The following is a 67,823-nucleotide window of genomic DNA, read 5'->3' as shown; positions in this document are numbered from 1 at the left end:
CCTAACCCTAACCCTAACCCTAACCCTAACCCTAACCCTAACCCTAACCCTAACCCTAACCCTAACCCTAACCCTAACCCTAACCCTAACCCTAACCCTAACCCTAACCCTAACCCTAACCCTAACCCTAACCCTAACCCTAACCCTAACCCTAACCCTAACCCTAACCCTAACCCTAACCCTAACCCTAACCCTAACCCTAACCCTAACCCTAACCCTAACCCTAACCCTAACCCTAACCCTAACCCTAACCCTAACCCTAACCCTAACCCTAACCCTAACCCTAACCCTAACCCTAACCCTAACCCTAACCCTAACCCTAACCCTAACCCTAACCCTAACCCTAACCCTAACCCTAACCCTAACCCTAACCCTAACCCTAACCCTAACCCTAACCCTAACCCTAACCCTAACCCTAACCCTAACCCTAACCCTAACCCTAACCCTAACCCTAACCCTAACCCTAACCCTAACCCTAACCCTAACCCTAACCCTAACCCTAACCTAACCCTAACCCTAACCCTAACCCTAACCCTAACCCTAACCCTAACCCTAACCCTAACCCTAACCCTAACCCTAACCCTAACCCTAACCCTAACCCTAACCCTAACCCTAACCCTAACCCTAACCCTAACCCTAACCCTAACCCTAACCCTAACCCTAACCCTAACCCTAACCCTAACCCTAACCCTAACCCTAACCCTAACCCTAACCCTAACCCTAACCCTAACCCTAACCCTAACCCTAACCCTAACCCTAACCCTAACCCTAACCCTAACCCTAACCCTAACCCTAACCCTAACCCTAACCCTAACCCTAACCCTAACCCTAACCCTAACCCTAACCCTAACCCTAACCCTAACCCTAACCCTAACCCTAACCCTAACCCTAACCCTAACCCTAACCCTAACCCTAACCCTAACCCTAACCCTAACCCTAACCCTAACCCTAACCCTAACCCTAACCCTAACCCTAACCCTAACCCTAACCCTAACCCTAACCCTAACCCTAACCCTAACCCTAACCCTAACCCTAACCCTAACCCTAACCCTAACCCTAACCCTAACCCTAACCCTAACCCTAACCCTAACCCTAACCCTAACCCTAACCCTAACCCTAACCCTAACCCTAACCCTAACCCTAACCCTAACCCTAACCCTAACCCTAACCCTAACCCTAACCCTAACCCTAACCCTAACCCTAACCCTAACCCTAACCCTAACCCTAACCCTAACCCTAACCCTAACCCTAACCCTAACCCTAACCCTAACCCTAACCCTAACCCTAACCCTAACCCTAACCCTAACCCTAACCCTAACCCTAACCCTAACCCTAACCCTAACCCTAACCCTAACCCTAACCCTAACCCTAACCCTAACCCTAACCCTAACCCTAACCCTAACCCTAACCCTAACCCTAACCCTAACCCTAACCCTAACCCTAACCCTAACCCTAACCCTAACCCTAACCCTAACCCTAACCCTAACCCTAACCCTAACCCTAACCCTAACCCTAACCCTAACCCTAACCCTAACCCTAACCCTAACCCTAACCCTAACCCTAACCCTAACCCTAACCCTAACCCTAACCCTAACCCTAACCCTAACCCTAACCCTAACCCTAACCCTAACCCTAACCCTAACCCTAACCCTAACCCTAACCCTAACCCTAACCCTAACCCTAACCCTAACCCTAACCCTAACCCTAACCCTAACCCTAACCCTAACCCTAACCCTAACCCTAACCCTAACCCTAACCCTAACCCTAACCCTAACCCTAACCCTAACCCTAACCCTAACCCTAACCCTAACCCTAACCCTAACCCTAACCCTAACCCTAACCCTAACCCTAACCCTAACCCTAACCCTAACCCTAACCCTAACCCTAACCCTAACCCTAACCCTAACCCTAACCCTAACCCTAACCCTAACCCTAACCCTAACCCTAACCCTAACCCTAACCCTAACCCTAACCCTAACCCTAACCCTAACCCTAACCCTAACCCTAACCCTAACCCTAACCCTAACCCTAACCCTAACCCTAACCCTAACCCTAACCCTAACCCTAACCCTAACCCTAACCCTAACCCTAACCCTAACCCTAACCCTAACCCTAACCCTAACCCTAACCCCTAACCCTAACCCTAACCCTAACCCTAACCCTAACCCTAACCCTAACCCTAACCCTAACCCTAACCCTAACCCTAACCCTAACCCTAACCCTAACCCTAACCCTAACCCTAACCCTAACCCTAACCCTAACCCTAACCCTAACCCTAACCCTAACCCTAACCCTAACCCTAACCCTAACCCTAACCCTAACCCTAACCCTAACCCTAACCCTAACCCTAACCCTAACCCTAACCCTAACCCTAACCCTAACCCTAACCCTAACCCTAACCCTAACCCTAACCCTAACCCTAACCCTAACCCTAACCCTAACCCTAACCCTAACCCTAACCCTAACCCTAACCCTAACCCTAACCCTAACCCTAACCCTAACCCTAACCCTAACCCTAACCCTAACCCTAACCCTAACCCTAACCCTAACCCTAACCCTAACCCTAACCCTAACCCTAACCCTAACCCTAACCCTAACCCTAACCCTAACCCTAACCCTAACCCTAACCCTAACCCTAACCCTAACCCTAACCCTAACCCTAACCCTAACCCTAACCCTAACCCTAACCCTAACCCTAACCCTAACCCTAACCCTAACCCTAACCCTAACCCTAACCCTAACCCTAACCCTAACCCTAACCCTAACCCTAACCCTAACCCTAACCCTAACCCTAACCCTAACCCTAACCCTAACCCTAACCCTAACCCTAACCCTAACCCCTAACCCTAACCCTAACCCTAACCCTAACCCTAACCCTAACCCTAACCCTAACCCTAACCCTAACCCTAACCCTAACCCTAACCCTAACCCTAACCCTAACCCTAACCCTAACCCTAACCCTAACCCTAACCCTAACCCTAACCCTAACCCTAACCCTAACCCTAACCCTAACCCTAACCCTAACCCTAACCCTAACCCTAACCCTAACCCTAACCCTAACCCTAACCCTAACCCTAACCCTAACCCTAACCCTAACCCTAACCCTAACCCTAACCCTAACCCTAACCCTAACCCTAACCCTAACCCTAACCCTAACCCTAACCCTAACCCTAACCCTAACCCTAACCCTAACCCTAACCCTAACCCTAACCCTAACCCTAACCCTAACCCTAACCCTAACCCTAACCTAACCCTAACCCTAACCCTAACCCTAACCCTAACCCTAACCCTAACCCTAACCCTAACCCTAACCCTAACCCTAACCCTAACCCTAACCCTAACCCTAACCCTAACCCTAACCCTAACCCTAACCCTAACCCTAACCCTAACCCTAACCCTAACCCTAACCCTAACCCTAACCCTAACCCTAACCCTAACCCTAACCCTAACCCTAACCCTAACCCTAACCCTAACCCTAACCCTAACCCTAACCCTAACCCTAACCCTAACCCTAACCCTAACCCTAACCCTAACCCTAACCCTAACCCTAACCCTAACCCTAACCCTAACCCTAACCCTAACCCTAACCCTAACCCTAACCCTAACCCTAACCCTAACCCTAACCCTAACCCTAACCCTAACCCTAACCCTAACCCTAACCCTAACCCTAACCCTAACCCTAACCCTAACCCTAACCCTAACCCTAACCCTAACCCTAACCCTAACCCTAACCCTAACCCTAACCCTAACCCTAACCCTAACCCTAACCCTAACCCTAACCCTAACCCTAACCCTAACCCTAACCCTAACCCTAACCCTAACCCTAACCCTAACCCTAACCCTAACCCTAACCCTAACCCTAACCCTAACCCTAACCCTAACCCTAACCCTAACCCTAACCCTAACCCTAACCCTAACCCTAACCCTAACCCTAACCCTAACCCTAACCCTAACCCTAACCCTAACCCTAACCCTAACCCTAACCCTAACCCTAACCCTAACCCTAACCCTAACCCTAACCCTAACCCTAACCCTAACCCTAACCCTAACCCTAACCCTAACCCTAACCCTAACCCTAACCCTAACCCTAACCCTAACCCTAACCCTAACCCTAACCCTAACCCTAACCCTAACCCTAACCCTAACCCTAACCCTAACCCTAACCCTAACCCTAACCCTAACCCTAACCCTAACCCTAACCCTAACCCTAACCCTAACCCTAACCCTAACCCTAACCCTAACCCTAACCCTAACCCTAACCCTAACCCTAACCCTAACCCTAACCCTAACCCTAACCCTAACCCTAACCCTAACCCTAACCCTAACCCTAACCCTAACCCTAACCCTAACCCTAACCCTAACCCTAACCCTAACCCTAACCCTAACCCTAACCCTAACCCTAACCCTAACCCTAACCCTAACCCTAACCCTAACCCTAACCCTAACCCTAACCCTAACCCTAACCCTAACCCTAACCCTAACCCTAACCCTAACCCTAACCCTAACCCTAACCCTAACCCTAACCCTAACCCTAACCCTAACCCTAACCCTAACCCTAACCCTAACCCTAACCCTAACCCTAACCCTAACCCTAACCCTAACCCTAACCCTAACCCTAACCCTAACCCTAACCCTAACCCTAACCCTAACCCTAACCCTAACCCTAACCCTAACCCTAACCCTAACCCTAACCCTAACCCTAACCCTAACCCTAACCCTAACCCTAACCCTAACCCTAACCCTAACCCTAACCCTAACCCTAACCCTAACCCTAACCCTAACCCTAACCCTAACCCTAACCCTAACCCTAACCCTAACCCTAACCCTAACCCTAACCCTAACCCTAACCCTAACCCTAACCCTAACCCTAACCCTAACCCTAACCCTAACCCTAACCCTAACCCTAACCCTAACCCTAACCCTAACCCTAACCCTAACCCTAACCCTAACCCTAACCCTAACCCTAACCCTAACCCTAACCCTAACCCTAACCCTAACCCTAACCCTAACCCTAACCCTAACCCTAACCCTAACCCTAACCCTAACCCTAACCCTAACCCTAACCCTAACCCTAACCCTAACCCTAACCCTAACCCTAACCCTAACCCTAACCCTAACCCTAACCCTAACCCTAACCCTAACCCTAACCCTAACCCTAACCCTAACCCTAACCCTAACCCTAACCCTAACCCTAACCCTAACCCTAACCCTAACCCTAACCCTAACCCTAACCCTAACCCTAACCCTAACCCTAACCCTAACCCTAACCCTAACCCTAACCCTAACCCTAACCCTAACCCTAACCCTAACCCTAACCCTAACCCTAACCCTAACCCTAACCCTAACCCTAACCCTAACCCTAACCCTAACCCTAACCCTAACCCTAACCCTAACCCTAACCCTAACCCTAACCCTAACCCTAACCCTAACCCTAACCCTAACCCTAACCCTAACCCTAACCCTAACCCTAACCCTAACCCTAACCCTAACCCTAACCCTAACCCTAACCCTAACCCTAACCCTAACCCTAACCCTAACCCTAACCCTAACCCTAACCCTAACCCTAACCCTAACCCTAACCCTAACCCTAACCCTAACCCTAACCCTAACCCTAACCCTAACCCTAACCCTAACCCTAACCCTAACCCTAACCCTAACCCTAACCCTAACCCTAACCCTAACCCTAACCCTAACCCTAACCCTAACCCTAACCCTAACCCTAACCCTAACCCTAACCCTAACCCTAACCCTAACCCTAACCCTAACCCTAACCCTAACCCTAACCCTAACCCTAACCCTAACCCTAACCCTAACCCTAACCCTAACCCTAACCCTAACCCTAACCCTAACCCTAACCCTAACCCTAACCCTAACCCTAACCCTAACCCTAACCCTAACCCTAACCCTAACCCTAACCCTAACCCTAACCCTAACCCTAACCCTAACCCTAACCCTAACCCTAACCCTAACCCTAACCCTAACCCTAACCCTAACCCTAGCAGCAGAAAAACTCGTCTTTTTGGCCATAGAGCTCGCTGACTCCATCGCCCTAGGCACCCCCCCAAAATTTCCCGGGGGGTGTTCCTCTCCCCCTCCGGAGTTTCCACAATCCTCTGTCGTGGTACTCTCCCCAATCTCCTGGGATCCAGGCAGCAGTTTGGGACATGCTTAAGCACCTTCCTTCGGGAAGTGCATTCATTGCTGAGGGAGTAGGCGTCTGGTGGTGGTTGGTCATTCTGTAACGAAGCTGGCCTGAGTGCCGAAGGACGCGGGGCAGGATGCGCAGATTCCCAGACAGGTCTCTTATTTTTTTCCAGAGCTGTGTGTGTATATACTTTTTGTGTAATGCCTTTGGAGGAAGAAAAATTTCATCCTCCCTTCCAGCAAAGTGGAAGGTTGCTGGTTCAAGCCCCACCACTGCCAAGTTGCCCACTGTTGGGCCCCTGAGCAAGACCCTTAACCCTCAGTTACTCAACTTGTACTCAATTATAATTGTAAGTTGCTTTGGATAAAAGTGTCAGCTAAATATTGTAAATGTAAATATCTCTCCATTCTGGACCTAGCCTTTCTGTCTGCATGAACATCTAACATGAATTAATGTTAAATAAAAGACATTAAGCTGCTGTTTTTTATAAATTGTCAAATTTGTAAATGACAGAAAGGCCATTACCCTGACTAGCAGGTCAATGTTTATCAGTGTATTTATATATTGTTGAAGAACACGTATTAACATTTATATTTTCATTGAGCTGACACTAAATTTCACAGACACAAAGAATATCAAGTCATTTGTCCAAAATGATATCATGCTCCTTTCTTGCTCACAGAGCATGTATTGAAATAAGCGAACACTTTATACTTGGAGATACATTTTGGTTGTCCTTCAGTTTTGGATGTCTACATACATTCAGCAGACAATATCATGTGTACTCATTGAGGATAAAACCCATGAGCCTGGTGGTGCTAAAGCTTATATTACCTGCACTACCAGGTGGGCTACAGGAGTAGACTTGCAGGCCCTGCAGTGATATTTGAATACTGCACAAGATAACAATAGATACTGCCTGTAAGGCTACTTTAAATAAGATATAAGACAGCTGAATAAGACATGAGACAGGTGAATAAGAAAAATAACTGCTTTTATATTAATTTATTTTGTGCTTCAGTATCTCTAAAAGTCAGCATCTGCAGAGGACAGTAGATTCACACAAAAGTGTAAGTTAATAAAACATTCTTTAGAATAAAAAATCTTTAGATTGTATTTTGTAGGTGAATTGGCAACCAATATATGCCAGTGTACTCTCACAAAATGGAAATCTGGAGTCAAATTGAAAAAGGCAATGACACCCTCAATTATTTATCATGATTCATTTTTGTTACTCTTATATTTAATTTGAGAAATTTGCTATTTTTGTCCTTTGATGCCAAATGTCAAATGTCTGACACCCAAATGATTCAACTCCCTATTAATACTGTCCTTTGCTGGTTATGTGCACTTCTCTACTTCTATTGGTGTTTTATCAGTTGTTAAGCCTGGAAATTTTAATGGAAGAGTTTTGCTAAATTCTAAAAAACCTCCATTTTAATCTAAAATCTAAAATGATCTGTCAAAATGAACTATTATTAGATATACATTAGCATTGTAACTGCCTACTATGATGCAGTAATTATACCATTAACATTATTGATGGTATAATGTTAAGCTAGTTAATATTTGATGTTTAGCAATTAATTAGGAGTGACAGCAGAAGATATATTAATTATCCAAATCCATTCAGTTGCTGAGCATGGAACAGCATAATTTCAGTCGTGTGAATAAAATACACCCCAGATTCTAACCTTAGTAGCATGGGTGCATCAAATGATTTTAATTTTGCATCAGTGGGCAGAACTTTCTTAGGATTTCTTTTGTTGTTTTCACCAGCTGATTTGTAGAGTCTTAGCTACAGTCAGACTTTGAACCTAATCTTAACTCAAATATTAAGTTTCATTATGAAATAATCTTGCTTCTTCTCAAAGTAGCAGTTGAATCGGGCTGTGGCATATCTAAAAGAAAGATAAGAAAACAAGTATGGCATGTCAAGGTATTAAATAATTGTACATTAAATGTTAGAACTAATCTTTGTTTTTTTGCTGCCTATAGCAATTCAGAAAGATAAATGATGATATTTTAGATATTATAAAATACATTTGGCAATTCAGAAAGACACATTATATTCTAGAAATCATAAAATACATTCAGCATCTTTTCCCTATTTGCCTGTGAACTTGCTTGATGCTTTTACAGCACAGGATTAAAGGATTTGTAAATCACAACAGTTCTAAAAATGTTAAAGTGCAAAAGGACTCTCCCATACCCCTGTGTGACTAGTAATATAAAAACAGCTGTTATGTTCTGAATTACTTTCATGGTTGCTCCCTCAGCAGGATTGCTGTTGTGGTGCCGAGTGTCATGTCACTTTGTTTGGTTTGTGTTTTCTATTTCATTTCCAAGGTGTTACTTACCATGTGGTTTTGTTTGAACAAGCACCGTGTAAACAAACAAATCAAAACTTCATTAGAAAATAAAGACAAAGAAGCAATAAATAGGTCAAGAGAACACAAGGTTTAAATAGAGAAAATAAACAAGGGGAAAATAAGACACAGGTTAACACAATAACAGGAAGGGATTTACAAAACATGAGACAAGGGTGGAGACAGAACCAATCAAAACAAAACCACATGGAAACCCCATGGAATCAAAACAGAAAACAAAGTCACATGACGCTCAGTGTGATGACTGTGATGTTGCTGAGGTGACAACTATGACAGTTACAAACCAAACTCTCTTTAAAATAGCCCATTTATGTAAGCTAATCACTTATTTACACGATAAGATGGTAATTTAACTATAGAAGTAATATAGTAAGCTTGATTTGAAACACTGTAAAAAAAACACCAAGAAACTAACCTCAGGAAATCAAAGTCAATAGTAGAATGTTTGGCCTGTAGAAGAGCCCAGAGACCCCATGACAAGTGGGAGGCCTAAACACAGATGGACATATAATAAATAGTCAAGAGATGAATAAATCAGACACACATATGTAAACAGCCAAGTGATTATTAAATGGTGATCAGTGATAACAGTGATAACAGTGATCAGGAGATTTATTAGCTATGCCATGTGAAATCATAATGACCATGTGAAGTCATTAATATTTCACGGTTATTTATGTCTACAGTGCATTAACTATATTTACAAAGTCCCATCATCCCATTGATCCATACATAACTTGACAATTGGTTGCACATGTCATGAAGCAAACACTATAGTGTTAATGTTATTTGCACCCTTGAATATGGACACTTGAAAATGCATGTTTTCTTTTAAATTGACTGTTTGCCTGTTATAAAAGTTTACTGGGATGTGGGTTTACACAGCAGTAGAAATGAAAAGCATCATAAGAAACCTCACCAGAGAGAATTTGCAGACTTTGATATAAAGTTCCTGCAGCTCCCTCTTGGTGATAGCACAGCCTCTTCCAGTGTAGTGCCTTAAGCTCTGCAGATATATAGTCAGCCAGTCCATTTGCAGCTCATGACTTGGGTAAAGGCTATAGTCCACATTATTCACACCTTCACTCAAAAATGAAAAAGATTTCCTTGTTGTATCATTCAACAGCTGATAGGTGTATGAAGATTTATTTATTTTTGCATAATGGATTACCTGCAAATTCATTGAAATGGTTGCCAATGTCATAAGCTTGGTAATTAAAATCAGCATATTCAAAGTCAATGAATTTTACTACACCTAAAAAAAAGTATACACACAATTGATTTATATACAAATTGAAGATTTCAAATGTATGTAAATATGAAAAAGAAACAGCAATACCGTGAGTCTATACTAGTGGATAGTCTGAATTAGGACAACCAAAGGATATGTTTAAATAGAACTTTTAATCAGTGTATATTTTCCCTTTTAGTTTAATTTTAATTCATGCCTGGCTATTTATGTGTACAAATAATCTATGGCTGTTTAGTCAGCATAAATATAATCAAACTTGTCTTTATGTTTTAGAATACTATACAGGAACTAATACATTTCTAAAAGACCCTCTTAGACTTATTATGATAACATGACCAGCCCAAGACTGAGACACTTGTTAGAGTGAGGGAGAGGGAGAGAAAGAGGGTTTAGGGTTAGGGTTTATGGTTTGGGTTAGGGTTAGGGTTTATGGTTTGGGTTAGGGTTTATGGTTAGGGTTAGGGTTCAGGGTTAGTGTCTGGGCTATCCATGGACACCAAAGGGACAGAGCTCCTCATCAGTAATCAAGGCAAACTAGCAGCACCTGTGCTTGCCCTTACTTGTGGAAACTCTCCAGCTGCTGGGTGTTCAGTCTTTATCAGAGTTCTGACCCAAGGCTGGCTGTAATTTGGTAAAGTTCTACACCTCTACCCTGATCCTAGATTATTTCTGCCCTGAATCTGCCCCATACATGTCTTGTGGTTTGCCTTAATTAGGAGGCTTGGGGTTGATTCCTATATGAGGCTAGCTAACACCCTTTCCATTTTGGCATACAATAAATACATGCAATAAAGATAAATGCAATAAAGACAATAGAATACTATTCTATCTAATACAGTTTCTAACTAGATATTTTTCCCCTATGTTCGGGCTAGCCTTCCAACTGTTTTAGTCCCAAAATTCATGGCTTAACCCTTGCTAATATTTCATATAAATTGCTTATGTCACCTTCAGTTGAGTTGTGGATAATGTTTTTAGTTAGGAGGTCATTATGACAGAGTACAGTTGGAGAATCTATTCCATTTAAGTGTTTCTTCAGATCCTCCATCTCATTTAGTAGGAGGTCAATCCTTGGAACATTTTGCTGCACACTGGACCTTAACAGTTAATCAAAAGCAACAATCAAGCATAAACATAGTGCAAATCACATATATTAGTTTTAGTGATTGAATTTAATATGTTATTTGAGTGGCTTGGCCTATAAAGACACAGACATTCTTCAATTTAGGCTGCTACAAGAAGAATAGGCTTTTAAAATACTCAGATGACTGAAGGTGTTAACACAATCTTTTAATTCCACAGACGCTCTTTGGATGACCTATAATACTTTACTCTAGCCTTAACCTAACGCTATAAAACTTTCTTAGTGATACATTTCATAAATCAATGTTTCCCATGCTCTCCTTAAGAGTGAACATGTACCAAAAAATAAAATAGAAATTAGAAAACAGAATAGCAGCAAAAAAGCAACATCATCAAATGTTAATACATACATGCACACATAATTGATATTTACACTTAAGCAATACTAATTTTAAACTATTTACAGCACTATTATTGATACATGTGTGTGAGAGAGAGTGAGAGAGAGAAGAAACATTCATGGAGAAGGTTTCAGTTATGTGGGATAGTTATGGGTGTGTGCAATGTGAATGCATAAGTGTTATAGGACATAGTATGTGGGTTAGAATAGACTCAGAATCAGGTGTGTGCTAGAATTCTGGTGAGTTGGATCAGGGTTGTGTGTGAGTGGGCATGGCTGTGCGGGGCTGAGGTTTGTAACAAAGTCCAAAATTAGACGAGATTTTTTATTGTTTTTGTGGTTTACATTGATGGCATTTAGCTGACACCTTTATCCAAAGCAACTTACAATTATGATTGAACACAACTTGAGCAATTGAGGGTTAAGGGTCTGGCAACCTTCTGATTACTTGTCAAGTACCTCAACCACTGAGCTACCACTGCCATTAGATAAAGACATACTATTTGATAATGTTGCCAAATCTGTGTATTATGAGAGTCACTGACTGTGTTGAAGTCAATTATAAATGATGAATCAGAAAGGCTGTAAAGAAAGTATTATGTCAGGGTGACACAATGATGATATGACACAGATGATCAAGTGAGGCCACTGATAAAACTGAGACTTCAAAAAGATGCTAGGAGCTAACTATCTTAGGGTAAGCTAACCCAATACCTAATACAGTTTTTAATATATTTATTTGTTTTTTGCATTTTTTTTTCTCATTCCAGGTGTTTAATTCTCAAGACAATAAACATTATGGAGGATCCACTATTGTAAAAACAGCAAGAACTCTAACCCTAACCGTAGCCCTAAGCCTAATCCTATTCAAGCACTAAAGTCTTCAGAATTGTTTTTTTTCTCTCCTTGTGAAGTTAATAAAAGCCTTTAAGTATGTTACACTTTTGCAATATATAATTAATTGTATGCTATGTACATTAGTTTTAATATTCACAGTTTGATATGTATAGATCAGTTAACTCACTTTACTGAATGGTTGATTTATAATATTTATAAATATGGAATTCATACATGGCCCAAATAAAATACACTGAAATATGTCATTATCTGTATTGGGGTAATATGTTGCAAATTTACAATAATGTGCTTACTTTTTTCTTTAACAAAATAATGTAAAAGGTTACAATATTTTTAATCACATTATAAGTACTAACAATAAAAATTATGTCACTGACACAGTTTCTCCCATCAGCATCATGGGTCTGCGCACCAGGTGCCACGTGTTTTATCATTTCACAATTGGCCTGGTTGACCCTTATATTTATATCATGACCTGTACTTGTTGTTACTGGTTGGTCTGTATATTTATAAAGTGTCCTGTCCATGTTGTTACTGGTTGTTGTCTACTCATCATTATCTCAGTGTTTCACTTCATGTTCTTGTGTTGCTCATCCTCCCATTTGCATCCTGCCTCAACTCACTCTGCACTTACTTGTGTTACTCATGCTTTTATGTAAGAATATGAATTTGAATATCCATAACATAAAACAAAGGTGTTCACCAGGGCTCTGCACTGTCACCACTGCTGTTCATTCTTGTAATGGACACCATCACTCAGGAACCGCAGTGTGGTGTGCCCTGGATGATGCTTTATGCTGACAATGTCATATTCACAACCACTACCCAAGAGGAGCTACAGCGCTAGGTGCAAGCCTGGAGCAACTGTCTGAGCCAGTTCGGCCTGTGACTCAACACCGCAAAGACCCAATAGTGCAAGTACCTTGGCTCATGCCTACAGAGCGACAGCGACATCGATGGCGAAGTACTGGAGAGAGTCAGCGTGACGTGGTTGTGGTGGAAGGAAGTTACCAGCATCCTCTGTGATAAGAGAATTCCCACGTCTACCAGACCGCTGAGCGGTGTCTCCACACCATGGAGATGCGCATGGCTTGCTGGGCGTTGGGTGTATGCCTCCTCAACCATATTACCAACAATATTATCCGCCAACAATTCGGCATTGTGTCCATTGAGGTAAAAGTGAGAGAGGGACGCCTGCACTGGTTTGGCCATGTTCAACGTGCAGCTCCGGACACTGTTGCCAGCATTGCCTACCATCTTAAGGTAAACGGCCGGTGACCGTGTGGACGACCGTAACAAAGATGGCAAGATGCAATTATCGCGGATCTGAATGCTGAACACTTGCACACAGATGACTCATTTGATTGAGTGACGTGCCGTACAAAGACCCAAATAGCTGACCCTGCACTGTTGGGACAATGCTAGGAAGAAGAAGAAGAAGAAGAAGAAGAAGAAGAAGAAGAAGAAGAAGAAGAAGAAGAAGAAGAAGATAATAACTATTATAATTACTATTATTAATATAATTTACTATTAGCTCATTTGTGCATAATTTGCACATGCCTGCACACCCTGACAGTGCTAACTGTCATGTGACTGTGAATGTGAGGAGTGCAGTATGAGTTCAGTTAGGTTACAGTTTCAATATATGGAGACATTCTCATTAATGTGAATGTGTTTCCCAAAACACAAAAAAAGGTACCATTATTACAATTTTACCAAAACCAAATTACTAAAATTACAATTATAAATTATAGCCAAGCCAAAAGCTTTCAACTGTTCCAAAGAGTTTCACTGGACTATATATTTCTTTTGTATAAATATATTAGGTTCAGAGCAACTAGACATGTTCATATAAAACCTATTATAGTTTCATCAAGTATAATATACTATATTTAAGACGTGCTTACATGTTTACTGTTGTTACTACGTCTACTTTTTCCTTCCTAAATAAACTTTTGAAAGGACTGTTGTTTATCATCTTTGTACTTTACAGGTGCTACAGATTTGTTTGCAGATTTTATTCCCATATATTTGTATGTGTTTCAGTATGTAACTAAGAATTAATGAGATTACCTTTTCCAAGAAGTAATGAGTAAAGTATTCCCATTACAATTTTAGAGTATTAATGAGTAGCGAATAATTGTTTATGTTTTGTATAACTTTGCCAAAACTGATCACTACAGGGTAAAACGGTGAGTGTCAAAAACTTCAGTAAAATATCTGTTACACAGTTTTCCTGTGCTGTTAGTACAGCACAGGAAACACTACAGAGAAACACAGGTTTCCTAACAGCACAGGAAACACTACAGAGCATTTTTAATTCCTTGCTTTTGTTACATTTAACCAGCAGCCTTACTTGATAAGCTGTGCTGTATCATGAGTCAGTTGTCATAACATACTATGTCATTTCACCCCACAAAGTGCCATAACTCATCCTGTCACCATCAAAGTTCACAATAAAAGCTTTTAGGACAGCTTAAGCTTGTTGGAATAAGTATTAATAATTGTTTATGTATGTTTAAGTCAGTTGTCATAAAGGGCTTATGTAGGTATTATGTAATCAGTAAAGTGTTACCATTTAGCTTTATATTAAAAAATGAGAGAAATGGAGAAGCAGAGAAAATAATTACTTTATATATTGTAATGAGACAGTGAGCGAATGAGAGGGGAAGAATTTACTTATCCAAGTGTTATAATGAGAAAATGGAGGAATTTCTGTTTGAAAGAGAAAGATACAAAAGGAGGTTTGTATTTATCCATTTGAAAGAGAAAGTAGGGTAAGATGGACAGAAGAGGGTGTATGTGATGAACCGATAAACTTGCATTTTTGTCACCTTTACTGCAAGGAGAGTGTGAAAAGTATTGGAAATGTATTGCCTTCATCCAGATGTTAAGATTGCATTCACAATGGCACAAAAATTGCTGGAAAAGAAATGTATTGCTGGAAAAGAAATTAACATCCTGAAGAACAATGTGTAATGGTAATTTAAAACTCAGAGATGGAAAACAAGGCTAAGAATTAGTATGATTAATAGCATGAAAGCCCAGTGTTAAAGTTAGGGTTAGTATAATTAATAGGGTTAGGGTTAGTATGATTAATAGGGTTATAGTTAGTATAATTAATAGGGTTAGGGTTAGTATGATTAATAGGGTTATAGTTAGTATAATTAATAGGGTTAGGGTTAGTATGATTAATAGGGTTATAGTTAGTATAATTAATAGGGTTAGGGTTAATATGATTAATAGGGTGAGGCTTAGTATGATTAATAGTATGAAAACCCTGGTTTGCCTCTTTGCTGTGTCCTCTCACATGTAAATGAGGCAGGAGGAAAGATGAAAAATACAGTAAAGTAGTAGGGAGAGACTAAAAACAAATTATGTACTAATGAAGCTTTTGTTTCTTACCTTTGGCAGAAAGGAGCATCATTTTCTGAACTCTGGAGCAACTGCAGGTAATGGGATAATTTTGACCACAGAACTGGTGTAGGAGATGCAACTGCCCTAGGCTTTATGGCATGTATTTTCCCCATTTCTGCTGCAATCAATCTAAAAATGAGCATCGCATTCATTTCAAATATTAAAATATGTGCGTTCATTTAATGGTATTTTACACTTATTTAATTTTAATTAATTAATCTAATAAATTTCATTGATTTTTGCATTCCTTGTGATTTTATGCATGGTTATTGGATTTCTCCTGTTTTGCTCTTTCATTCTGTCTTACGATTCCAGCAGGAATGAATCAAGAGACAGAACGCAAATGCAGGAGGCGGTTTATTAAACAAGGGAATTACAAACACGAAGGGCAAAGGGGTAAACAGAGGCAAAGGGGTAACACTGAAGGTAAAATAATACACGACTGGAGTAAACAGAAAAGCAATGGCGATGTCAGTACTAGGAGCATAATATAAACATGACTGCAGGAATGTGACTTACCAAAATAACCGACAAAGTAGAAGACAAAACCCAGTGCTTAAATAACCAGAACAATCAAGGATTAACCAGACGCAGGTGAACATAACAGGGAGAACCAAAACACGGACTGTAACTGAGGGACAAACGAGGGGCAGAGAAAACGAAACCAAGGAACGAAATAAGGAAGCAAAGGAAAACAAAGACTCGACAGGGATATCAAGGAAACAGTGACGTCAGGAGGGAGACCATTCATGACATTCTATTGAGCTTGGTTTTTGTTTGCTGGCCTTTTCTTCATTAGATAAGCTCTTCTTTTCACACTTACATCCTGCCTTTGTGCCACTCTCTAACCCTAACCCTAAAACCCTAACCCTTTAACCCTAATCCTAGCTCCCTAACCCTAATCCTTTGTGCCACTCTCTAACCCTAACCCTAACCTTTGTCTTCAAATCATGCAGCAGCTGGGGTTAGGGTTTCAGTTAAATGTTCAGCATGGGTTAAGATTCCAGATTTTTATTTTCTGTGTCACACTCCCTTTATCAACCCCCTAGCCATGTGGCATTTGTATTGTGCTTGTCCTTCAGCGTGTCCTCATGTGCTCTTTATGTTCTCCTTCCACATGTTGCTACGCCCGTCTTGGTAGGCCTTCCCTGCTTCACCTATTTCTTGTACTGTTCTCAGTTAGCATGTGTATTAATATCCTCAGTGTTTGTTCTGTTATTGTAGCTGCTTTATTGCTGTTTGTGACTATTGTGACTTGTTTTGTGATCCCCTCATTCAAGGCTGTTTTGGCCGCATGTTTAGATGTACATTTTGTACTTTTACTTTCATTTTCATTACATTTACATTTCATTGTTTACATTTGGACCTGACTTGCACTTACATTCATTCACCTCGTCACAGAATAACTGACCTACAACAAATGACGGGAAAAATAACAAACCCTGATGCATATATATATATATATATATATATACTATTGTAGAGACCCTAAAAGGGAGCAAGGAACCCCATATTGTTTATTGCGTATGTTTTTTTTAATTGTTGTACTGAGTATTAAATACTCGACTTCCCAGCATTCTTTTCTTTGTTTTGCACCAGTTTTCTGGCTGGAACTGTCAGCCTTTGTGCTAGTTGAGCAGTCTGATGATCGCTAGGGTTGAGTGACATTTTCGCTGACCTATCCATGAGGAGGAGGAGCGAGGAGGTTAGGACCGGTGTCTTGCCCTAAATTTATGGTTTTGGACAATTACAAACTGTAGCTGTTTTTTCACTTTCTTTCAAGTCTAACGTTGTTTGTCAGCGTGAAATTATAGCCTTCTTTCTGTTATATGCGTTGTTTATTTGTTTTTGCTCCGTGAAGTGAGTTAGCCATATTCAGTTTAGAAGTTGAAATGCCATGCTACACGTTAGCACCCTCTTCTCCTCAACGAGGAGGACGGATCCTCCACACTACTGCCCGTGTGGGTGGGTAGGAGGACCGGAGTCTCAGCACAAATCATCACACTTGTGTGAGAAACAAGAGGAGACGTGAGTAGTTGCTTGATTCTGACGCTATGGCTCGTGTCTATACGTGTCACGGACTCGTGAGTGCTGGACCAACCGCCTCCATGATTCTGTACCGATCATCTTGCATCCTATCAACATGCACCAACGTTTGGGCCCAATGAGTGATAACACATATACTTGTGAACATCCAAGTGCTAAGATGGACACAGCCAAGCTCTGGTTCTTTGTTGCATTTACTGTGTTGACAATTTATTATCAAGTGTTTCATTTACTAATTTCATTGTTTATTAAATTGATTATTTATAAGTGAGGCCTCTGAGGGTAAGAGAAATTTATTGATCTTAGTGACATTTGCGTATTTTCTTTGCACATTTGAATTGTTTTCCTGCCGATTGCGGTGACGTTAAGCAGTAACTACATAATTCATCCACTGTACTTCTGCTGAATCAGTAGAGCCTCTGAAGACAGTGTTGTTTCTTGATTTGTTTTCTGATATTTCGCTTATTTCTTTGTTTCACTTGTGCAGGATTCTTCTTTTTTTTTTTTTTTATAAAAGTGTCATTTTTGGGGTGTTTACTAACCTGTGTGTCCTTCAGGTCATTAACCACTTGGGGTTTAAAATGAGTTATTACTATCAGCGTAATAGTATTAGACACATTTTTGGAGGTACCACACTAACTTATTACATTGTGTTAACACAATTTCTGAGATGTGCTCCCCCTCAATTATCATTTTATAGAGATGTATTTAGGGAGCTGTTACAGTACATTTATACTATCATCTACCATAAAGTTTAAATGTAGTAAAATATACTGTTGATAGATTAAAGCAATATGCTAATTTACTCAAAACATCTAACATCGTAAACCTAATCTGAAAACATACATATAGTGTGTTAAGTGATCATGTACACGCTAATGAAGATACGATGCTTTTCCACTTGTGCTAAAGTACTATTCAGCACTGTGTGGAGCAGTGAAACAACAGTGATCTCCAGATAACCCACAGGACTGTCTTGTGTTTTTGAGTTCCCTTCCATAGTTTCATTTTCTTTGCCCCTCGTTTGATTTTCAACACCTATCCTTTGTTTAGTTGATTGTATTTAAACCCTGCCTTGTTCCCTTAGTTTTGCTGTTCATTCAAATGGTTGCATTTATGTGGTTGTTTATTGACTCTGTGCATGCATGTTTGTTTATTCTAATGGTAATGTTTCTTTGTACTCTATGCCTTTGTGTTATCCTAGCCCTCGTGTTCCCTAGCCTCCGTGTTTCCTAGTCGCTGTTATAGCCTGCTTAATCTGTATGCTTCCATGTGTTTAGTTCATTGTTTGTGTTTAGTTATTTGAGTATCCTAGCTCTTTCATGTATCCCGTGCTCTCCATATTGGCTCTCTGACCCTGGACTGTTATAACGACACTGATTCTGGATTTGCCCTGAATAAATCTCTCTTCTTCGCATGTGTCCGTCTCCATACCGCTGACTGTTACACTGAAATCATATAGGCCACTGGATGTTTTAAACTTTGGACTATGTGGATGAGACATTGGTTCACTGCAACTGTGAGGCACTTTTGATTTTATTACATGGCTCTGGAAGGTGTAATTATGATTGGCAAGTTGCATTCAGAGTTCTGTTACTGAAAAGCAGGTCAGTTCTGTGCGCAATTATTGTTTTGTTATAGAGAGAAAAGCCCTTTTCACTGTAGGCCATATCACCCTGTCACAGTACATGATCCAGTACTTGGAGAAAGTCAAAGTTCTAAATTCATTTTAATTCAAGTAAGATTCTTTAGATGTAATTATGTTACATATACTGTTTCTAGCACAGACCTGTAGACAGAAGGCTGTCTGAGTAGAGGGTCATCCAGCACACGTCCCTTCACAAACTCATAGCACATGCCATTCTGAAAGGTACAGTACAGTTCCGGACCACATCCATGCACGTGGAGCAGGCTCAAAATCTCTGTTTCTTTCTTCCGGTCAACAAACAGTTCAGTCATTTGGCCATAGATTCTCACCAGCACCAGGCCTTCCTCAGACACAGAACCCACATAACAGCCCAGCAGCTGATTGGTGATGCCTTCTGTGAAAACCTGTCCAGAAACAAAGTTACTGTAATGCTTAAAGTAACTTTATTCCTTCCCATAATTCATACTGATCTCAACTTCATGTTCAGAAAGTGTCACTTGAGGATTTACACATTAACAAAAAAACAAAAAAAAAAGTAAGAAAGTACATAGAGATCTTTAATCACATAGTAATTCAACTCTAAAATGCTTTTAATTTTGCTATAATATTTATGCAAATCACTATGCTTGTTAACGTTGTTAATCCTCGTTATACTCATTTGCATTTTTAAATCCAGCATGATGAGTGATGGTAACTCTGAAGTCATTTGTGCAGAACACAAAGGTATGCATCTGAGCACCATAATTACTTTGTTTCCACATGGGTGCCGAAGACACAAGCTGCATAAACGAAAAGCAATTTATATAAGAAAACATTCATGTTCAGGTTTTTCCTCGAGCTTCATCTCACCACTAACCACATAAGTCATTATATTTGCTACTGAAACTAAATTGACTTCCAGCCCAAACTCTGTGACTATGCAGTCATAAAGCAGTTCAAGGCCCAACTTGCCTTCATTTGAATGTCCTCAGCTCTCCATTGTGGCCTCAAGGATTTAAGTATCTTAATGATTCCAGCATGAGGTGCTTGCTCATCCAAATGCACATCTATGTGCAAAAATTCTTCTCTTTGGTTACTTTGGATAGGGTCCATTCCTCCTTTGTATGAGTTCAATGCAAAACAAATCCAGCTCAAGACCAAATTGAGTTCAGTCCTGCACGGCGTTTGCAATAGTAAGTAGAGTAAAGCCTGTCAGTAGAAAATATTTATTGGGACCACATTAGGTCAAGTGGGCACATGCCATGTTTGGGACCTGTGTCTGCTGATTGTCCAGTGACTCAGCAAGGCTGAGGCACAGCAAAGTGCAATGTCCATTTGGGCATCTTCATTGCTTGACTTGTGCATAGGGGTTACATATTAACTTTGTGATGAGAATAAGTTAAAAATTCAGAGAAATGGTTTCCAGTCTTAACTATACAACCTGAAATGTTGCTATAAATGTTGCTTAACTATACAATCTGAAATTTCATTATGAAAGAGTATTTAGGCAATGATGAATTTAAAAAAGTTCAAATGTGGAGCATTGCCTTTAGTTAATTAAAATACAAATTACTGTACTGATCTGAAAAAAAAAATCAAAATGTAGGTCATTTAATGAAGCCATAAGTTTGCCTACAGAAAGATATGATCTGCCCTGACCTCCTTTTATTTCTGACATTTTAGGGGTTTTTTTTAATTTAATCACTTTCTTGTATATTGTTTCTTTTTGTATGGAATTTTCTTGAACAGCTGTTTCCATGGTTTACAAAGAACAAGAGCATGTATATAGGTCGAAACACTGCATATGAGACACTTTAATAAATGAGGGAGCTTAAAGTACCTCTGGACAGACCTTTATTAGATGAATTTATTACTGCAATTGGTATTTGTGATTAGAAATAAATTAATCATAAATGCATAAAATCCAATATTTTTCCATTTTTAATTTTTAATACATAAATATTTATTTTGTACAGGTAAAACCAGGTTGTTTCATCTGGTAATATACACTCAGAAAACAGTACCCAAGTATTTAAAAGTACAAATGTTTTGTGTATGACAAGTTTAGTATGTATTATGAAAATTACAATATTATTCCAATCTAGTGGCATTTACATTGATGAGTTCGTCTGGCAAGGACTTTGAGGTTCACTCAGACAAAGCTTTCCTCCATATTGGAACAGAGCAGAAACGAATCGACAAGTCTTGGTTTGATCAGTTGCTGGTGATCCGAAGGGGAAATGCTCTCTGGACATCCAGTTGCTAGTCTCCTCAGGGCAGCCTGCAGAGAAACGTAAACAGAAAGTTGTGGAGCTGACAGAGTGAGGGAGTCATGGGTTACTCTCCTCTGAAAATCCATGAGACCTCTTCACTTATAACTAGATATAAGCGAGGGGGTCCCCCTCACCCAGTACTCTATAAGTAGTACTCTGTGTTGTGTATCTTACCAGGCAGGCTACCAGCACTGAGTCACTGCTGTTTCTCTCCGCTGGAGAGCGACAGAGCTCAATGAGGCGAGGTACAGCTTCAAACATAAAACAACATTTACACCTGCACCTTCAACACAAACATGCACACAGACACAGACACACACACACACACACACACACACACACACACATACACACACCACACCTTCTCACAGTACAACACACTAGCAGAAATAATGCATGTTCAATACAAAAAATAATACATTCTCGGTCACTCTGAAGACTTCAATTGTCAGATTGTTATTCATGCAATACTGATGAAACACTGATAAGTTTTAAAATACATGGATATAGCCAAATTTAAGATGTATGTATGTGTGTGTGTGTGTGTGTGTGTGTGTGTGTGTGTGTATACACACACACACATACACACACTTTCAATGGTCTTATAGACATTATGGGCAGCTAATAATATCGAAATATTTAAGAACTGTCCACAGTGTAATGCCTAGTTGTGATTTACCATGTCTCTTCTGAAGCTGCAATGCACTGGTGTCTAGTCCTCTGAGTTAATATGAACACCATTATAATTTTCCTAACTTCTGTGTGTTGTATATAGTATGTGTGGTATTGTACTGGGCTTTACCTTGAAGGTCTATGGCTGCCTGGGCCACATCAGGGTCCTTACTAAGACGTGCCAGTGTGACGGCTGCCTTTTGCTGAACCCGCTCGCATGCAGCACCCTCTGATGGATTGGAGGATGAAGGTTTCTCACCAAGCAGCAGGAGCAGTCGTTCTATTCCTGTGGAGAATAAATGAAATGAAATGAAAAAAATTGGAAATCAACATTCATTAATCAGACATTATTATTGACATGTGAACATTGCCCTTTTCAACATTTACTTTATCAGTAAAGTTGAGCCTGATGTACATGCTCCCATAACAATGGATCCCAGACGGGGTGATTTTCTGATTACCACAATTCACAATCCCAGACCTCTACAAGGTTTTTATGTACCTCTTACACATGGGTGAATAATACCTGTGGTTTTAAATAAAATATTTGTGTCCAGCTGGACTTCTAGTCTGGCCTTCCTGTCCTACCACTGGTTTCACCCTGTGAGTTAATGCTGGGATATTTTTTTTATGTGGTCTTGGACACAAACACCTATATATTAGTGTTAATTTTTAAATATTTTTCCATGATTCTTTGGACTGAAAATCATTGTTTAATCTTTTGAAACTGAAGCACATTAAGATTGTGGTTGCCATTGTTTTACTAGCGTTAACCTTAACCCGGAGTTTTACTAGTGCACCACAGAGGAAACATAAACACTCAACAGGAAGAACTGAGGCTCTCAGGCAAACGCAGGCTGATGTGTTCTAGATGGTGGAACAGAAGGAAAATTAAAGCTGACCAAAAATTGGCTTTCCCAACTAAAAGTGGATCAGGCTACCAAAACAGAAAGTGAGAGAAATCCCAAGAGCTGGAAGAACTTTGGTGAGAACATTCTTTAGGTTGTCATGCCATACCTGCCTTTCATAAGAACACTAAACAAAAACACAGGCAAGAATATGAGCTGTTCTTAAGAAGCCAGGAGGGCAGGTGTAGATAATTGGCCCTGATTATAATCAGGGTATAATATACATAATCCAAGGTAATTACAGGGCAGGGTTGGCACACTCTTGAGACAAATTCCACAGCTAAAATAGATATCTAACTCTAGAATCACCCTTTTAGGTAGATCTCTTGTGTATGTGCTAATGTTACAGCAACACAGAATTGTGCTAATGGAAAACACAACTGCATTGCCCCCTCACAGCCAGTCACTTCCTAACCCATAAAGTCCATATTGGCCTCTCCAGCGATTAAGCCCATATCCAGCTCCACTGGCACTGATAATATATACTCTGTGCCACTGGTTCTGCATTGATTTTACCTACTATGTCACGAAGTATTCCCCAAAACTGCAGATTCATGCCTTCCCAGTGACAACCAGCCCACTGGCATCATCAATGTGTTTTGAAACACTTGTAGGTGCCTGGTACATATGCATGAATTTTATTTTTAAATTACAGTTCAGCATTTAATACAATAGGTTACCACCTTCAAGGCTTTTTGACAATCTTCATAAACTTAACAAACATAAACATAAACAATAGTCTTTGTGCTGCTGGATTCTTGATTTTTTTTGTCAAACAGAAAGTTTCCACACCTAGAGATGTTAACACTGGTGCCCCTCAAGGCTGGGTATTGTCTCCCCTGCTATACTCATTATTTACCTGCAACTGTATTTATAACTTAGAATCAGTCAAGTTGTTTAAATTTGGAGATAATACAACATTAGTAGGACTGTAGCACACAGGAACATGGTTGAATATTTAGAGGAATGGAGTGAATATTTAGAGGAATGGAGTGAAAAACTAAAACACTGATAAAACAACTAGTAGTTGAATTTAAGACCTTTGGTCATTAATGGTCAGGGAGTGGGGAGGGTTGACTCCTATAGGTTCCTTGGGAAGGCCATTAGCAAGTCACTCAAGTAGGAGGACGACACTGCTGTCTTGCTGTGTAAAGCCATTAAAGCCTTTTAGGCTACATTTATTTTCCTGTTTGTTGGGACTTTGTATGTTTTTTTCACATACCATTCTCATGTAAAACATCTGAGGCTGACTGCTCCAAAACAGACAGATTTGCCAAAATCGTTACAACCTGAAGAAAGAAAGTCAAAAATGCAAAACACATAATGTGATTAACATGTGCCAACAGACAGCCACCAAAGGAGTTTGTCCAGCCCCACCCCCTTCAACTTTTTTTCCCTGTTTCCACTTTATTTTTGATTTGCTTTCATTTTCTTCACCTCTGTTAATTATTGTTAGTAATAAATAAATTAATTTGTGTGAGAGACGGGTAATGTGTGGGAGAGCAAGTGCAGACTATAAATATTTGTATATGGGGTGAAGCACAAGCTCAGGAGAGCTCTGACTGTTTAGGGGAAATCCACCAAAAAAAGGTCCAAAACAACCAAGGACAACTACACTACCTGGTCTTTAGAGTAGGGTGTGTCTACTCGCTGGCGGTCCCTGCAGGCCTGGAGGAGAATGTGAACAGCATTGAGCTGTAGAAGGATTTCACATGCCATGCTATCAAAGAAGGTGATGTTGGCCAGAGCTGCTGAAGCTAAGAGAAACACCTCGCCACATGATGCACTCTCACAGAGCTCTGTAGGGCACACACAAACAAAGATGAACTACAACATAGACACATACTGATATAACTACAACATACAGACACACCTAGAGATATAGCCAGCTCATGTAGTTAGGGTTAGTTACAGGACCCCTGGAGGGATAACAAAAGCATCCTTGCCACCCTGTAACTAACCTACATGAGCTGTGCTATATCTGTATAATCCAACATCTATATAAAAACACAGAAAATGCACAGCAAACACACATACATGCAGGCGAACAAATGCATACAAACATGTGCATGTGAAAACAGCCACAAACATACACACGCACACTCACTAATAAGAGATGTGACGATGTCCTGCATGCTCTCTAGGAAGCTGGCTAGGTTCTGTGTAGCAGTGTGTTGTGTAGAAGTGTCTTGTGGAGAAGTGATCTGAGCCACAACTGCAGCTGCCTCTGCTCGGGCTGCTTCTGCACAAGCCTCATCAGTCAGGATATCAGCAAGACACAGGATACCATCCACCTACACACACACACATACACACACACACACACACACAAGCCTCATCAGTCAGGATATCAGTAAGACACAGGATACCATCCACCTACACAAACACACAAACCTCATCAGTCAGGATATCAGCAAGACACAGGATACCATCCACCTACACACACACACACACACACACACACACACACACACACACACACACACACACACACACACACACACACACACACACACACACACACACACACACACACACACACACACACAAAAGCCTCATCAGTCAGGACATCAGCTAGACATAGGATACCATCCACACAAACACACATGTGCACATGCGCACACACAAATATATGCCCATACACACAATTAAAATAAAGTCAAATTATACTGTTTCTTCACACAGATGCAATGTAGGTAATCCATGTTAAATACAAAACCACAAAATAAAAGAAACCCTAAATTAGTAATGATGATGATTGTGAAACCTGTTGGTTCGTTTCAAATGCATATGTAGCCTTTCAGAATTAACCACTTCTTCCCAGAGATACCACTGAGTTGCTTGTACAGTTCCTCATCACCTTATCACCCCCCGAGAGTCTTGGTTCCTCTCCAGGTTTCTTCCTCATGTTCTAGGGAGTTTTTCCTCACCACTGTCACCCTTGTCTAGTTCACTGGGGATTTGGACTTGGACATTTGTAAAGCCACTTTGTGACAACATCTGTTGTAAAAATTGTTATATAAATCAATTGTTAAGCTCAGACAGTGTTGTAGCTTAATGGAATCCTTCAACTCTGTCCTTCTGGGCTCTGCATCTTATCTTAATGTATTTTCCATCAATAGACTATTGTAAGTTGCTTTGGACAAGAGCATCTGCTAAATGCTGTAAATATAAATATAAATGTAAATGTGAATGTAAATGCATTGTTTTAGTAGTGGTGCTAATATTTTTACCTTTTGCATCTTCAGAGTGACGAGATCATTTGCATCTGTTTAATATTGGGTTAAGTGCATTCATTCAATTTTATTGTTGCATTTTCTGCATGTTGTGTTTTTTGCCATATGGGGGCATTGTTATACAATCTGATATCATTCCAAAGACAACTTCACTTTCCTGCAAAACCATAATATCACTTTCCTGTCAGTAGGGTTCCTGCAGAACTGGCTTCCTGTCATCACACCAGCTGACTCAAATGTCATCATAGTGTCATCCTTTAGTGTTGCAGTTCTCATAGAGACAGTGCCATGTGGAATTTGGATGTGTTCACATCTGCAGCCTGTGTTCTGGTTTGTATTCCCCACCACTTATTGTTGCTCAAGCGTGTCTTAGTTCTTCTTCACTGTTCTACATATTTATATCTCATGTTTCTTGTCTGTTTTGGTGAGTATCTTGATGCATTTCTTTAGCTCTAAAAGATTCTGAGTTACCAAGTTTTCATGAGCCCCCAGAGAATTTGTGTTTTTCTGAGGTTTTCTCTTGCCATTTGTACTTGCCCACACTCACTTACACACTTGTGTTCTGCCTTGTTTCACTCTGTTTTAGGATACACATTGATGTGGTTACTAAAAATTAAGAATTAATCATAAAGTTGTTTTTTTTTCCTTTTATGACAGAAAGAAAAATTGGTTCTGGATTATATATATGTGAATCTAAGAGAATGCAGCACCTTCTGTACTGAAATTGTTACACAGGGCCACTTGGTTATTCATGATCATCCAACTTGATGTGCTCAAGTGTTGCTTCTCACTTACACAGATTTTCAAAATACAAGGTGCACAAATGTGCTCTGTGGGCATTGGTTAAAGTACTTGCGTTGTTATCAGAAAGTTGCTGGTTCAAACCCCACTGCTGCCAAGTTTCTGGGGTTGGGCCCCTGAGCAAGGCCCTTAACCTTTAATTGCTCAAGTTGTACTCACTCATAATTGTAAGTTGCTTTGAATACAGTACCTCATTCAAGAGAACATTTCTCTTGTTGAACTGAGTGGTTGGTGACACCATACCTTTTCCAGCTGGTTGATGCCTTCCTCTACACAGCAGATAGAGGCCACGGTCCTCAGGGCCTGGGCATAGAGACAGCTGAAACAGTCCTGCCTACAGATCTTTAACAAGGCCACCACACCACCTTCCTATGTATTCAAACAGCAAAAGCAGAAATTAAGGGGGTAAATTTGAAAAAGAAACCAACTTAGAAACAAGAAACAAACAAAAACAAGAAACAACCAACTTAGGATCAGATATTAAACATCCAAGTATGAAAAAAAATGTTAAAAATAATTTAGTTTTAAATAATATTTTATATTATTTTTATATTTTAAACATAATTTTATTTAGTTATTAAATACATTTATTTCTATCCAAAGTTGCATTAATTTTTCCCCAAGATCTTGATGATGGGAGATTTGGACCACTGTGCAAAATCTTCTCCAGCACATCCCAAAGATTATCAATTGGGTTCAGGTCTGGACTCTGTGGTAGCCAATCCATGTGTGAAAATGATGTCTCATGCTCCCTGATGAATTTGAGCTCGATGAATCCTGGCATTGTCATCTTGCAATATGCCCGTGCCATAAGGGAAGAAAAAATCTATTGATGGAATAATCTAGTTATTCAGTATATTCAGGTAGTCAGCTGACCTCATTTCCTGGGCACATAACATTGCTGAACCTTGAGCTGACCAACTGCAGCAACCCCAGATCATAGCACTGCCCCCACAGGTTTGTACGGTAGGCACTAGGCATGATGGGTGCATCACTTCAGCTGGCTCTCTTCTTACCCTGATGTGCCAATCACTCTGGAACAAGGTAAATCTGGACTCATCAGACCACATGACCTTCTTCCTTTGCTCCAGAGTCCAATCTTTATGCTCCCTAGCAAATTGAAGCCATTTTTTTCCGGTTAGCCTCACTGACAGGTGGTTTTCTTAAGGCTACACAGCTGTTTAGTCCCAATCGCTTGAGTTCCCTTCACATTGTGCGTGTGGAAGTGCTCTTACTTTCACTATTAAATGTATCCCTGAGTTCTACTGTTGTTTTTCTATGATTTGATTTCACCTTGCGTTTAAGTGATCACCGATCACGATCATTCAAGATTTTTTTCCGACCACACGTTTAATATCTGATCCTGTTGGTTGTTTTTTGTTTTTGTTTATGTATATATATATATATATATATATATATATATATATATATATATATATATATATATATATATATATATATATATATGTGTGTGTGTGTGTGTGTGTGTGTGAGAGAGAGAGAGAGAGAGAGAGAGAGAGAGAGAGAGAGAGAGAGAGAGAGAAAGCGACAACATGGACACTAATGCTTTCTATTTAACAATGATTAAAAGATGATAGAAATTCAGATTAAAAAAAAAATGTATTAAGCATCTTCTTAAAAATTAACATTTTAACTTGTATTACAATTTTTTAGCAGTATAATAATACATTTTCAAATCTGCATTATTGGAGCATTATTTGAGCATATTTAACCAGCACAAAGATGTTATTGTTCTTCCAATCAGACTGCAGTCCATTCATTGAATGTGTGTATGTGTGATTGATCTAAATTTCTCTTATTTAGCTAATTGGGTTTTTGATGTCTAACCACATGCAACACAGAATTTTTAATTTGTTTTTGTGTGCTGCATTTATTAACTTTTAAAGCTCTAAATAAATAAAGATTAAATAATCTTTAGCATGATTTTGGAAATCATGCTTAGAAAATTGACAATACATGTTGGTTTTCTTCTAACAAATGATTGCATTTGTCCTCTGCTTGATCATTTGTTAAATGAACAAAATACCTCATAACTTTGATAAAACAACTCAGACAGACAGACAGACAGACAGAGAGAAAGAGAGAGAGAGAGAGAGAGAGAGAGAGAGAGAGAGAGAGAAACACCCACACATACAGTGATGGAAAAAGAGAGTGTATGTGTTTAAGTATTTGTCATTTGTGCATTGGGATATATTCTTCTACATGTATAATGTTCAATTTGATACAAGTGCACCTAGATTATTAGCTTGTTCCTTTATCTATCCTGATTTATTATGTTTGTTTTGCAAATTTAGATTGAAGAAACATAATAAATCAGGAAAGATAAAGGAACAAGATAATAATCTAATAATCTAGGTGCACTTGTATCAAATTGAACATTACACATGTAGAAGAATATATCCCAATGCACAAATGACAAATACTTAAACACATACACTCTCTTTTTCCATCACTGTATGTGTGGGTGTCTGTCTGTCTGTCTGTCTGTCTGTCTGTCTGTCTCTCTCTCTCTCTCTCTCTCTCTCTCTCTCTCTCTCTCTCTGTGTGTGTGTGTGTGGGGGGGCATCCAACAGTTCTACTAAGGTTCATAAATTGTTTTTCTTGTCAAATTGCCGCAGAGCTACAGAAGGAAAACCTATATGTTTTGCTTTTGAAATGCCTCTGTGTGATCAAATTCAATCAGCCACTATGTGGACAGCAAAAAATTACCTGTAAGACAATCACATGTAATAACTACCATTATATCAACAAGCTTAATTATGTGGGTGACATGGCTGTCATAATGGTGAGGCCACATCCAGGCTATAACAGCTCCATATGGAATATCTGAGATTGAAGCCACCTAAGCATGTCTGTAACCCTCATACAGAGGGAAATCGCTGCTCCTGCCTTTGTGCCTGAACTCCTCCATCACACACACAACAGCGGCTGCCTCTGCACTCTATAGTAAATGGGCTTCCATTCCATTTCAACCAGTAAACATTATTTTCAGAGAATCTGCTGAGCTGCAGTTGACTCTAAATGGGTCTCTGAATGTAGAAGAATTATTTTTGTGCTCTTAGATTACACAATGTAATATTGAAACTCCTGTGTGGTCAATTAAAAGTATATATTAAATGCTAACAAACGACAGACAACCAGGAGTGTGGATGAGTGTGGATAAGTAACAGAACACCAGTTTCCCAGGTACTTCCCTAACTCAAACCCTCAGCCTGCCAAACTATGCACTGACTTTTATTTTTCATCCTGGGAATTAGATAAAAATAACTTTTAATAATACTTTATTATGCCAGAATGTTCATTTTATATACAAATGATAGAAAAATAATATGTGATAAACAGTACAGCAGTTCGGTACAGTAGTTTTTACATTAGATACAGACTCTATAGTACTGGTGATGAGATATAATATGATTTAACTGGGCTGTGTAAGTGTAATAGAGTGTAATTATGTTGGTCATGAAGCACACCATTGGCTTACCTTGGCAATGATACTGCAGAGCTGTGGACCATCCTGAGTGAGGGAAAGCAAGTTACTGATGGCATTCTCAATAGTGAACAGGTTGTCTGATTCCTCAAGCTGCCTGATCAGGATCTGTTTGAACAAAAGTTCAAATATTTATAATCATTATAAGCTGAAATACCATTTGTATAATAGTAAGGCAAAGGAAGGTAAGTGACTGAAAAGGGGGACCATGTTGAAGTAATTAAAAGCACAGTCAGTAGAGTTTAGTGGACTTTACTATGATGTGATGATTTAGTATTTGTTGTGCTACCTTACTATATAACGTAGATCTAAATGCACTTCAGTTCCTCTAACTGACAAATTGCATTAAAACATGGTCCTGCATCACATTCAGTGGCCAACATGTTCCTGTCCTCATCATTCTCATCCTGGGCTCGAAGGGTTAAAGGTCTCAGTACCATGTCCTTACTTGTATTTCATTGGCTAGCGCCATGTCAATCATTTGGCTGAAGGAATCACTGACATCTGTGAGGATCTCATGAATGGCCTCCTTCATGGACTTCAGGAAATACTCATCATCAGCGTGAAGGCACCTGTAGAAAATGTGTAGCATGTGGAGACATACATGAGATACATGTGTAGCATGTAGAGACATTCCCATTAGGATACATGATCATTAGCACATACATCATAGCACATATCATGATGATAGAGTTTTTGTTGTTTGGTTTGTTTGTTTTTTTGTTTTTTTTGGATATGATTTTCGGTGTTTTCCTAATACACTTTTTAGTTTACAAGACCTCTTAGATTTTTTGTGATCTCCAATACCAAAGAAGATGGAGCATTATGAATATAGTTACTATAGTGCAGAAGAGTTTCTTACCTCTCAGTAATAACAGTGAGTTCCATGCACTTCTCCAGCAGGGCTGTCTCATACTGCAGCACAAAAGAGTTATCAGAGATATTACAGATATCAGTTATCTTCATATCTTCACAGTTATCTTCACAAGGTCAAAGGTCACGGATATGATTCCCAGGCAGCTGAAATACTGCCTTACTGAAAAAACTGCAAGTCATTCAGGATAAGATCTGACAAACAAGATCTGATAAATGCAGTAAATGTAAATTGGCAGGCTAAAACATTCATCATTGTCTAGTGTTTTGGCTGTTGTAAAGTTGTGTTGTGGTAAAATGGAGGTTCTGCTGTTGTACAGTGGCGTTTCTGTTGTGGTAAATCTCATCTCACCTTCTGCATGTGTGCAGGTGTGCCCCTGGCACAGCTATACTCGTGCACTAGTGAGCGGACGTGGCAGTTGGCCCTGACAGCTGTGCCATGCACTCGCAGCCAGCGACCCTTCTCCAGCCGGTGGAACATTTTCCCCAGTTCAGTGCTGACCACCAGTGCCCTCTTCAGGAGTGTTTGCAGATTGTCCCGAGTCACATGGTCACCAGTGGCACCCAACCCGGATACAATGAGTTCACCCGGGCAGTCCTCATCCACACCAATGGGCTTCGACTGCAGAACACACATGCACTCCACCTCTGTCATGTGTCGCAGATCCTCCATCCAACGCTGCACAGAGTCCACTTGAATGGCATGCATCCTGATTGGATGGACACACAATTAAACCGCATTCATTAGAATTCTCTGTTGTAATGTAAAAAAAACCCAATTACTTATGCAAGCCAAACAGCCCTAACAACAAGTACAGTCAAGTGGTGCGGTCAGGGCCATAGTGGCAGCATGAACTCTGGAGCAACAGCTGATCTACAGCCTAGTCAACAAAAAAATGAAACAAGCTTTTAGAATCTGCAAATCGATAAGTATGTGGGGTCAACAATAAGATAAAATAGTCTGTTGTATTTGCTTATTGATTAAACCTACAATTAAAAAATTAAACACACTTTTCACTCTTAAGAACTTCAAGAGTGATGGCAAGGCTTTGCCCTTTTGACCAGTTGCGTCACAGTGTTTCCAGACCAACAGGTTTATGGGACCAATTTTGCAGGCCAAGAATGTTTTTTTTCTTGCAAGATTTTAGCACAATTGTCATGTTGGTGGAAAAATGCTAAATATGGGAGATGTATTTAAGCAGCTTTAAAGAAAAGATTGCCAAGTAATATTAAGACCTAGTAAATAGGGTTTAAGGGGGGACAGGAATTGACATTACAGGAACTGAAATGCCATTAAAGAAAGGCAGAGGTGATCCATAGAGCAGAAGAGCCAATAAGATACATTTATGCTAATCACTAAGCAACATCTACCCTCCCTGCCCATTCAGTGTATGGTGGGATATTGAATACATGGCCATATAGGCAAAGAGACTTTAGGAAACTAGAACATTAGAAACTGGTAGAGTTTCAATAAGGTTTTTAGTTGCTTTCAGTGAGTGACCCATAGACTAATGCTTGCATTGACAAACAGCAAGGTGAAATATTTTAGTTTTTAGCTATTCTTTCAGAATGCCAAAATCATTATTTAAAAGCTCAGTGGTTCAGGTACTTGACTGGTAATCAGAAGGTTACTGGTTCAAGCCTCACAGTTGCCACTGTTGTGCCCTGAGCATAACCATTAATCCTCAATTGCTCAAGTTGTACTCAATCATAACTGTAAATTGCTTTGTACAAAAGTGTCAAATAAATGTTAGAAATACTGTGCCTTAGAATTGTTAATGTGAGTCTAAATTCAAATAAGATAACATAGCAGACAGTTATAAAAGTCTTTCTAGATATATTACTTATGTCCTAGTAAAAAAACACGCATGAATGTTGAGCTTAACAAGTTAACAGATAACATTGTTAGTGCTCAACAGCATGGATTGGATTAAAAGAATCTTCACTGTTAATGACATCCAACTAATATTCAAGCTTCCCCTGGATACAGACGCCTTCACCTACTCTAACTACATACGTCCACCGATTCTCTTATGATGATGCTTGTAAGACTACACTGAATTCCATAGTATTACATAAGACATGATTATCAGTTAAAATTCAGAAACAATACAACTAGCAAGAAAGAATAAAGAATGTCATTGCAATAAAGAATTAACTGAAATAAGAAAGGATTCTTATTTTAAAGTAAAAATCAGATAAATATGTGTTGGATGTAGAAAGAAGGATAAACAATATAACACCATGGTAAGGAAGCAAACACTGATGATGTTTGGTACAAGTGGTGGCCAATTACCTTCTGAGTGCCGCCCTCAGTGATGGACCAGACAGTGGCGGCAGTGTGCAGGGTCAGCCAACACATACAGGTCAGAAGCACAAAGTGAATAACCAGCAAGGTAACCACTAGGTCGCATCATGTCCACAATGAGGGTGCTTCCCACCCACACAGTGGCAGTGGCAGCTAATCAGTGGTAAAACCCAGCTAAAAGGAGAGTGGGAAAGGTTGCTGTCTCTTAATTGCATCATTTATATCAGGAGCTGCAGCTCTATGTCCCCTCAGCCTCAACCAACACTCATTTATGTAGCCAAATTTAAAAAACAAACATCCACCCAACTGAGACGAAAAGCACTGATATGCTTCCATTAAGTAAAAAAGGTAAATTTATCATAATGGCAGTGATGGTTGGTGCATTCGGGAAATGAAACCATCAAACTGTGATACAGTCTAAGCTCCTACCCAGTAAAACAAACAACTTATTTTCACTTTGTATGGTCTCATTAAAGAGATACTTTGTAATATTTTGCCAGAGTTTTTATATTGTAAGATTAACGAAAAGCTATTGCTTGAAAAGTCCTCTCTGAAAAGTGTTTTTGAATGTTGTTTCCATATTCATTATGGCCATATATTTCAAACCATGTAGCACACACATTTTAAAATTGGGTGTTTAATCAAATAAAATTCTGTTTCCACCCAGTTTATCAATGCACAATAAACACTTTAAATTCACCACTAAACATTCTAACATTTTAAATGTTATCTTAAATATTTGTTTAAATAACTTTCTTACTACTTTCATAAATATCAATGCTATTTGCATCAAATTATACATTTTCATTTTGATGATATATAATGTTACATTTTCATGCTCATATATAAACATTATTTGAGCACTGGAGGACGCTCATAACAAAATTACCGTCTCAATTTCAACTTCCACCAACAACAGCAGAGCAAAAGCCCTCAGCTGAATAGAATAATCATAATAATAGCTTTGGTTTATATGAGAGGATGAAATACCTGCTCTTAAGCAGAGGACATTACAAATATTTACATACCCCAGCATTGAGAAGTCAGTAAACACAAGGCCTTTAGTCTGCTGGAGTGGTCTGGGAGATTGAGCTACTCTTCCTCTTGGGAGCTGTTTATACAAAGAGACAGAAACCTCTACTGCTGTTGCTGTGTGTTCTGGAGCAGACCTCTGTTCCTCTCTCTCTAACTACAGCCTGGCTAACTATAGACTGCCCAAGCCCAGACCTCAGCTAACCAGCCATCCATTTTGGGAAGCAAGGAAAATGTTTATTTAAAAAATTCCCCCACAAAGGGTGGTGTCATGTCTTGACTTATTTCACCCTGTTACAGATTCATCAGTTGCACATTTAATTATTCATTTGACTTACTATTGTTATAACTTTATTATAAAAAATAAAAAGCAACTTTAGTAATTTGCTAGTTTGCCACCCAGTGTAAGAAGGGATAGAGAATAAACTGCATGGGAACAGACTCTACACTCTACACCAACAAGGTGTTGCTAAGTGCCTCCAATAAAATGTCAGGTGAGCATATAGATGACAGACTGTGTATGAAAGCCAAAAAATCCACTTTCACCAGTACTTTCAATTAACCCTAACCCTAACCCTAACCCTAATCCTAACTCTAATCCTAATCCTAACCCTAACCCTAACTCTTCTCCATCTTGTCCTGAGTGTGGAAGGAACCCAGAGAAGGGAAGAAAGAAGCAAAAGCCTGAACTGACAAGCCACCAAAACAACTAATAATAATAATATAATAATAAGTTCCATTTATATAGCACCATTCACAGACACAAGGTCACTTTACAATAACAGTGAAAAAATAATAAATAAATAAAATTGACACAAATTGACATAAACAACACAATAATTAACAAATATGGATAAGAAAAGAGGTTATGAAAAGAGTTGTGTTTTAAGTTGAGATTTGAAGGAGGAGCAGAGACAGAGAGAGGTAAAGTGTTCCATGGTTTTGAATATTTCTAGGAACAGTTTCTAGGATTTGTCTATTTTTAACAGCATCTCCAAAGATACTGTCAAGCCAACACAGTGATGACTGATGGTTTTCAATGTTTGAGCGAATTGCTCGAGTAGGAAGATGGTAAAAGAGCGGTGGACACTGCATTTAATACCAGCCCTGGATGGCAAGGCAAGAGTGGCTTATGTAGCTATGAGTGATGAAGAAGCAGGAGAATACAAGGAGGTGAAAGCAGCAATCCTCAAGAAATAACTTATTAATAATATTAAAAAATAAATAATTATTAATCTTAATAAAATTAATAAAGAGACATACTGACAACAATTTCAAAGCAGAGCAGTCTGTGAGGGTGAGTCACCACAGGAGTAACAACATGGCTGAAAGGATGAGAAATGGATGTACCACAAGACCAGAACAAAAGAGAAGATCGGCAGCACAGTCATCGTCAAGCAATATGTAAAAGTGGTTAATCTATATTCTCTAAGGACAGAAAAGGCTGTGGAGCTAGCAGAAGTGTTTGTCTCTCCTAGACAGTCAGGAGAATACCAATTTGGTGACTGCAGAGATAGCTGAATAACATCAAGAAACAGTAAGGGGGAGGAAGCTGAGATAGGAGTCCATTCGGAGGTGAAAGAAGCAGTGCCAAATAAAGTCGCTGGCAAAAAAAAAAGATATGAACAGGAGAGCAGCACATGGAAATAAGAGAAGGAAAGCTGAAGACTCGCAGTTCAGGTCTTTTAAGTGTGGACAGTTAACCCATCAAAGCAAAAATTGTCTGAGCACCAGACAGTGTGAGAATCAAATGCACTATATACCAGATAATACAATGGAGAAAATTGAAATAAAGAATCTCTGATCATGATGAAAGTCAGGAGACGTTAGTATAAAGCTCTCCAGGTTACTGCAGTAAGTCGGCCGCTGGTCACAAAGACGTGCCTGCCGAGTCAACAGTCAAGTCAAACACACAAGTTAAAAGTAAGATGTATCCATGGAGACAAGTAGACATTCCAAACGTTGGAACTACAGACAGAGATACAAGGCCAAACATACGATCTGAATGTAGGTGTCCTTGACAAAGCACCATATCCAGTAATACTATGGAGAAACATTCTGGTGCTGATAGACCTGCTAAACGGTGAAGCATGTAAAGTGGAAGTAATGGTTGTCACACAACAGCAGAGTATCAGCATAAAATAGAGCTGTACACAGGCGGATGCTGAACAAATTGTGATATTTTGATATGCAGAGGAATCCAGAGGCTGAAAATCTAAAAGAGAAAGATAGAAATAAGAGCAATGAGTCTTTCCCATTAAAGAAAATAAAAACCCAGCAAGTTGTGAACACATTGAAACAGTTGATTGGAACTCCAAACGAAATCCTCACTCATCAAGTGATGGTGTCATGGTGTCATGGTGTAATGACATGATGGTACGATGGTGTAATAGCGTGATGATGTGGTGGTTCGATGGTGTGGTGGTGTAATGGTGTGGTGATGTGATGGTGTGGTGGTATGAGCAAAAGCACTCATACTGATGCAAACATCAGAAACAAGCCTGCTGGATAAATGGAAGGGACCATACAAACTCAAAGGATGCACAGGGCAAACAACGTACCAATTGTTGATCCCAGACAGAAAGAAGGTTACAAAGGTTTCACATCAACATGCTGAGATGATGGTGAGAACCAAATGTAACTGAATTGGAACAGTTGTGGATTTCAGTAGTGGAAGATGAAAAATAAGTAAATGGGCAATACTTTCCAGAGACAAGAGGTGAGAGCAGATCTGCGACTCTGTCACTTAAACCAAAACAGTGTTGCAAGTTAAAACAGGATCTTCCAGAAAGTTTGTTCAATGAGGAGCCGGGAAGGACAGAGGCAGCCCAGCATACCATCAGGCTGAACAAAATCAAACTGACAAATCAGAACAACTGCAGGGTGCCGCCCCTTCTCCTAACAGAACTGAAGATGGAGACGACCTCAACAACTACCACAACCTGACAATCTGGCTGAAAGGAATTACAGTGGCAGGAACAGAGATCCTGCCCTGTGAAGAGTGGAGGCATTGGATAGAGGATGATAAACATCATTTTATTGTACATAGCACCATTACTTGAAATACAACTGGACTGCCCAATGCTTATTGATTTCTCATTACAACTGGGTCTACTTATGACTTGCTTTACCCATCTCGGGTCACCTATCACAAAGAACATGAAGGCAGATGCACTGTGGAAAATCTATAAAATTAAACCCTCATCTCCTGCATCTGCGCTAGTCACACAGCCCTCCTGCTTAATCACTCTTATTCTCTAATTTAACCCTAACCCTGCTTAATCACTCCTATTCTCTAACTTAATCCTAACCCTGTTTAGTCACTCCTATTCTCTAATTTAACCTAACTCTGCTTGACCACTCCTATTCTCTTCAAAATTCAGTGAGACAGAGCTTTGGGTAAAGGACCTGAGGACAAACTTCCTGACAGGCTCTATGGGTCTCAGTCACTATCAGCCTGGCTAATTACTTAGGTACACAACAATAATCCAGTCCTCAAATCCCACCCCCACATCCTCCTCCAATAATCCATTCCTCTTTCCCACCCACCTCAACCTCCACCACACCAATAATCCACTCCTCAACCCCTATCCCCAGCCAATAATTCTCCACCAATGATACACTTCTCATACCTCTCTCCTACCCGCCTTAACCTCCATTCCATCTCTTCATCCACCCTAGCTTCCACCATTGTCACATCCCTAGCACACCCCGAGTCCTTTTTTCTCTAGCACTAGAATATGCTACCAATACATTCTTCTCTTTCATTATCCACTGTCCTCTGCTCCTCTCCCAGACCAAGAAAGTCTTCTCATGCAGCTTCTTGGTTATCAGACATCCTATGTAGCAACTGGAGAGAATTAAAAGCAGCTAAAACAAAGTGGAGGCAATCCAAAATTGACACCATTCTCATTTCCTATCACATTCATCTAGTAAATTTCTCCTTTGACTGATGCTACAAGGAAAGGCACAATATCTGCCCACACAAACTCCATAATGTCTTTCGCCCTCTTCACACCCCTCCCTCTTCTCCTTCAGCATCCTCCCTCACAGCTGATGGTTTTTCAGCTTTTCTGAAGAAAAGATTACTAAAATCTGTCAATGCTTTCCTCTTAATAGTTTTTTAAATTGCAGCATCTGTCACCCCTTCTATTGCCTTATTATGTTTGTCAGAACAAATCTAACAACCTTTCTGATCCAGTAACCCTTCCGCCTGCCTTTTCATCCTATCCCTTCCATGCTGCTCCAGTCCGTCTCACAAGAATTGTTCATTCCATCATGATTGATTCCTTGTCATCTGGTCAAGTACCAAGGGCCTTCAAAGCAACAAGGATCACACCCTGTAGAAGGTCTCACTTGACACCTTAGCTATCTGCAACTACCAACCAGTATCACTTCAGTCCTTTCTCTCTAAAATTCTTGAACATTCTTTTTACAGTAAGTTGTCAGTCTTACTGTATGAATTACACTTGTATCTGTTACTGAGAAGCTGCATGCTGCTATATCAGCCAGGCTGCTGTCAATCCTTGATTTTTCAGCAGACTTTGACACCAAGTTTCTCCTGTGTATCCTCCCAAGCAATGGAATTACTGGCACAACATGGCAATGGCTGTACCCAGCCCCACTGGCACCATTAATACATATTTAGTACCCCCAGTTCCACACGAATTTCACCCGAGTCTAATATTAAAGTTGATGTTAATGACATAAAAACAATTATAATTTTTTTTTTCTGATGGTGATCCCTCTAATGGAACACATGTTTGCCACCAGGAATCATGATGCAGAAAAAAGAACAGCAACATCCAAGTAACATCCAACACGGAAGTTCAATGTGTAAGGTGCCCAAGAGATCAACATAGAGTGATCTAAACACAAACAAAATAAACATCAATATTATGGCCATTTTGTTATTAGATGTGTGAGTACAGTTGTTCCACATATAATCAATGATCAGTTCGCATGATCTGATGCTGGCTTTTCTCTTTTACAGGTACCTTTACAATGTTCCTTCATCCTCTTAGATTACAAACGTCTGGACCTAGAAAGGAACGTCATTGACAGCAGCATTCCTATAAGACTAAGTAGAAGTCGTACTCTATCCCTTTGAAGGTCTCTTTGAGGTATGAGGTGTTACAACAGTCAAGGTGATATTTCATGGTGTCCTAACATCATCACAATCTCCATGCAGGTAATATGATATATGCGCAAGTATGTGTATGTGCAAGATAATGAGTTATATCCAGGCATGTGCAGTATGTACATCTATGTCCAGGTTAGTGCATCTTTCTGTGCCTGCACTCAACTTGCACACTTGAGAACATAGAGCATAAAATGACAATGGCATGTAGACATTTTCTAGGTGATTGTTTCAGCAAAACAGAGAGGGGGAAGGAAACAAAAATATTGAACTGCAAGTTAATAAACTGTAGTACAGTGTTTGTGAAAGCCAGTGAATATACCATGTTTCACACAAATGCACTGGTGAAGATATTAGAGTTCTGACTGAAGTACAGTCCTTGGGTATTTGCAACACATCTTGTTTATTCTTTGTAACAATAATGCTTTTTCCATGAAGCTCTATATAGTCAACTATGCAATTGTTTTAATTGTTTTTATTTGCACTTGTTCATGCAGAATGATATTAGTTTACTATATCAGCTTGTCATTTTTGAATGCATCTTAAATAATAAAAATCCTCTTTGCCTTTTTATATTGACTCATATGGGGAAAAGTTTGCATCTATGTTGCTATTGGCTCTGCATGTCAGGCCATGCTGTTACATGAGCTGTCACTAAAAACAGCTTTCTCTATTATTCATGCAACTCAAAATGAGGACATTACGCAGACTGAGTCACAGCCATTCTGAACCATCTCTGTTTCTCATCCGGCTACAGCATGTCACCATTACCATGTCATCATTTTCTGCCATATTACTGAGCTTATTGGGTCACACAATGACATCATAGGCATAAAAAAAAATGTCCAGTGTTGAAGTCTTAAAATTGTCTATTTGTGTCCAGTTAGACACTGTACCTGTAAACAAACACCTACAGTCTTCATTCTCCACTGGTGATATTGCCGTATACCACTTGAGTCAGATATGTAGATTACTGTAAAAGCAGGGCTCACAAAAGCAGCTTAATACAGTCAGAGTGTAAACACTGAAGAATAGTGTGCATAATAAAATGTGAATGCAGTGAAGGTAAACAGATGGGCAGCTCAGGGGAAAACCTGTGGAAATTGGAGCGCAAGGCAAGCTTGCTCAGTTGGGAATGCTCTTTGTTTATGAGAAAATGATGTTCATGCTCTAGGAAACACAGCCCTCTGACTCAGTCCTCATTACAGCAAATGAGCAAAAAACAGAAAATATCAAGGCTACTAATTGTTAAATGCCCACCTGGTGCCTAATGATGCAATGAACCATACAGACTACTGAGAGGACTAAAAATACAAACAACTGAATCAGACATGATTGGTGATCTTTCAGTCTACTGAACCATCAATAACATTTTCAACAAGTTGTCAACACTATTTATACTCCAAGTGTAAACTTTTAACTATTGTCACTACTGTTCTGCTGTTCACTAGGTACAGTCTCGTTCACTTCAGTCTCGTGTGTCTCGTGCACTTCAGTCTCGTGGTAAATCACAGAAGTTCTAATAGAAGAGTCTAATCATTTTGTCAATTTGTTTATGTAGTTTTGTTCACTTTAGTCTAGCCTGATTAAATTCCATTTAATTTTTTTTCAGTCACTTAAATTGTAAATGCTCTGCTGCATTGAAAATGAGGATCGCCCTCAATGTATTTCTGAGTGAAAATAAAGGTTGATTGACTGAAACTAGAATCAACCAATAACTTCTAAATCATTTCAAGACAAAAACCTGAATGTTTAATATTAATATGTTTTATTTTATTTAAGTTCCAAACTCTTAAAGAACTTTAAAGTTTTTTTATGACAATAACATAAAAAATAAATAGTACAATTACTTAAATATACATTTTTAGTCTAAAAGACACAATAAAAAAGTACCGGCCAGTCTAAACAAATACTTTAATCTTGGTTTAAAAACAGCTGTACAGTTTGCTTTCTTAATGTTCCAGATTTTCCAATTCATATGAAAAGTCTTCCACTCACTGCAAGGTTGAGCAGTGCACCTGCTGAAGGCTGTGGTAGGATTGGCTATAACACACCAAGTGGCTGTCAAGATATGGAACACTATTAATGGCTTTCAATAACACAGGTCTTAACAGGAAGCCAATGCGTAGTAATATCATCTGAATAGCACACAATCTTTTAATCAACATAACCTGCATCAGTGAAAAAAAATTAAATGTAAGAGCTGATTGGCCTGGTCAATTTTTAAATGAATGCTCTGGAATTGAAGGCATGTCTGTTACTGTTTAACTAAGGAGTAGCCAACATTTCACTTCATAACCTGATCCCACCCTGCTGCAGTCATACTTGAGTGGTGAGAAAAGAGCTGCAGTACGTCTCATGGTCTGCAGCTATAATAAGAACTGGGGCTGAGCTGGGCTGGGCTTGTGATATGTGGAATGAAGCTCTCAGCATCTGATGGCCAGATGTTTTTCTCACACGTTAGCAACAGACAATACTCTATTGGGCATCTTATACAATATACTGAAGTCCCTATATATATCACTCTGTACCACACCCCACACCTATGCATTCTTCCATATTGTGTTCCATTATCCTACTGCTGCTGTACAACTATTTCTGAACAGCATCATGCAGTTGATTCAGTCCTGGAGATTTTGTTCTTACTTGTTGAGTGTCTGTCCTGAACTGGACTGAACTGGCCTGAACTGGCATGAACCTCAAGTTGTGCCCTTCACACAACTGCCAGAGAGAGACCCCCCCCCCCCCCATATGGCTCATATAAAACCCCACCCACCACCATATCAAACCCCACACACCACAGCTGCTAAAACACTTAGGTCTGAAGCTTTCTGTTCCCTGTATTACTGTGTTGCTCTGCTGCATTGTATTACTGTGTTGCTTAATTGCTGTGTTCCCTGTGCTGCTGTATAACTGTGTTGTTGTGTTGCTCTGCTGTGTTTTTGCTGAAGACATGAAGCAGGTAATCAGAAAGGAAACACTGCCTATCTTTTAAAAGAGTGAGATATCCCAATACAACAGCATGAAAATTATTCCTGACTTTAGCCAGAGTGACAGTTGAGACAAGCCACTGCTGATTGCAGGTGAATAACAACATTAATGCCTCAACAATAAAAACATAACACGCATCACAACAAACTATAGTCTATAAAGGCACTACCATCAGTGTGTGGATAACATCACTAGCGGCAGTGTGATTGAGCACCTCACCACACCAAACAGATAAAACAGGATTGGCCTGTCAGCCTCCGTCACTCCACATTATTACACACCAGAAATGTTTCTTCCCTCTGGGGTTCAATCTAATCTAATGTAACCACTCACAATTCTCTTTAGGGTGATAAACTCAGACATGCATGAATAGAACAGAACATTTACTGATGTATTCAGATATGTTGAGAGGAGGGAAGGCTCACCCACCTCTTGACAGTAGATAAGGAAGAGTTGTGTGGCAATGCCATCCTGTTCTGCTCAGCATGGCCTCTCCAGCAGACCAGCTGCACTCTGCCTGTAGAGTGGACACCAAATACCCATATCAGAAGCACCCTAGACCAGGACATCAAGAAAATGACTGACATATTTAACCCATATCTCAGTACTGGTTAATAAAAGCAGAATACAAGGCGAGTGTACTTAAAGTAGGCAGTGTCCCCATTGGTCACAACAAAAGTGAAAAGCAAGATGAAAAACTAAAAATGAAAAATCTTGTTTTAGGTTTTTCCCATTTTCCATCAGTGTAACATGATAGTAAATTTCAATAATTAATTTCAGTCATTGCACATATTGTGTGTATATATAACTAAAAGTTACATTCTACATATAACATGTTCTGCTCTTTTTCCTATCACAGCAACTGACTCAAGTCAAGCACAAAATTCACTGTCATTTTCCTCTATTGATCTGCATCCAAAAGCTTCTATTATTGTCTTGTCAAGAATTTTATTATCAATTAACTCCCCTTTTAAATAGGTAGAACTGAAGGGGCCCAATAGGATATTCCTTATCTTCTAATTTAATGGTTGGCTGCCATCCAGTGCCCCTATACTACAGTCAGAAACAGGGGAAGTTCTCGTAAGTGCTTGCAGCTTTATTCAACATTCATTATTGATGTATCCAATTTAGATTATTCCATATTTAACCCTGCATATGGGAGTGCCGTGTGCTATTGTAATCTATTTAGATAAATTACTTCCTAGATTGCTATCATTAGTGCCCTGCCCACTCTGTCAACTGATGACTTAGTGTGAGCTCCTGGTTGAATTACATGTAAGCAATGACATAAACTAAAGGAGAGGTTTTACAAAGGAGACAGAAGAGTCTGTCAGTCTGGTCACAGGTTTAAACTTTACACTACATGACACTCTGGGAGAATTTGCCCAAAGAAAACCCATAACCACCAATCGTGCAGAAGCTCTGCAACTCTCTCTTTTCTGTTTGAATCTCATAGTTGAATCAAAGATGGGTTCAGTCATTAAGGGATTTTTTGTTACAATGTCTACAGTTGCCAGTTAATCATTCACAAATTTCATATGAAAGTAATGCAGTGATTTAAGATTTTTTAAAAACTTTACAGAGGTTCTGCACATTGCTGTGGCTTTGGACAGTATGTGACAGATATCAAATATTTTAATAGCTCAAGGAGGAAATTGGTTTGTGTTTGTCCAGTCCCCATTACCCTGTCTACATTATGAACTTGTCTACAATATGAACATCCAGGCCATAAAGTCTAAGCTAAAATTATGTCAAGTGCCACTGAAAACTCTCACCTTCCCTATGAGCTCATCATCAAGTGATGTAAATTACATATAATATTGCTCTTTGCCATCCTCGTCAATTTGTGGATTACTGACCTTATATTTAGGCATTTTAGCACAATATAAACAGTCAAGTGCCTTTTCCTGGGTTAATATTCATTTTCCAGCTGGTGTTGATTCACATTGTGAGCAAATAGAGACCACAGGAGGGGAGTGAGAGCCCCAGCTTCCCTTTTGGACTAAATTAGGGGTAGGGGTAGGGTTACACTAGGGTCAGTGTTAGGGTTGTGTTAGGGTTACACTAGGGTTAGGGTTAGGGTTATTTTAGGGTTACACTAGGGTCAGTGTTAGCATTGTGTTAGGCTTACACTAGGGTTAGGGTTATGGTTACACTAGGGTCAGTGTTTGCACTGCGTTAGGGTTACACTGGGGTTAGGGTTAGGGTTACATTAGGGTTACACTAGGGTCAGTGTTAGCATTGCAATAGGGTTACAATAGGATTAGGGTTACATTAGGGTTACACTAGGGTTAGAGTTACACTAGGGTTAGGGTTACACAAGGATTAGGGTTACACTAGGGTTAGGGTTATGTTAGGATTACACTAGGGGTGGGGTTAGGGTTACACTAGGATTAGGTTTACACAAGGACTAGGGTTACACTTGGTTGTGGGGCACAAAGGGAGCCTTCCAGAGAGATGTATGACACCATATATGTGATTTTCAGAGTAAACACAGAGAATTTGTGTGAGAGAGGGCATTTATTGTTGAAAAAGCTTGTTTTGTGTGTTAGCTGTTAAAAAGATGTCTTTGACCACACTCTCACAAACTCACACACACGCTCACATAACCAGTAAACAACCAATAAACAGCATCCTTAATGAGAACACATTACAGTAAATGTAAGGATGAAAATACACTGAGAAATATCCAACTAAATTCAGAGCATTGAAACAGACTACTGAAAAATATTCAGCAAAGTTCAAAGCATTTGTTCCTGGAGTATTTTAAAACTTCTAAAACTAAACTGGCCTTTTACTCTGCCTGACCACAGTAAAAACAGTGATTGTTTTCTATGGCTGAAAATACAAAGTTAACAAAGGGCAATAAAAATTTGCCAATAATAATAGCTTTTCTCTGTACAGGGAAGTGAGACTGGAATGAGGGCAGTTGCACAATATATACATACATTCACATTCATCTAGCCTGGGGTTAGGGTTAAGTTAACCCTGGGGTTAGGGTTAAGTTAACCCTGGTGTTAGGGTTAGGTTAACCCTGGTGTTAGGGTTAGGTTAACCCTGGGGTTAGGGTTAAGTTAACCCTGGGGTTAGGGTTAGGTTAACCCTGGGGTTAGGGTTAAGTTAACCCTGGGGTTAGGGTTAGGTTAACCCTGGGGTTAGGTTTAGGGTTACGTTAACCCTGTTGTGAGGTTTATGGTTTAGGGTCTTTGAAATGTGTGGGTTTAGCATATTTTGTTCCTTAGATCACTCTGTGAGGATTATATGATGACACTATGATGACTCTGTGCTACAGAGCAGTGTTCCTCCCTGCCGAGGCCATGCTGTTGCTACAGTAGTAGTGGCAACAGCACTGCAGTCCCTGTTCCAGCGCAACATGTTGAAACATTTGAGGTTTTTAAAAAAATATTACTCTGGCTTTAACTATGTGTGCAAGGGTTACTAAAAAGGGCAGAGTGGGTTACTCCTTTAGCATAAAGCCCTCTCCTCTAGCTGGACCTTTGGGATCTACAGTCTGCCTGTTGCACCTTTTTTTAAAGTCAGACTGTTAAAATCTGAAATGTTTGTTTTCTTTCTTAAGGATGATTGGCTGTCTGGATGCCACATTACCACATCCCTTCCTGTGACACTGCATGCTTATCCAGTACTGATGAGAATGGATGCTGTTCTGCTTCTTAAACTGCTTATAAAAACATGTTCTAGAACGTTCTTTCATTTTTACCTTAGATTATATCAGCTATCACTGATCCAGGCCTTAAAAATACACAAGAGATGAAAAGAGAAAGAACATTGGCTTGGCATACACATTATGCATTTATATTTAGTCACTGAACACCACTGGTATAAAATACCATAATTAAAGTATATTAAAAAAATACAAGAAGAATTATGAGAAGAGTTATGTGTTTACCAGATCATATTTAAAAGTAGGGGGTGTTCTATGTCAAATAGCTTCACTCTCATGGTACCCCAGAATTTGGGTTAGGGCTGGGTTAGGGTTAGCTTTAGCTTGGAAGTCAGAGTCATGTGACCCTTCCTTACACCACATCTCACATCAAACTTCAGAGTGTGAAGTCTGCATGTATTCCAGAGCTCTATGTTGTGTGTGTGTGTTAATGTATGTGTTCAAATAGCCAATGTGCACGGATTTATTCAGTCTTACTCTATTTACTTACGAGTGTGAAATCTGACTGTCAGAAGGCTGTTTTTCCAGCTGTGTCTCCTGTGGCAGAGCAGAGCTGATGTCAGGAGGAGGAAGGACGGTTGATCCTGCACTCTCTTGAGTGTTACATAATCAGTGTAGGAGTGGGCACAAGAATATGTAGCTTGCAGGCAGTCAAAGAAATCAATTATTGTTTCTACACCTAAACTCATACTGGCTGCAGAATGCAGGCCTGTGTACTATTAGCCAGAGTAGGTAACAGGTACACGGAGAGATTATAAGGCCCTGCATGCATATGGTGGAATAACAGTTAATATTCATCACAACTTGTCCAAACTGGACAAAATTAATAAGGGAAGCGCAGTAAGACTAGGCTGAAATAAGAGAGGGAGAGAGAAAGAGATAGAGGGAGAGGGAGAGGGGGAGAGAGAGGGAGGCAAAAGGATGTGTTTTCAGCAGAAATGTGAGTCACCACTTATAGAGTGTGAGGGTTAATCAGCTGCACTCAAAACACCCAAAAGACATGAAAAGGGCCAATAGGCAAATTTGAAAAGGAAGCATGAGAGAGAATACATAGACAAACAGCCATGCAGGGAGGAACTCAGGTGTTGATAGCTCAGTGGTTATTGTACTTGACTAGTAACCAGAAGGTTTCCAGTTTAAGTCCCACCACTACCAAGTTTCCACTTTTGGCACCCTAAACAAGACCCTCAACTCAAGTTGTACGCAATCATAATTGTAAATCATTTTGCATAAAATGAAAAAAGAAATGTTGTAAATGTAAGACAATTATGGAAAGCAAAGATCTTTTTAAGAAAATGGATGTAACATGTGCAACTCCTTCTTAGCTAAAGCATACCCTCCTGACTAACATCTCCATCTCACTGTGGGCAGAAATCTACTTCCTTTATTTTTCATTCAAGAGCTCAATGGCATCAGCTGTGTTTCTCTTCCTGTTTCTGAGAGGTGCTGAGAGGCTGTAACTATATTTCTGATATGTAATTAAATTTTTCAAATATTTGCATATGTATTTTCATCCACAAGTATACAAGAGAAACCTAAAATTGATAGAGTGCAAAAAAGCTTTACTTAAATAGTAAACTTTACTTAAATAAATAGTAAACTTAACACATCTAGTGTGTCCTGTCTGCAGCCTCAGTAATACTAGCATCATCATCAACATTTAAATAATCCCCTACTGAATCTCATTGTTCTGCAGATTGTAACTGAATCTTTGGGGGGGGGGGGGGGACTGATCAGTTAAAGTTCCAGTGGAGTTATTCTGTAGATGTTACTGGGTTAGTTATGCTTAGACACGCAGCCATCTGTGCTTAACACAGTGTGATTCTCTTCACATCACTACAGGTAAGGCGAGGTGTAAGCAGGCAGGTGATAAAATGCAGGATCACTCTGAAAATTAACTCCCAAAGATTTGAGTAGAATAAAATGTGAAGTGACCAGGAACCCATTATCCTCCATTGTTGTCATATTCCAGAACTGCAACCTACATAGAGTGCCCAGAAGTGCAAGGTGTTCAGTACTCAGAGACATGAACAAGGTAAGGAAGGCTGTAACCCAACAATCACTGAACAAGATACATAAGGTCAAGACTGGGCCAAGAAATATCTGAAGACAGATTTTTCAAATGTTTTATGGACTGATAAGATGAGTTACTCTTGACAGACCAGATGCATGGGCCCGTGGCTTGATCAGTAACAGGCACAGAGCTCCACTTCGACTCAGACACCAGCAAGATGGAGGTGGTGTACTGCTATAGGCTGGTATTAAAGATGAGCTAGTTGGATCTTTTGGGGTTGAAGATGAACTCAAAATCAACACCCAAACCTACTGCCAGTTTTTAGAAGACACTTTCTTCAGGCAGTGGTACAGCAAAAATTCTGCAACTTTCAATAAGATCATGATTTTTATACAGAACAATTCTCCATTGTATGCATTGAACTACTACACTAGCCAGTAAAAGCCTTAAAGATGAAAGAATAATGACATTGGGTCCCTTCCTCACCTGACTTAAACTTATGAGAACTTGTGGGCCCTTCTTAAATGGGAGATTTATGGTGAAGGAAAACAGTCCAGCTCTCTGAACAGTGTCTGGGAGGCTGTGGTTGCTGATGCACAAAAAGTTGATCGTCAATAGATTAAGAAACTGACAGACTCCAAGAAAGGAAGGCTTATGACTGTAATTGAAAAGAAGGGCAGCTATATTTGTCACTTTTTTTTACATTTAGCTGATGCTCTTATCCAAAGTGACTTATAATTATGAGGGAGTACAACTTGAGCAACTGAGGGTTATGGGCCTTGCTCAGGGGCCCAACAGTGGCAATGGTGGGGTGAGAACCAGCAACTTTCTGAATACAAGTCAAGTACATTAACCACTGAGCTGTTTTTAAAAGACATATGTTTTTGTAAACTGAGTTGTTTGTATATTGTTCTCACTTTAACATATGAAAATAAACAATTGAGATGGGAAAAAAAATCTGTTTTTCATTTAGTTGCATAATAATTCTGCACACATAGATATTCTCCTAAGAAAGCCAAAAACTCACTTTTACATTCTTAAATGTTCAGGTTTGGGGTTTATTAACATTTTGGATTGACCAAGAGCACTGTAGTTGTTCAATAATAAAATAAATCCTCAAAAATACAACTTGTCTAATCCTTGTGCGCATAGTGTATACTGCCCTACACTAAACTCCTGTATGTTGGAGTAATACAGCAGTAGTAGTAGAGCAATATATGCTGCACCATACTAGAAGCAGAGAGAACCAGTCTCTGCTGTATGAGCTCTCACTGTCCAAGTGTCTCATCCTTCTGTTACACAGGGATCAGGTAATTTAAGGAGTTCATCTTACAGCTAAGTGTGGCCACTCACTCTCTGTCTACAACACAAATAAAGTTTGCTGGCTGATAAAGAAACCAGCACAGACACATGCAAACACCATTAAAGTGTTTGTGCAAAGTGCAAAGACAGAATTAATAGTAAGATTATTCAATTATAATAATAAACTATTTAATAATCTATAAACTAATTAGTCTACTGTCATTTGATAATTGTTAAAAGAAATTAAACTGTTGCAAAACATTTTCAACATGTACATTTTTTATTGATATATCTTATTTTGAACATCTGCAGTTTCTCTTGCCTATGAACAGTTAGGGTCTAGTTTTGGTAGCAGTAAGGAATGCATTTCCTCTTAGCACATTAGTGACTGCTTACACCCAGAGCTTCCCTCTAAAAGTCTACATAAGCTTAAATAAGATAGAAATCTGATATTACTGAAGCAAACAACCCTGGTGCTACAGTACCTGTGTTGAGCTGAACAGTCTCTCCAGAGCGTGCGAACAGCACAGGGACGTGGAAAAGGTTTGGTGAAAGATCAAACTACAGGAACAGAACAGCCTTCTGCTCCTGTCCTGTGAAGTGGTGGGACCTGCACTAACACTAACCCTTCCATTTGCTCTTTTAATAATGAATGCGTCTTCATCCTCCACACAGTGAGGTCACAGAAGTCTCTTCTTACTACGCAGATGCACAACACTTATTCTGTTATAACGTTTGGACAAACAATCAGCATTTTATTTGTCGAATTCTGTGCTGTGTGTTTGATCAATTCAAAACCCAGCAGATTTAAAGACCTTGCTCACTGCAAGACAAAATTAATAAACTAGTAAAACTCATAAAATGTCAAGCTAAATATATATTACACCAAAAGTAGCTTTTCTACAGGAGCATTAAATGAACTACAATTATTATTATTATTATTATTATTATTATTATTATTATTATAAAAATCAATCTAATAAAAGTAGTCTACTTGGGCTAACAGGTAGCACATGGAGCTGAACCCACACACACTAAAAACAAAGGCTCTGTGGGTGTGTGAATTCTTGTGGTGTTTTCCTAAGTGTTATTTTAATAAAATCAAAGCTGCATGGACCGGAATTGGCAAAAAGACAAAAGAAATAAACTCTCCTGAATAAAACTGCAATGTGTGCATTTTCTCATATGCTTGTATATCCTGTGTGTGTCCATGCATGCATGAATGAGTATCCATGGAAAGGAAAGTGTGAGGCGGAGAGACAAACAGAGAGAGAATCTCAATGAAAGACTAAAAGAGTACAGTAGATGTTAGTACATGAGAGACAGACGCTTTTAGGTTTTCATTGGTTATTGATGATGTACAGCTGGGTTTTTCAAACTGTGAATCATTAACTTTGTGTGATCTAAACAATGCGTTGAAAACAAGAAAACAAAATGTAAAAAAACTTTAACAGAAAACAATTGATTGAGAGTGATGTGTCTCCTCCTCCAGATGAACTCCAGTGGGGATGTCCCAGGTTTCACTCACACAGAGTTTATCCCAATGAACAAGAGGATTTCCTCAGTGTGCTATGAGTTTCAGAAAAGAAAGCTCTGACTGTGTGTGTGGGGGGGGGGGGGGGGGGGGGCACCAAACAATAGTTCAAAGTATTTCGTCGTCTTAAAGAAGGTGGAGCAGGTGTCTGAGAGAGTGTCCCCTACTCCTGCTGACTCCACAGTCCCACTGGGAGGGTCAGAACTGGGAGGAACAGCCTGGTCTGGACCCGTGTAGAGAAATAATAATAATAATAATAATAATAATAATAATAATCATAGATGTGGAATATTAATAACAATCATCTTGTTCAAACAGAAGGCTGCTTATAAGGGTACAAAAGCCCCTTGGGCTAAAGATCAGTGATGATTGTATTCATATCAGATGATTGGATCCATTTTCTAAATATTAAGAGGGGTGTTAAGAGTGGCAGAGCCCTCAACTGACCACCATATGGGGGTGTGCTGGGTTTGTCAAAAAGGGTTTTGGCAGCTAGACCTGGTAAGACAGAAAAGCTACTCAGGTGGCCTGAGAATGTCTGGCAGATCTCTGTATGTGAGACAATTTCAGCTTCCACCTCCGACAGGACTTCTATCAAGTGCCGAGTGAAGAAGGGGGCAATGGGTCTGAAAAAAGGGTGAAGGGTTAATATTAGTGTTAGGGTTAGGATTAGCATTAGGATTAGTCTTAGAGTTAGGGTTAGAGTTAGAGTTAGGTGACTAGAAGGCTGTCAGTGTCCATCATGGCAGCAGTTCTAGAATACATTTTTGGACAAGGACTTTTTGGACGTTTTGGTTAAGGAAGACATCAAGTTGAAACAGAAGCCTTTCTAAGTAATTCACAGGATAAACTTACAGGAGAATGCTTGGTCTTAGGAGGAGATTGGAGAAGTCATGAAGAAATACTTTTGGCCCCAAAGATCTGGCAAACTGTTCAACACTTCAGGGTGGAAAGAAGCAGAAAAGCTGTTATGAGAAGGGGTGGTGAGATGATAACCTCTGCTGGGACTGCGTTTGGAAGGAGTACTTTGAAGAACTCCCCAACCCCGTGCCCTTATATCAGGAGGCAGTATTTCAAACCGGCTATTCTTCAAATTCCATTTTTGTAGATGAAGTTTCTCTAACCCTTTTTAGTGAAAAATCTGCATGACGGCAGAGCAGCAGGAGTGGATGAGATTTGACCAGAAATGTTGAAGGTGATAGAAAGGGTTTGGGCAGGTTTGGGGTTGTGTGTTTATCGTGTCTCTTCAACGTTGCATGGAAAATGGATATGGTGCTCTCTGAGTGGAGTGGTGCTTCATATATTTTAAAGAGGGGCCCAGAGGGTGTGCTTCAGTTATAGGGGAATCACACTCCTCAAACCTCCCAGATAAAGTGTGCACTGGGCTGTTAGAGGGGAGAATCCTCCTTATAGTTGAACCCCAGACACAAGAGGAATTATGTGGTTTCCAGGCAGGCTGTGGAAGAGCAGACCTGCATCGTTTTGCTTGGACATATGCCAACCTAGTCTACATGTGCTTTGTGTGCTAAGAAACAGCACATGACTATGTACCTTGGCATAATCTATAGGAGGTGATGCAGGATAATGGAGTATATGTTTGCTAGTTTGGGCAATCCAATCTCTGCATGAATGCAGTAAGCGCTGTGTCCAAATTTTGGCATTAAAGTTGGAGTCATTCACTGTGGGTGTCCGACTTGGCTAAGCATGCATCTTGTCTCGGGTCAAGATGCAGAGGAGATAATTGAGGGGCTTTGGGCATTTCATAAGGAACCCTGGTCAGCTCCCACTACATCTGCTCCAGGCACGTCACACTGTAAGGAGGCCCAGAGACAGACCCAGGACACAATGGAGGGACTATATCTTACAGCTAGCCTGGGAAAGTTTGGTAGTATCTAGGCTGATCTCAGTCTGCAACTGCCCTGATTCTCAAAATGAAAAGTCAAAGAAGAAGAAGATGATGATGATGATGATGATGACGATGATGATATGAATGCATATGTCTCACAAAAAAAGTTGTTAACGTGATGTTTAAAATTAAAGTATGAATACTCAAAAAGATTTAATTGAAAGAACTTTCCCAACACAACTTTGCAAGACAGCAAAACTAAGGGTTACACCTGAACACCATCAGGGCCAACCAGTTACACCTGAACACCCTCAGGGCTGATCAGTTACACCTGAACACCTCCAGGGTTGGCCTGTTACACCTAAACACCCCCAGTCTGTCTGGTTTGACTGTCATAATCGTGGTATAAGGTAATCATGCTTGCCTCAGACCTGTCTTTCATTCACACATATACACACAGACACAGACATTTTGTGGAACACATGTAACAGCTCATAATATAATTGCTGTTTGCACTCAGCACTTACTGACATCATAATCCACATGAGCTGTTCCACAGGTACATGGGTGATGATGTCACTGTAGTTGGAGTGCTTCCTTATTTACAGTAGAGCCCAGTACCTTGGCTATACTGGTACAGTGGGCATACCTTCCTCTGCTATACTAGGATAGCACGCATATATCAGCACTTTCTACAACAAGGTTTGGAACTGCTGAAGATATGTCACAAACAGCTGCAGCACTACAATGACTTAAAATGAATGGATGTATGTCACTTATGGATGGCCGGATGGATGGATGTGCGTCATGTATGTGAATAACTATAAAGATTTTCACTTAAGCTCCTGAAGAACTTGTCTATGCTAAACAATAAAGGAGGTTGAAGCACATTTTCAGTATGGCACTAACTGGATCAAAGATTAAATCTAGATAGAGTAAAAAAGTAGTGATGGGCAAAATTAATGTGAATGGGTGATCAGGACTGATGTGGTGTACACACACTCTAATATGATGTACACTACACACTACTGTGGTCTAATGTATGCTACACACTAGTGTATACTGATGCATACCACACACTACTGTATTGACACGTATAGCACACACTACTAAATCCCAATCTTCACTGTTTATAACCTACATTAAAAAAACATTTAACTTTTATGGTTCATAAATTGGTCTGAGAACTCTGGCATTTAATCCTTTACTTTTAAGTGTTTCTAAACTTTTTCATGCTACATTACAAGCTGGGACCTCGTGAATGTCAGTGGAATTTCAGACTTTATAAATGGTTTTGCAAAAATTACAAATAATACATTTTACTAAATTTTTCAATCTGCAGTATCCAGAGGGCCTGTGTTCACTCTCCGTTTGAGATTAAAATTCAAACTAAAACAATGCATCAGTGGTTTTGACTGGAAGCCGAACTACATAAAACAAAGAGGTCCTGTGCAGAGTAACTGTATCCCTGCAACCTCTACCTGTTGTCTGTCTGTCTCTCTCTGTCTGTCTCTGTGTGTGTGTGTGTGTGTGTGTGTGTGTGTGTGTGTGTGTGTGTGTGTGTGTGTGTGTGTGTGTGTGTGTGTGTGTGTGTGTGTGTGTGTGTGTAGAGCAGCACAGCCCAATGTCTCAGTGTGCTACTGCAGGCCTGTCATTAGTGGTGAAACTCTCCTTCCTTCTTCTTTATCATTACTGGTGAGGCTTCTCTTATCATCCAGATTCTAGATGAACACACCCAAGCTACTTTTAAAGAGAAGTCTGCATTTTATTTATTTATTATTTTACTAATATTTTTGTATCACATGAAGACATCTTACAAATTGTGGTTTGATATGTTAAGCATGATGCTATTAAAACTGGGTTATAAGAATGTGATACAACATTAGGACCATTTAGAAAATCACTACCATTGGATGTAAAATTAGAACCATTGAACTTAACTATCCAGCCCATTGGGGTCTTTCATTCCTCTGAAGACAAATTCAACAATAAACATTAGTTTTCTGTGATTTTGAATGAGATGTGTTGTGGTGTATCTGCAGGCACTGTTAGTGGGTTACACTTTTTTCTTTTCAGTAAAAATGATGAGAAGAGCACTCTACCTAAAGACATAGATACTCCTTAAAAGAGAGAACTGGCTGCTACACTAAGAGATATTTCTGAGAGCTTTAAAGTTTCCACAGCTTTCCAGTTAGAACAGAATGTGTGAAAAGTCAGACTTACCCCAGTAGGGTTAAGAATTCCCACAGGGTTTCATCCTCTCTGCAGCCAGCCTGTGCCTTATGCGACCACTACTCTACAAAACCCAAAGAGTGTCTGAAACTCACACGACACTGTTCAGAGTCTTTAAGGTTTTAGAGCAAAGCTCACATCCCATCAGCAGGCAGGCAGCTGGGCTCCATGCCAGGCAGACATGAAACTATTCTATTCTAAACTATTCTATTCCTGTCTGCTGTTAAAGAGGCAAGAGCTGCACTTTTTCTGAGGGTTTGTGGTCAAGCATGTAATTGTAGAGTGACTAGTTATGGTGGGATGTAATTGTAGCCCTCATCAGATCTGGTTGAACTGCCAGCACAAGGTGGTGAACTTCTAAAGTCCCACAAAAGCTACTCAGACTGCATAAATAAATGAGGCCCTGGAACCCAGATGTGCGGTGTAGCAGACACAGCAGGGGAAGCCGCTGGAGAGAGAGTCTGACAGCAGAACTGCTGGGGCAGCAGAATGAGCAGAATGGAATCATATTCTGACCTGGTCAGAGTATGTTTACCCTGGAAATTGGAAAAGAGAGGACATTGGGAGTGTAAAGATGTTGTCTCAGAGAAAGTTATTTCTAGGCTTCCAAATTTCCAAAAGGTATCTTGTTTCTTTGCACACTAAAGCTAATTCCCTGGAAACTGTGACTGGAAAAATACACAGGAAAGGGTTGAGCAGCACATGGAGAGCAAAATCATCAGTCCACTAACCTGCCAATACGTCGTCTTTGCTGAAACATCAGAGAGGCATAACAAAGGAATTTAAACAACATTGTCATTGCCACCATCAGTGGTCAACTTCTCACTTAAGCTTCCAACAATTCTCTTCACATAAGAAAATATTGTCATGTTTGTGCGGTTAATGCAGAGAGAGGAATCTCTTTCCAGCTGAAATTACCAAACGACTAACAGCTGTTCACTATTAAGACTGGTCTTTTCAGTGGCATACAGAGCACAATGCTGAGCCAGTAACAAAAAACCAAACAGAAAAACAGCCTTCCAATCCTAGCAATTATATGGAAAGCTTTTCCATCCTCCAAGCAAACTTTCCATATGAATTTCAGTATGATTCAATCCAGAGCTGATTTCATCCAGACGGCTTGTATGGAGACAGCGGAAAAACCATGAAAACCAATGACAGATGAAAATGACTTGTTTGGGTATGATGGCATTTAAATCTCTTTGCTTCAGTATTCCTATCAGAGTTGAGGAAAAAAATTAAAACGCATACAAACTGAGGACTTTCCATTACAGACGATGTTTATAATAATTTGCCTATGAGGATTAGGAGACAATATCTGAATATCTGAAACCATGAATATTTATTCAGTGCCATCAATCCTGAAGGAAGAAGTAGTACTAGTAGTAGTAGAGACTATAGTAGTAGTAGTAGAGACTATAATAGTAGTAGTAGTAGAAGAGACTATAATAGTAGTAGTAGTAGTAGTAGTAGTAGTAGAGACTATAATGGTAGTAGTAGTGGTAGTAGTAGTAGAAACTATAATAGTAGTAGTAGTAGAAGAGACTATAATACTAGTAGTAGTAGTAGTAGTAGTAGTAGAGACTATAATAGTAGTAGTAGTAGAGACTGTAATAGTAGTAGTAGTAGTAGTAGTAGAGACTATAATAGTAGTAGTAGTAGAGACTATAATAGTTGTAGTAGTAGTAGTAGTAATAGTAGAGACTGTAATAGTAGTAGTAGTAGTAGTAGTAGTAGAGACTATAATAGTTGTAGTAGTAGTAGTAGTAATAGTAGAGACTATAGTAGTAGTAGTAGTAGTGGTAGTAGACTATTATAGTAGTAGTAGTAGTAGTAGTAGTAGTAGTAGTAGTAGTAGTAGAGACTATAATAGTAGTAGTAGTAGAGACTATAATAGTTGTAGTAGTAGTAGTAGTAGTAATAGTAGAGACTATAGTAGTAGTAGTGGTAGTAGACTATTATAATAGTAGTAGTAGTAGTAGTAGTAGTAGTAGTAGTAGTAGAGACTATAATAGTAGTAGTAATAGTAGTAGTAGTAGAGACTATAATAGTAGTAGTAGTAGTAGTAGTAGTAGAAGAGACTATAATAGTAGTAGTAGTAGTAGTAGTAGTAGTAGTAGTAGTAGAGACTATAATAGTAGTAGTAGTAGTAGTAGTAGAGACTATAATAGTAGTAGTAGTAGAGACTATAATAGTTGTAGTAGTAGTAGTAGTAATAGTAGAGACTGTAATAGTAGTAGTAGTAGTAGTAGTAGTAGTAGTAGAGACTATAATAGTTGTAGTAGTAGTAGTAGTAATAGTAGAGACTATAGTAGTAGTAGTAGTAGTGGTAGTAGACTATTATAGTAGTAGTAGTAGTAGTAGTAGTAGTAGTAGTAGTAGAGACTATAATAGTAGTAGTAGTAGAGACTATAATAGTTGTAGTAGTAGTAGTAGTAGTAATAGTAGAGACTATAGTAGTAGTAGTGGTAGTAGACTATTATAGTAGTAGTAGTAGTAGTAGTAGTAGTAGTAGTAGTAGAGACTATAATAGTAGTAGTAATAGTAGTAGTAGTAGAGACTATAATAGTAGTAGTAGTAGTAGTAGTAGTAGTAGTAGTAGTAGAAGAGACTATAATAGTAGTAGTAGTAGTAGTAGTAGTAGTAGTAGAGACTATAATAGTAGTAGTAGTAGTAGTAGTAGTAATAGTATTTGAGGTGGTGTTAATAGAAGGTTTAGTAGTAATAATGGAAGTTACTAGATGCCATAAATATAAATGCAGTAGTGGCTGGATAAAGTCAGAAGCAGAAGAAGTTCACAATAACAGCACTGCCTGCACACCCACTACAGCAAATCAATATAGTTCTGGGACTTTGAACTCAGATACATTATTCTAGGTCAGTTCTTTCCTGAATCTCCAGAACTTTTAAAGCAGCAATAAGTCATTTTTTAATGATTCTTCTTCATGTAATGAAACAACGATTATACTGTAACCTACTGGTCTGGATGTGTCAGGGTTTCTTTATTAAGTTTATTTTAAACATGGCCTCCATGTGGGGTGTGGGGAACCTGCTTTGTGGAGCATAAACTGGTTAATTTGAGGACTACAAAGCAGTTTAATTCTTCATGGCATGTGAGCTTCACGTTACAGAAAAATGTAAAAATAATAATCACTTTCTTAATTTTTTTTTTTGTGGTAAAATGAATTATTGCTCCTTTAAATAAAATCAGAATACAAAAGAAACAAGTTAGAAACATACTTATGTGAGCTTCTCATTCTCTCTTGCATTACACTGTAGAATAGATGTGACAGGGATTAATATCAGTATCTTCAGGGTTAAGGTTAGTGTAGGATTAGAATTAGGATTAGTGTTTAGGTTAGTGTTAGTGTTAGGGTTTATGTTAGTGTTAGGGTAGTGCTAGTGTTAGGGTTAGGGTTAGTATTCAGGTTGGTGTTAGTGTTAGGGTTAGTGTTAGGGTTGGTGTTAGTTTAAGGGTTTGTGTTAGGGTTAGGGTTAGGGTTAGGGTTAGTGTTAGGGTTAGAGTTTGTGTTAGTGTTAGTGTTAGTGTTAGTGTTAGTGTTGGTGTTAGGGTTAGGGTTAGTGTTAGTGTTAGGGTTAGGGTTAGGGTTAAATATCTTCTAGTTTTTTAAGGTTAACCCTAAGCCCCAGAATCTTCAAAAAAAACTGGATGATAATGAGAGCTGGTCTGGGTAATAATGGGGGTATAATGAGAGCTGGTCTGGGTAATAATGGGGGGGGGGTAATGAGAGCTGGTCTGGGTAATAATGGGGGGGTAATGAGAGCTGGTCTGGGTAATAATGGGGGGGTAATGAGAGCTGGTCTGGGTAATAATGGGGGGGTAATGAGAGCTGGTCTGGGTAATAATGGGGGTATAATGAGAGCTGGTCTGGGTAATAATGGGGGTATAATGAGAGCTGGTCTGGGTAATAATGGGGGTATAATGAGAGCTGGTCTGGGTAATAATGGGGGGTAGTGACAGCTGGTTTGGGTAATAATGGGGGTATAATGAGAGCTGGTCTGGGTAATAATGGGGATATAATGAGAGCTGGTCTGGGTAATAATGGGGGTATAATGAGAGCTGGTCTGGGTAATAATGGGTGTATAAGTGGCACTACCAACCTGTGAGGATCAGTGGAACCACGGTGGAGAGAGTAGATAGTTTCAGGTACCTTGGTGTTCACATCTCGCAGGACCTCTCCTGGTCCCGCCACACCAACTCCCTGGCAAAGAAGGCTCGTCAGCGTCTTTACCACCTCAGACACCTAAGAGACTTCAGACTGCCCGCCAAGGTACTGCGGATCTTCTACACCTGCACTATCGAGAGCATCCTCACGGGGAACATCACAGTCTGGTTTGGGAATAGCACCAAGCAGGACAGACGAGCACTCCAAAGGGTAGTGCGTTCAGCAGAGCGCATCACTCACACGGAACTTCCTGACCTGCAGACCATCTACTACAAGCGGTGCCAGACCTAGGCCAGGAGGATTGTGAAGGACCCCACCCGTCCCAACAATAGACTCTTCTCTCTGTTGAGGTCAGGGAGGCGCTTTCGCTCCCTGAAGACCAAGAGAGAGAGGCTGAAGAGGAGCTTCTTCCCACAGGCCATTCAGGCCCTGAATCAGGGAACCTGATAAACTGTGGGGACCACCACCACCATGTAACATAACTGTATATCTGTATATATATATTTATATTCAATTACCTTGCTACACAACAACTGTAGATATGTTATTATACGAAATGGATCTGTACATTCTGTAGATTGTGTACATATATACACAACCATATACATTGTACATTGTGTATATAATCATAATATACATATATTGTACATACATTGTTAATATATTTTGTACATACATAGAATATATATAATTATCTTGCATATATATATTTCACATATAGAGAATATCTATATTTCTCTATGCACCCCTGTTTTCTTCCTCAGTTTGGACAGAGCACTCTCCACCATTTCACTGCGAGTTATACTGTGTATGACTATGTATGTGACGAATAAACCAAACTTGAACTTGAACTTGAATTTAGAAAGTCAGTTATGCTATGATTGTTATCTGGGTATTGGATGAAAAAACAATAGTCTGACAGCATGAACATTTTCTGATTCTGTCATTAGCGACAAAATGTATTTCATTTTACCAAATATTTCATATCATTTTGACCTAAACAAGCATAATAGTATTTAAACTATTATTGAATAAATGAAGCAGAGGGTATTTACAGGAAACACTTTACACAGAAACATTTCTCCTACAATAGTATACTTTCAGAAAGTGGTGGGGACGTTTATGCTGAGGATGCATCCCCAACATAACTTACATCTGAGTGTATTTATCAGATCTAACTTTTCCAACAACCTGTATGATTAAGGGAGGTTACATATAATGTGTGCCTTTAAAGGTCTAGTGTGTTGACAGGCAAGAAGGAAAGTTGTGTTACCTTCATTAGAAAATATAATCTAAAATGTTAAACACTTTAGACTCCAACCAACATAAGACTTCAACCTGCAGAGAGTGACTGATCTTTAACAAGGTCACAGGGCAATTTATATAATGATTCCCCCTCATTTATGACAGGGTTAGGGTTAGGGTGGAGCCGAAGGGGCAAACACCATTTATATGTAATGATTCTGCCTCTCTGAGTTAATTTTACTTTAGATACACTATACAATAATGAAGTGGAAAACAAAGAGCTGAACATGAAGGAACAGTGGACATCCCGACTATACGACATCCAGTATATGTGACATCCAGACTATACGACATCCAGTATATGTGACATCCAGACTAAATGACATCCAGTATATGTGACATCCAGACTAAATGACATCCAGTATATGTGACATCCAGACTATACGACATCCAGTATATGTGACATCCAGACTATACGACATCCAGTATATGTGACATCCAGACTAAATGACATCCAGTATATGTGACATCCAGACTAAATGACATCCAGTATATGTGACATCCAGACTAAATGACATCCAGTATATGTGACATCCAGACTATACGACATCCAGTATATGTGACATCCAGACTAAATGACATCCAGTATATGTGACATCCAGACTAAATGACGTCCAGTATATGTGACATCCAGACTAAATGACATCCAGTATATGTGACATCCAGACTAAATGACATCCAGTATATGTGACATCCAGACTAAATGACATCCAGTATATGTGACATCCAGACTAAATGACATCCAGTATATGTGATATCCAGACTATGTGACATCCAGTATATGTGACATCCAGACTAAATGACATCCAGTATATGTGATATCCAGACTAAATGACATCCAGTATATGTGATATCCAGACTAAATGACATCCAGTATATGTGACATCCAGACTAAATGACATCCAGTATATGTGATATCCAGACTATGTGACATCCAGTATATATGACATGACATCCAGTACATGTGACATCCAGTACATGTGACATTAAGCCTATAGGATATGCTTCAAGTTTAATATTTAAACTTTAATATTGTCCTGAACTGGATCTTTGGTACACATGTAATCATGCATTGCTTATTTATCAATTTTTTAAAAAGATAAAGAACAAGCACTGCTTTTTTTTCTTTTTATTTCAAATTTCTCATATAAAAATCAAATGTCTAGAATTTTAGAATTTGTGAATATTATTAACCAAAGTGAGCACAAAGTTTGTTTGTCAAAAGCAAAAATAAATGATTTATATGAACAGGAGATACTGGAGGGCACTGTAATATACACTGTTGTTCAAAGGGTGCAGGCTGTTGCTGTTGTTGTTGTTGTCGTCGTCATTGGTGGTGTTGCTGCTGCTCCTGATGTTTTTCTCAGATTAGATGTAATGCAGTACTGCCGTGATAAACAGATTAAATTAATTCAAGAAAAAATTAGACAAAGCAAAGATTTTAAAAATGGATCATTAAATATATAATGATTTTAAATACTAAATAAATGTAATAAATAAATTTAAAATGACATCTCTGTGAACCATTATGTCAAGACAAACGTGAAGAAGTATTCACTGTGTGTAAATACTCTGTATAATGCAGTATTCACTGCCTAAATACTCTGTATAATGAAGTATTCACTCTCTAAATACTCTGTATAATGCAGTGTTCACTGTGCCTAAATACTCTGTATAATGTAGTATTCACAGTGCCTAAATACTCGGTATAATGCAGTATTCACTGTGTCTAAATACTCGGTATAATGCAGTATTCACTGTGTCTAAATACTTGGTATAATGCAGTGTTCGCTGTGCCTTTGCTCACGTTTGGCTGCGTCTCCGGCGGCGGCCGAAGGCCTCTGAGCCCACGTTGGTGGGGACAAAGTTGCTGTTGCCCATCCCGCCCGAGCGGCTCAAGAAATCTGCCAAACGCTGAGTGACACACGTGGCTGTGTTACACGCTCGCTTCTGTACTGTAAAACTGTTTCAGCAAAGACAGAGAGGGAATGAGTGGATGCCTGGTAAACCACACCCAAATAAACACACACAACAAATGAAAACAAACTCAAACGCACACAAACACATTTAAATTAACTCATGTAAATACCCTTACATTAAAAAAAACAGGGTCACATATTGCAAAGAACAAAGTACTATGATGTTAAAGGCATTAAGACAGGTCAGCTGCCTCACCTGATCAGGACTGATGTTATTCTTGTTAGTTAAGTGAGTATGACAGTTAACATTGTGTACACTGCAGGCTTTCCACATACATTAAGCTTTTAAAGTGCAGCATAGTGAGAATATAATAACTTGGTTTCAGTTCTACGATGATATCAGAAGCATTTTTACTCACTGGGGCTGATCTTACATAATTCATTGATAAAAGTAAAACAACTTTCTGATAGAAAAATATGTTTATTAAACTAAAAACACATGTAAGAGTTCTCGTTGTGCTGTTGTTATGGCACCATGTTTTCTGTTCAAGAGGCATCTTGTAATGTAGTTTCCAAACCTATATTTGATTGAATCATCTTTGCTTGGAATATTATTCAAAATAATTAAAGAAACTCATTATTGAAATATAACAGTTTCTGCTCTGCTGAATGAAAGTCAAAAGAAATTTAGAAATCAGATCAAGTATTAGTCATTGAACACTTCTCAAAAGTCAGTCAAGCAGGCAGAATCCACATGCAAGAAGATCAGAGATAACAGGGCAAACGCAGGCCAGGGGAGAGGTGTGGCCAGGTTAGACGACATCAAACACTTCTCCATAGCTGGCATGACGATCAGTGCCAGGCAGACTGCGTTTCTTGCCGGGTGTGCCAGCACCCACGTCTGTCCGTGGGAACGTCTGTAACTTGTGCAGCTCTTGGGAGAGTTTTCCGAGCATACAGGTGCTGAGACTGGAGCAGCGTTTGGACAGCACTCTGCCCTGGCTGTCAGGAAACAAACAGGCACAAACAAGCTCACAGTTGCATGCACACAGACTCATCCCTAGCAGAAGCCCCTCATGCTCACTGCCAGTTCCCTTCACTACATGCACTCAGAGCAATGGCACTCTAACTGTCTCTGAAGATGTGCAGCATGCTCTATAAATGCATAACATGCTATTCACTGCTGCCTTCTTAGCCCCTATGAACTACGTCACTGCTGGTGTCATGCATCATTCCGTTTCATCTCAGACTTTCATGCTTTTGTCAGCCTTTTGGAACATTCCCATCATTCCCATCATTGGCAAAACATAATATTTACATCCATTAAACAAAATAAAGTGACTGTCATACATGCAGAGAGATTGTGAGAGCTCATGATGTACTTTCACTTATTAAACTCAAATGCCTTTAAGTCCATGATGGACCTCTGTTTAAGTGACATACATCAGTTCCCTAATTCCAACAAGGATCACTGCAGTTTGACTAGGGTTACACTTTATCTTTTGGGGATTAATATGAAAATGTATTTTAACAGAACAATTGTACATTTTCTCCACATTCCAGTTAAAAGAGGAATCTAACAATTAGGACAGTTTGCACAAATTAGCAAAAACTCAATCCTACACAACCCAACACAATCCTACACAAACCAACCGAATACAACCCTACACAACCCAACCCAATACAACCTTACCTAACCCAACCCAAAACAGCCCTACACAACCAAACCCAACATAACCCTACACAACCCAATCCAATACAACAAAACCCCAACACAACACAACCCAACACTCACTCTACCTGTTTCCATCATTTGTCTGCTCCAGTTCCTCTGCCGTCATCTGCACAAATTCTTTGACAATGGCAGTTAGTAACTTTCGGGCTTCATAGTCTGTGATCAGGACTCTGTCCGTCATAGAGTCTAAACCCGGTCTGTATGAAAACACCACAGGTTCTAAACATACACAGAGTAATTATACATACAGAGCAGCCATCAGCTGGGCTTCAAAAACACCATGTGCCACTGAACCCAAAATCTTTTTTCTGTGAGTGAAGGGATTCCCAGCCCAGACTAAAACAAAGTCATCTATCAGCAGGACTGGAAGAGGTTAAAAGTTATAGCACAAAATCATCTGCTTTGGCACCTTTGTCTCTCTCTCACACACACACACACACACACTCACTCACTCACTCACACACACACACACACACACACACACACACACACTATACTACCATTCTATATTTCAACAGGAATCTAAAAAAACAAAACACAACAAAAAATCAAATGTCATTGCATCAAATCAAATAAAAAAGCCAAATATCTATTTGCTGCTGTCAGTTAATTTATAATACTAGAGGAAATATTTTAATGTTTTCTCCAAATTAAATAATAATATAATAATTATCCCAATAATCAAACTTAAGAATAAGATTTAATAATTTTATATTTCTTTTTCTAAATATTTCAACACATAAAACGGTTGTGATCTGCTTCTTTATACCCATGTTTGCACCCTTGTGCTATAAGCACTAGTGTTACCTGACAGGACTGGTGTGTGAGCTGTACATCTGGGACATGACCAGGACACAGACAGCAAGAAACCCAGATATCTTCAACATAAACATTTTTTTTCCTACAACAAAAGTCAACTTCCATTTAATAATAGCACAATAATAAAGTACATTTTTAAAATTCATTAAAACGTGCAATTTCTTGTGATTTTTTCTGCTCTGTGTAGTGCCTTGTATAATTCTCTGACAGAATATAATGGATAGAACTCCAAATGATCCCTCTCTCTCTCTCTCTCTCTCTCTCTCTCTCTCTCTCTCTCTCTCTCTCTCTCTCTCTCTCTCTCTCTCTCTCTCTCTCTCTCTCTCTCTCTTTTCCCTGAATTAAGCTTTATGGGGAGGGAGAATCAGAGGTGTGGGAGCTAGTTCAGCATGTAAAGTTAGGATTCTTTGGTCAGGAACACTTTTCTCTGCAGAATTAAACAGGCAGGTAACTTTAACCCAATGATCACCCAAACTCACCTCCTCAAATGTCCAGTACATTTGCATAATTAGGTGAGTCTGTCCATACACATTAGCACAATCCAGATTTTTCCTCTAAGTGGCCACAGTACACTAATCATGCTCATTTCTGAACCTAATTCTACATCTCAGTACATTCATTAACAGATCAAATATCACAGGACCTGTTTTCAGTTCTGCTTCAGTTATGTTTAAAACCAGCTCCAACCTTGCACCCTGTTAAAACACTCCGTGGAAACTGTCAGAAACCTCTGCCTACCTTGTAAATGTCAAGTCTTCCTGCACAGATGGGTAAATATGTACGACACAAAGTTGACTTCTTCTGTAGAGCAACTCTTGATCCTGTTGAATGCAGCTACAATGAATAAGCCTATATATGTTAGGGTTTGTGTATTCATGGTGTAGGTGTTTAATTATCCCTCATCTTCCAATCACCTGCCAGATATGAACGGACCAGCCAATAAGCAGTGGCCCTATGATTGTGCTATTGACACGCAAGTGACGTCACTCCCCAGCAAGCAAGTTTCATTCACAAAATCAGACATTTCTGTTTATGTCAGCATTCGCATTTGTTCTTGTAATATGAATTCAATAGAACCAAATAATGTGAATACCTACAGGGTGAGGGTTAGTAACCATTCTAGCAATAAATATTTAGTAGGTATCCAAAAGTGTTCTATGAATGAAATTAGTCAGCAATAGCCCAGAGTCTGCTGGTATTGCGCCATCTGCTGTGAAAAGACATGTATAGCGGGTCTGTATTAGCTACCCCTGTGAGAGCATAGGGTTAGGGTTAGGGTTAGCCCCAGTAACATAGCATTCTGTCACACCAGTGTTATTGATTTACAAAGAAAGATTTAAGGAGTTTTATCTTGTTAACACTATACAAACACAGTATAAATTTTATTTGTTAATAATCAATGTGATATCATAATTGTGAATTTGTAACAATTTGCACTACCAAATTCAAAGGGAGCTATGAACAGTTAAGCGTATAAATAGTCTCAAGTATCATTCATAGCTTCTTATAACCGAATTTGTATAAAATTCAACATCTTTTCTGCTCATGCTAATTAGCATTTTCTGACGAATGAGCATTAAGAATTACCGATGATCATTTGACCCATTCTTGTAAAAATAAGGACAGCTCTTTTCTAACAAAGGAATTATGGTCAGGGTCAGAGTTAGAGTTTGCATGTGTGTGTATATGTGTGTGTGTGTGTGTGTGTGTGTGTGTGTGTGTGTGTGTGTGTGTGTGTGTGTGTGTGTGTGTATGTGTGTGTGTGTGTGTGTGTGTGTGTGTGTGTGTGTGTGTGTGTATATATTTGCATTCAGTCTTTAAGCCATCTTCAGAACTCACATTTATATCACTGTATCAAAAGTTTGAATGCATTGCTTATCACTATTGGTCTCTAAATATTATTTTCTATTTTCTTCCCCAATCTTCCATTAATGTGGACATTTTGCAATCACATATTAGGCACATCCTCTGATTTAATGTACTTCCTCTGGTATAGTATACTTCCTCAGATACAGTTCACTTCCTCTGATATAGTGCATTAGGTTTAGGGTTGGTATTAGTGTTAGGGTTGGGGTTAGGGTTAGGGGTAGGGTTAGGGTTGGAGTTAGGGTTGGTTAGGGTTAGGTTTGGGATTAGGGTTATGGTTAGGGGTAGGGTTAGGGTTGGGGTTGGGGTTAGGGTTGGGATTAGTGTTAGTGTTAGGGTTAGGGTTAGAGTTAAGGTTAGGGTTAGGGTTAGGGTTGGGGTTGGGGTTATGGTTAGAGCTAACAGAGTGGAACAGTTTCTGC

At 39.5% G+C, this 67,823-nt stretch overlaps 3 protein-coding genes across 11 annotated transcripts in view; all 3 read right to left on the bottom strand.

The window, feature by feature from the left end:
* Positions 1–7,135: 7,135 nt before the first annotated feature.
* On the bottom strand, positions 7,136–20,511 carry zgc:113516 (ethanolamine kinase 2). 3 transcript variants are annotated; one of them, XM_027028117.3, is made up of 9 exons: positions 20,191–20,511; positions 19,569–19,643; positions 19,381–19,454; positions 15,534–15,674; positions 10,736–10,884; positions 9,707–9,790; positions 9,455–9,615; positions 8,951–9,024; positions 7,136–8,046 (listed from the first exon to the last, which is right to left on the bottom strand). In XM_027028117.3, the coding sequence occupies exons 1-9, from the start codon at positions 20,329–20,331 to the stop codon at positions 7,974–7,976; spliced, it is 972 nt and encodes a 323-aa protein (XP_026883918.3). In that variant the 5' UTR covers positions 20,332–20,511; the 3' UTR covers positions 7,136–7,973. The 3 variants fall into 3 exon arrangements, with proteins under 3 accessions (XP_026883918.3, XP_026883916.3, XP_026883917.3); XM_027028115.3 differs by having other exon boundaries at positions 19,381–19,643; positions 20,191–20,509; XM_027028116.3 differs by lacking the exon at positions 9,707–9,790 and having other exon boundaries at positions 19,381–19,643.
* A 544-nt stretch (positions 20,512–21,055) lies between these two features.
* Positions 21,056–55,655, bottom strand: insc (INSC spindle orientation adaptor protein). 5 transcript variants are annotated; one of them, XM_081699513.1, is made up of 14 exons: positions 50,444–50,507; positions 47,133–47,179; positions 43,390–43,477; positions 31,842–32,199; positions 31,479–31,531; positions 31,065–31,188; positions 30,611–30,724; positions 27,352–27,477; positions 25,179–25,365; positions 24,692–24,870; positions 24,294–24,360; positions 22,294–22,449; positions 21,666–21,742; positions 21,056–21,499 (listed from the first exon to the last, which is right to left on the bottom strand). In XM_081699513.1, the coding sequence occupies exons 3-14, from the start codon at positions 43,428–43,430 to the stop codon at positions 21,371–21,373; spliced, it is 1,611 nt and encodes a 536-aa protein (XP_081555639.1). In that variant the 5' UTR covers positions 43,431–43,477; positions 47,133–47,179; positions 50,444–50,507; the 3' UTR covers positions 21,056–21,370. The 5 variants fall into 5 exon arrangements, with proteins under 5 accessions (XP_081555639.1, XP_026883908.3, XP_026883906.3 ...); XM_027028107.3 differs by lacking the exons at positions 47,133–47,179; positions 50,444–50,507 and adding an exon at positions 55,562–55,655 and having other exon boundaries at positions 21,666–21,774; XM_027028105.3 differs by lacking the exons at positions 47,133–47,179; positions 50,444–50,507 and adding an exon at positions 55,562–55,655.
* A 6,578-nt stretch (positions 55,656–62,233) lies between these two features.
* Positions 62,234–67,823, bottom strand: part of LOC113588767 (calcitonin gene-related peptide 1) — a 7,180-nt gene continuing 1,590 nt past the window's right edge. Inside the window, exons 1-4 of one of the 3 annotated variants that reach the window (XM_081699071.1) lie at positions 65,524–67,823; positions 64,782–64,913; positions 62,870–63,025; positions 62,234–62,447 (exon numbers count right to left, since the gene is read on the bottom strand). The exon at positions 65,524–67,823 is cut by the window's right edge and continues 1,338 nt beyond it. In XM_081699071.1, the coding sequence (XP_081555197.1) occupies positions 62,426–62,447; positions 62,870–63,025; positions 64,782–64,913; positions 65,524–65,681 (468 nt within the window). In that variant the 5' untranslated portion in view covers positions 65,682–67,823 and the 3' untranslated portion in view covers positions 62,234–62,425. Of the gene's footprint in view, positions 62,448–62,869; positions 63,984–64,781; positions 64,914–65,523 lie in introns of those variants that run through there. The other 2 variants (XM_027028113.3, XM_081699070.1) reach the window with 2 other exon arrangements.

The sequence above is a fragment of the Electrophorus electricus genome, chromosome 16 (assembly GCF_041902795.1).
Source record: "Electrophorus electricus isolate QZ-2024a chromosome 16, ASM4190279v1, whole genome shotgun sequence".
In the NCBI taxonomy this organism is placed as follows: Eukaryota; Metazoa; Chordata; class Actinopteri; order Gymnotiformes; family Gymnotidae; genus Electrophorus; species Electrophorus electricus.
This window is presented reverse-complemented; position numbering and strand designations above follow the sequence as displayed.

Coding starts and splice junctions, on each gene's coding strand:
- insc (XM_027028105.3), bottom strand. CDS start 43,430: ATGGCATTGCCACACAACTCTTCCTTATCTACTGTCAAGAG. Junction 30,725..31,064: donor CGCTAGCCAATGAAATACAA/GTAAGGACATGG, acceptor TTGTTCAAACAG/ATCCTGATCAGGCAGCTTGA. Junction 24,361..24,691: donor CACCCTACTCTAAAGACCAG/GTAGTGTAGTTG, acceptor TTCTTTCTTCAG/GTTGTAACGATTTTGGCAAA.
- zgc:113516 (XM_027028115.3), bottom strand. CDS start 20,331: ATGGACCCTATCCAAAGTAACCAAAGAGAAGAATTTTTGCACATAGAT. Junction 10,885..15,533: donor GATGCTCCTTTCTGCCAAAG/GTAAGAAACAAA, acceptor TTAACTGTTAAG/GTCCAGTGTGCAGCAAAATG. Junction 8,047..8,950: donor ATTGACTTTGATTTCCTGAG/GTTAGTTTCTTG, acceptor TCTTTCTTTTAG/ATATGCCACAGCCCGATTCA.